Source organism: Trachemys scripta, chromosome 10 (genome assembly GCF_013100865.1).
Source record: "Trachemys scripta elegans isolate TJP31775 chromosome 10, CAS_Tse_1.0, whole genome shotgun sequence".
In the NCBI taxonomy this organism is placed as follows: domain Eukaryota; kingdom Metazoa; phylum Chordata; order Testudines; family Emydidae; genus Trachemys; species Trachemys scripta.
Genome location: NC_048307.1, coordinates 82,754,642 through 82,826,730, shown reverse-complemented (window position 1 = coordinate 82,826,730; position 72,089 = coordinate 82,754,642).

The window sequence follows — 72,089 nt, the reverse complement described above, 5'->3', positions numbered from 1 at the left end:
CCAGGTAAATATGTCAGTGTGCAATAGTTTCTAAGCAAGAGAGTCAGCACAAGGCCTCACTTAAGCCTTCAAAGTAGGGCATAAATTGTGCAAGCCGGTTGCATGGGGGAGAATTTAATCCCTAAAGAGTCTTTCTTTCCCCCAACAAGTCACTGCAGTGCTAGTTTGTATTCTTTAAAGCAGAATATGGTTTGCCCAGTTTCAAATAAAAAAAAGCTGTGAATAGTTAAGTAAAAAAAAAAAACTTGGATTCTGGTCTGAGGTGTGTCTTGTGCTTCTCCTCTGGAATTAATATAAACATCCCTTGGAAATTTTCATTAATATCCAATTTAATATGGTGTGATTGGACGTTCACCCAGGATGCCACCAGAATGTGTTGTAGTGCATGTGGCTGGAGTATTCTAGGCAGAGACCATGACCTTTTAATGTGGTATTGAGGTATGCACATTCTAATCTTATTAGGCTTAGGGGTTTGAAGTTTAGGAGTTTAATTCAAACCCACATTATTATGACTGACCCTTTATGTTCCCCTTACGAATGATGACTAATCCCTCAAAATAAAAACAACCTCAAATTTGCAATGTACAGAAGAGGTAATAATCCACCCCCTGAAATAATTTAAAGTCGGGGTTGAGAGCTGCTCCTTCCTGCTGGACCAGATCCTAAAATGCACGGAGGAATTATGTGCCTGTAACCTTTGAACTCAGGAGTTATATTTCAAGCCTACAGTTGAATAATGTGACCAAAAGGTCTTTGCTGTTAAAAAACCCCAACACAAACCAAAATTAATTAGGTGGGATGGCCAAAAATGTCTCAGTGTTTAACGGGGACTCCTTCACAGAAGGAAACAAAATGTAGTTCTAACTTTGCAATGTGAAGCTCCAATCCTGCCCCGATTTATGCACATGCTCAACTTAATGACCTGTGCATAATGCCATTGGTGTGACTGTGTGCAAAGGTAAGCACGTGTGTAACGCTGTGTGGGATTTGGTTGTAAAGGTCTGAGTCAAAGTCCATTGAAGTCAGTGGAAAGACTTCATTAGGTTTGGATCAGAGCCTACGTGAGGAACAACGAAGGGCTTGGTGGTACCAATGAGCACCGGAGGGTTTTTTTTTAAAAATTAGTGCTAGAAAATCATATTCTCTCTTAGCAGATTGAACAAGGCCTGCAAAGATAAAGAGGTTCACGCCATTGTGATTCACATGGAATAAATGTAAAATAAATACGGCTTCACAAGCACTGCTGTCAATATACACTGGCATTTACATGAAGAACAGTGGTTCCCATACCCTGGAACTCCTTGACTGGCATGCAGATCGAAGACAGAAGCTTTGAACCACTGACTGCAAGTACTGAGTATGTCTGGCCATTTTTATGTAAATATGGGTTTAGGAGTATAACTTGAGTTACCAACTATTACGATAATTACTGTAATCTAATCTCATGCTTCAAGGCTTCAGCCAGTTGCCGGAAGGGGTCAGAAAGGATTTTTTTTCCGGATGCAAAATTGTATTTTTGTTGGTTTGTTTTTGCTGTCCTTTGAAGCAGGAGAGATCTGCCATGTCTACAGGCAGGATACTGGTTGGGGTGGAAAAGTGCTTTGGTACTGAACTTTTGGTACTGTTTTAGATACCTGACTGGTTCTTGCTCAGAATCAAACTGATCACCATATTCAGGGCAGGGGTCTTGGGCACCAGTGCCCCCCAGTCTCTTCTGTTTGCTGAATTTAGTTTCCTGAGAGCTGTAACTCTTCTAGTAGTTGGGCTTGGTGGTGGTGCGGGGTGGTGTTTAATGGCCTGTGTTATACAGGAGGTCAGACTAGATGATCTAATGATCCATTCTGGCCTTAAATGCTATGAAACTATGAACATTTTGGCCTAATCCTGGACTTCAATGGAGCTCTGTCAATTTATACCAGCTGAAGATCTGACACAGTATGTGCAAAGTACAAAATGTTTTCATGGGGACAGATCCAAAGCGGAGGAGGAATGAGGGAAAAAATATGTCTCTACATTGAAAGATTTATTTCTGAGCATGTCGGTAATGGGAAGCATTTTCAAAATAAATAGTTCACACTCTGCCCTGGAGATTTTTCCTGGGAGGGTGGAGAGCAAATTAGTCTTCGGGCGAACATTTCTCCAGGTGAATGCTGATATCACTGTGGTTGTGTGAAATTTGTACGTTTTAATTGTGCTTGACAAGCTCTGAATAACCATATTGGCTCTTTCCAAATTAACTTTGAATCCCCAGACAGAATATACTGTAAACTATTTACCATACAGCTGTCTGCAGACCGTTGGGGCTTCTTAGGGTTGATTACATTTTTTTTTATGATGGAAAAAAGGGAGAGTTCAAAAACCTGTAGAGTTTCACAAGGCATAATCTCTATTGTACAATCAGCCATCAGCTCTGCAGCCCCTGCTCACTGCAAAAAATCAACAATATCCCTGGCTCTTTGGCTCTCATTCTAGCCAGACTGGATCCAGCTTTCTGAAAAGAATTGACACAATTCAGAGCTCTCAGGAAGCATCTTACCAAATGGGTGAGCTACTTTGTCCCTCTCACAGGGACAAATGCAGTTCAGAGGTGTCATTTTCATGGGCATTATTTGACACTAAAGTAATTCTCCTTTGCAGCTGCCACTTCCCATGGCTTCTGCTGAAACAAATCAGATTATGCTAGAGTTGTGTGCATTGGATCGGAGGGCTTTTGGACAGGGTCAGCTTGGGAGCACCATTCCTCTTGCTTACAAAGTTCTCAAGTAACATTATTTCTTGTCCTGCAGCAGCTACACCTTGGCTACAGACTCGGTAAATCCTATTATTGGTATTTTAATTACAGTGCAGAGCCAGCAACAGTGTACAAAACACTTCACTCTGGAGGACTGGATACAATGAGTGGAAAAGCCACATGCTCTGTAATGAGGGCACAGGTAGTAGAATGGTGCGAATATTATATCAACAGCCAGGCACTCTGTGTTTGCTTAGACAATGACATTTTGTCATTCTCTTCTCACCCGTCAAGTTTCAGTTCTATGCTGGTGAGAGCTAGAGAAAAACCTGAGCAAGGTCAGCATGTTGCCCCCAACCGTGGGAACATATTTTTTGCTAAAAGGTTCCCTTCTTCCTTGGTTAACTTCCTGTGGCTTGTCTGCTAATGAAGCACAACCTGGAATGTTAGCTCGGAGCCATAGTGCAAACGTGAGGGGAAGTGCAATGCAAATGCTGAACACCACAGCACCGTACCTGACAACAGCCCTTCTGTAGCATCTGAATCCAGTACAATACTTATTCAGTGTCAGCTTCTCGAAGCCGCTCTGGAGGCTGTTGAAGGTGTACCATTTACAGGTTTGTTCTTTCTGACAACAGCATCAAACAGGAGTCCTGCCTAAGTCACCCTAACTGGAATAGACACTGTGAATAAATGAATCTCAGTGCTTCAGCTCCAGTTTGTACAGCTAAGGTCACCACAGAGATGTGATGTGTTTTTTCAAGGTAGGTAGCAAATCAGCCTAGGAAGCTTGTCAGGAAAGGTTTCCTTCTCAGTGTGCACAGCGAATGCTGACTGGGGAGACAACACAATGATCTGGAAACTAAAGGCGCATGAGGGTCATTAAGGCCCATTGAAAAGAGTGGCTGTCTATCAGCCAGAAATAGGACAGTTCCAGGCTGGTCCGCAGAGCTAGCTTTGGCTGTCTGGGGTCTGCCTTCAAAACCATTGTTCAAAGCTCTCTCAGACTGCAGAGACTGCATCCCACCGGGATCTGACCCGTATGTCCAGGGCCGAGCTCTGGGTTTTAGGGTGAGTCACTGAAATCATTCTTGGACCTCCCTACCCCAGATGTAGGTGTCTCATTTTATACAAAAAAAGCTTCCTCTATTGCAAGAGGAGTGGAACTTATTAGCTTGTGCTGGGCTCTGGGAATAGTTACCAGCATTTTATTCATTTAGCCTGGAACAATTCTCTGAACAAGCCGGGGTCTGGAAGAGGCGATGCCCCTGTCCACCAGAGGGCTTGGGGTACAGTCAGCTGAGTACGAGGCCATTATCTCCAGTCCTTGGACCGCAGACTCTCTCCAGTGCACTCTCCATACTAGGGGGGAGGGATAGCTCAGTGGTTTGAGCACTGGCCTGCTAAACCCAGGGTTGTAAGTTCAATCCTTGAGGAAGCCACTTGGGGATCAGTACTTGGTCCTGCTAGTGAAGGCAGGGGGCTGGACTCAATGACCTTTCAAGGTCCCTTCCAGTTCTAGGAGATAGGATATCTCCATTAATTTAAAGCTTGCAAACATGGAGGACATCTGCCCATGAGGGACAACAAAGAACACACACTAGTGCTGAGATAAATAAGTGGCATTTGCTCTGAAAGATTGTGTCACTCTTTTATCCAGTGTCTGACCCATTTCCTCTCCCTATTCCTTTATCATCTCATTTGTCTCTCCTCAGCAGTCTCTTTTCCCTCCCATGCTCTCTCCACACCCTTCTAGCTATCTTGCAGTGACTCTTCTCCTTTGTTCCCCTTCTATCCTTTGTCCTCCTTTTGTTCACTGTAGCCTTCTCTCTGTCCGCCTCCACCCCACGTAGTCCTGTCTCTCTCTGCCCTTCTCCCCCAACTCTCTAGAGTAGTGATCCACACGGAAGCACCTACCTCCTAGCACAGCACTTGATCATTCTCACCACACCCCTAGGAGAGGTGTTCACGTGACCGGAGACAGAAGGAGTTGATGTTGGAGGAGACAAGAGAATTCAGGCCCGTGCTGAGGACTTTAGGTCGTGCTAGCTCTCATGCTATTGAACTGCCCCCTCCGGTTCCTGGAGGCTGCCCTGGCTGCCCACAGATAAGCAGCCATAGCACCGCCAGTAGTACCCTAGGAGGCACTGCCCCACAGCCAGAAACTGGTATGGGCCCCATTACTTTACCCTGGCTTTCAGAGTCACCCTGGCTTGGACTCTGAGGAACTTCCCCATCCCAGAGATCAGTTCACATTTCCAAGTTTATCTTGCAATGAAAAGGCTAAAGATGTCCTTCCTTCCAATGAAAGATGTCCCAGAAGCTGCCCAGCCCTGTCGACACTGGCATCTGGAGACCATTTGCATTACCACCCTAGCTGCTCAGAAGGGGGCTTGCTGTTTGCCTTGGGTGGCGGGATGCTGGCGACAGCAGGAGAGCAATGCGCCCGCTGCAGAGAAGGGATTTGGAGAGGTCCAGCTGGGTCAGAGTTTCAGTGTGCTCCCCCCTCTCCCCCGCAACCATTTCATTACCTCTCTCTGCACTTCCCCCTCCCTGAAGCACTGCATGCCAGATTCAGCAGCTCTGCGGGTGCAGCTCCCATTGAAGTTGGAGCCAATGGGACTGGTGCCCGTGTATCTGGAGGAAGAATTTGGCCCCATATGTTTTTCCTCGCTCTGAATTTACATTCCAGGAATGGATCAAAACCAAATAAAAACGGTGACACGATGCCAGCTCATACATCTGCCTTTGGAAACGCTCAGCTGTGGCCACTAACGTTGCGTAATCCCAGCCAGCCAGCGCGGCCGATAAACAAGAGAAGAGCCGAGCGGTGGGTCTATGCAATGCTAATTCACTGCTCATGTCTGCTCCCATCAGTCTGTTTGCTGCAGGAAGAGATGTCTTCCCACCTCCACCAAACTACCTCTTCAAGTTCCTTGGGGCTGGGGTTCAAGACTTGAGAAAAATCTCCTTTCCTCGTTAATTCTTCAATGAAAAGAATTACACATGGGTCCAGGGAGAAACTAAACTATGCATCAAAAATGTTGAGGAAAAACCTAGAGCAAACATGAGCTTTCCAGCTGATTTTAATAGTTGAGGATGAAATGATGGAAGTGGGTCTCGCAGAGGGCTAGTGTCTTCAGAAAACATTAACAGCCAGTCAACCTCGAGCTGTGTCATTTTCTAGGGAGTTCATTGGGAGGTCACCCCTTTATTTGAATCACCACACTGGCAGCCAACATGTTCTGCTTTGATCAACAAGTTGCAGAATCACAGCAGCCTACGGTAATAGAAAACAAATTGAACTCAACTGGAAATGTTTAAGAAGAAACACACGGCGCAGGAGCCAAAAAATGGCCCTTAGCATCACACGAACCATTAAGTGGCATTTAATTCTCGATCTCAGCACATAAAAAGACAGATGAAAGCATCTCCTATTCCCCTGCACTCTGCATCTAGCACCCTCTCTGATTCTCTTCAGTTCAACTCCTTCCCTGCACTAATCCACTCTCTAGCTCCACTTCAATTAGTGCACTGACAACTGCGGGGGCTGTCTATGGGTGCCATGCATAGCGTGCCTTTGGCACACCAGCCTACGAAATCAATCCAAGAGTGTAATAGCTGCTTCTGCCTAGAACTGTGCAAAAGGCCTCGGTTTTTCACTGGGAGAACTTTGCTACAAACGTCAATGAAAGTGAAAACGGTGGAGTTTGTGGCTGACACACCAACCTGGCCATCTCCCCTGTAAACAAACGGTGCAAGACCCAAGCCAGAACAAAAATAACCACTCTGGGGCTCTATTTTGAGAACTCCCGGAGTTGCCCTCATGGGGAGTGGCCTGAGATAACTCTCCAACTGGTGTCAGGACAAGAACAGGGTGAAATTTTTTCATCAAATAATAGTTTGGGCCAAAAAAATGTCCTTTTTTTTTTAAGTCAAAATGTTTCACTTTGACATATTTATTTTGAAATGGTGTTTCGAATTCAGATGTGGCCAATTTACAACCCTGCCTCTCCCTCCCCCCCGCCCCCCGAAAAGAACACTGAAAAAAGGGTGAAAACACACCCCAAAATGGCCAAATTGAAACAAACAAGAATGTTTTGCATCAACTGAAATATTTCCATTGACTTGAAAAAAATTTTATATAAAACTGCTCAAGATAGTTAAGACCCAGGCAGACAGCGAAGAGCGACAAAAGGATCTCTCAAAACTGAGTGACTGGGCAAGAAAAATGGCAGATGAAATTCAATGTTGATAAATGTTGGAAAACATAATCCCAACTATAGATATACAATGATGGGGTCTAAATTAGATGTTACCACTCACGAGAGAGATCTTGGAGCCATTGGGGATAGTTCTCTGAAAACATCCACTCAATGTGCAGTGGCAGTCAAAAAAGCTAACAGGATGTTGGGAATCATTAAGAAAGGGATAGATAATAAGACAGAAAATATCATATTGCCTCTACATAAATCCATGGCACGCCCACATCTTGAATACTGTGTGTAGATGTGGTCGCCCCATCTCAAAAAAGATATATTGGAAGTGGAAAAGCTTCAGAAAAGGGCAACAAAAATTATTAGGGTTGTGGAACAGCTGCTGTATGAGGAGAGATTAAGAAGACTGGGACTTTTCAGCTTGGAAAAGAGATGACTAAGGGGGGATATGATAGAGCCCTATAAAATCATGACTGGTGTGGAGAAAGTAAATAAGGAAGTGTTATTTATTCCTTCTCATAACACAAGCATTAGAGGTCACCAAATGAAATTAATAGGCAGCAGGTTTCAAACAAATAAAGGAAGTATTTTTTCACACACCGCACAGTCGACCAGTGGAACTCCTTGCCAAAGGATGTTGTGAAGGCCAAGATTATAACAAGGTTCAAAAAAGAACTAGATAAATTCATGGAGGATAGATCCATCAATGGCTGTTAGCCAGGATGGGCAGGGATGGTGTCCCTAGCCTCTGTTTGCCAGAAGCTGGGAATGGGTGACAGGGGATGGATCACTTGGTGATTCCCTGTTCTGTTCATTCCCTCTGGGGCACCTGGCATTGGCCACTGTCGGAAGACATAATACTGGGCTAGATGGACCTTTTGTCTCACCCAGTATGGCCGTTCTTATGTTCTTATATGTTCTTTGTTGTTGTTGCTTTGTTTTTGAATCAATGAATTAAAAAAAAAATAATTAAAAAATGGTTTTGGTTCAAATTGAACCAGATTATTATTATTATTTTTTTGGATTCATCCCCAAAACTAAAAATCCACTATTCACTCAGCTCTACTTCTGACCAACTGGGAGCTGTGCGGCTACGCAGTTGTATGTACTCAAGACACCATGTAAATAAGGTAAAGTGAAGTTACCCCAACTAGGCCTCTATGGAATCAGGAGCTCACAGAATGAGTGGAGGTGGGCCTGGGGCCAGGGAGCAAGACTGCTAGAGGCTCAGAGACAGGTTAAACTATTTCCTTCAGGCCCTCAACTATGAACCATTCGATGGTGTCTTAGCCCCAGGCTGGTTTTTCACTCCATGGACAGGCTGGATTTACATCTTGGGAAAATGACCTCTTGCTGTTTTCTGTTTTTCCACAAATCCAGGGAGAATGTGAATTGGCACCGACTGACCAATGGGGAAAATGTTTATTGCAACCCAGCACATTTCTCTGGCCAGTATCTTTCTGCTCTTCTGCTCACAGGTGCTGTAAATACTCAGTCCACACCTCCAAGCAGAAGCCAATGGGGACCACCCTGCCCCCTCCCAAAGTGCAGAGGGCCATCTGGCAGCAAGCTAGAGCTGTCCCATTGTGCGAAGGTTTGCAGGGGAGCAAGATTTGTGACGAGAAGCCCTGCAACATGGGATCTTTTGAGAGTGGCAGCACATGAGGCCAGTGCCAGAGGATCTCCCTCCTGTCCAGGGAGCAAGTGTGCGAATGCCCCCGATGTTGAGTTGCTTTGCTGCACTCGCCAGCCAGGGTAGGGGAGAGGGGGAAGGATTGAGTGAGACACTTGAGGTGGGCACTGGATTTTCCCGAGTAGCAAATGGCCTGGCACACAGTACCATGTACTGGAGGTAAAGTCTTGGTCATAGACACAGTAATTTATCGCAGCTAGAGGACTTGTCTGCAACTGCAGGTTTCTATACATAGAGTGGTGAGCGCGTGCACACACACACTCCCCTCCACCCTCACAGGAGGTGTGCGGGTTACAGGAGGCCAAATTCGAACAAAAGCACCTAAAATTAAGGGCAATAAAATGTCTGGCTGTGTTGCAAAGTCGCTGGCCTGGGTAGTTGTTCTAAATGGACTTGGATCCACACACAATTTCACCGAGTCGTTTGGAGCTTTTATGGGAATGGCCCTGATTTACAGCAGAAAAGGCTGCCCCGAAAGTGCAATCGTTCTCCAAATGGCAGGAAGCCAATGGAACATGCAGTTCATGAGCAACAATCCTGGGTTTTAAAAAGAAAACAAAAAATAATGAAGCCTAATGAACATAAGAACGCCTGAAGGGGTTAATGATCAGTTAGCGCCTTGAGTTCTTCCCAGACTGCTGAAATGAAAGGCTAAATCTCAGGCTGAATAGAAGAGTACACAAAGGATGATCGCTGCAGCAACAGGCGTTTGGGAAAATCATTGGCCTCCAGTGAAAGTATGCACAGTTCCGATTCCCCCACTGCCCCCACTCCCAAAATACATGAGCGACAGTGGAACTGAAAAGCAAGGTCTCATTTTATTTCCCCTTCTGCTTTTTGTCCTCTCCTCCAGCCAGCCACACAGGCTTATAGGCACATTTAAATGGAAGTCTATAAAGTAGCTGGTTTTCTCTGGAGAATGTACACGGAAGAACCCGTCTGCTGGTGTGCGCTCAGTCGAAGAGGAGGTGAACGTGTGCTGGAATACCTTGCTGCTTCAGTCCCCTGCGGTTTGTGATGCCTGGACAATGCCTTGCGCCCACTCACAACAGCCATACCCGACGTGTCATGAGCATCGGTTTTATTGCATGGTTGCAACAATTGGGTTCAGGCTCTCAGCTCAGATCTGGCTTTTACCAGAGAGGTCCCTGATGGTCCCTCCCCAGTGTAAAAAAGAAATCACAAGTAGTGACGTTCTCCAGACGCCGTCCCATAATGCATTGCCTCATATTTGGAAATTGGCCAAGAGCCCCTTCTCCCAGTATTGTGCTGTATGGGATAAGTGCTTCAGGAGTGCAGGAGAAGTGCATCAGACTCAGAATGCAATGACACAACCAGGGCGGTAAGACACACCCTGTGGGGGATACACAGGGTTGCTCTATAGTGCAGATGCCCCAAAATAGTTGCCTGGACCCGGGAGAGGACTCACATTTCATGCACCCCATGTCCCCGCAACGGTGTCTTCAGCTACTGCGGGATCTTCCCGAGGAGCACAGTGGGCAGGCGTCGCTGTACGCCAGCGGGGACGGATTCCCCAACTCCCAGCTCAGGAGGAGGCGTGGCAATTTGGTAACATCAACAGCCATTGCTTTGCGGCCCGAACTCCACGGCCAAATCTGCACGAGACACTTTGCTAAGACGATTACGGGTGTGACTGTTTTTACTGGGACAGAAATGCTTCAAAAACCCTAGTGTAGCTGCAGGGATAGTGACATCAAAATGCTTTTGGCTGCATAGTTGATTTCAATCTGGGACCCAGTAGAAGCTATACCGACAAAGCACTGAGAAGCGCCCCAGCGCGGAGGTGTCAGCTATCGTTTTCCTCCAGGAGTGTAACCAGGAGCTCCTGTTTGTGGAGTGCTCTGCTCAGCCGCTGTTTTGTTCCTCTGCTCCTCCTGACTCCCCTAGAGACTGACTATGGTGGGAAGAGGTGGCGGATGTGTCATGAGAGCGGGCATTCTCGCAATATTTTGAGGCAAAAATCCTGGGAAATTTAGTGAGTGAGCGTATTCTCATGAGATTTCTGAAGCAATTTGATGGCTTTAGAGGGTCTAATAAAACCCAGACCACTAAATGCTTATCTGACCTGAAGCGCCAGTTGTTCCAGGGTTCCCCCACTTCTTGCCAGAATCAGAATCACTCGGTCAGTACAGAATTACTGCTCACCTCAGCTTGTGGAAAGTGACACTCCAGAACGGGCTGAAGGAGACTTACATGGGGTTTAAAGTTCTCTGCCAGCGTTGGGCTGCATGCCAAGAAGTCCCTGTGCTCGTTCCTCGGGGATGTCCCCCTCGCTGCTCAGCTTGGACAAGATCATCACACCATGTCATTTACTGGTTGCTTTGAATCTGAGATCAGAGGTTATAAGCAGCGATAGGGCGAGAACCTGGGTCTGCAGATTTTCCTGGTGGTGACCACCTCCACTTAGCAAGGCTGGTAATGGTACCCCATGGTAGGTAGGCCATGAGTCACAGAGGCCCCCACACCCACAGAGAGCCCGACTGGCAGGACGCTCCCCACTCCTGATTGGCCCAGGCATACTCTTTACGCCTGGGGAAGCCATAGGAAATTTGTCTGTGCAGTTAGGTGGAACGCCATCTAGCTGCTGCTACAGTCTCTCCTTCCTCATGCTGTTCCTGACCTCTAGCTCCTGACCCTGGCTTTCCCTCCTGGCACGGACGCATGGCTTCTGACTCAGCTTGTCTCCTGCTTCTGGTTCCTGACCCCGGATCGATCGACAACTCCAATTCCGGCTGTCTGATTCTGGCGCTAGCGGCAGTGACCTAACCTACCCCTGACGGGGGTTAAGTAAAACATCACCACTCTCATTCTGACAATTCACCAATCAAATGAGAAGCTTGTTTCTGCACCAGAGAGTCCCCAGCCAGACGAGGGAACATTCAAGTGTGATCCAGCACCCTCGCCCCCATACACAGACTGTCAGAATGTTTCCCAGAGAGAATCAAGAATAAATTAAGGGGGAGGAGGGAAAGCAGGGGGGGTCCTGAAGTACCTCCCTTATAGTGCCCAGCACTGTTAGTGGAGCAGGGACTTCTAGGTAGCTTCCAAATCGGAAGCACTACAATTGTGGGATGTTGTCTGGAGGATTGATTGGGCTCTGGCAGCTGTCCTGGTTGACACTTCCTGTCCACCCAGAGACTGCCAGAGCTTAAATAGAAAGAGAGGGAGGGAGTGCTGCAGTGCTTCAGGGGAGGAGCAACAGAGAAGGATGGAGGACACGAGAAACAGCGATGGTGGAATGCCCTCCCGCTTTGACAAAAGGGCTTTTGTTCTCCATGAAGTGATGGACCTGAGCCACAGCGAGGAGGGTAATAGCAGCACGAGTGGCTCTCAACAACTCTGTAGCCTCAGAAGAACGTTCCTCTGCTCTTCTGACTAGTGGGTGTGGTCCACCTGGAATTCAAGTGGAAGCCAGGGAGTCTCAGGAGGTGGGGGGGAACGTATCACCCCGGTTGGTTTGACCTCAGGCTGGGGCTTGCTGCTTTGCAGGAGAACCTGTGTCCAGAGAAGAAGTTAGGGGCAATGTGGAACCTTTGCTGCTTGTCAGAAAACTTCCAGGTGTTTCGCAGAGTTACTTAGAATGCCACAAAAACATTTTTGTAAACACGGTGAATTGGATTCTCCTTTCATCGACACCACTATAAGCCTGTGGATTTCAACAAAGCTATTCAGTGTAAGCGAGAGGAGAATCGCCGCTGGTCCAGAAATGTCAGTATTCCAAATTAGGGTGAAAATGTTCATAGAAATTTCAAATTTTAATGGCAAAAAAATAGATGATTTTTTTTTAAACAAAAAAGTCTTTTATTACAGCTCTAGAAATTAAATAGCGTTGTGTTTTCTCTGCAGAAGGTGGGGAGCCCAGAGGCTCAACTGGATTCCGTATTTATGCTAACTCTCAATATGTTACAGTCTTTACCATCACCTCACTTCTCCCTCTGGTGAGACTCTCTCTAAGCTACCTCAGGTGTTCTGGAGTAGGTGTTGTACTTCCCCATTGCTGCTCTGCTCAACGAACCGAGACCCACAAGGAACAGTCTAGTAGGCAGTTCTTTAGTGATTTGACAAAGATGCGTCTGGTCAGAAGATGCATGAAAAGAGAGCTTTGGAGAGTGCACACCACTCCAGTTGGATGGTGCTTCCTTGTGGAAGCCGTACAGAACTGTGCAATAGTCTGTCTTCTTAGCAAAATCTAGATGCTTCTCATACTGGAAGACTGGATTTATTGGCTGTTGCTATACATTTTATACAGTAGGATTAAATAAACAGTTAATGGTTTGTTGGGATAGATGGATGGGTGGATTTACGGTCCCTAAGCAGCCACATTGCCTGTGATAACTTATGCTGTTCTGTTCTGTAAGAGGATTGAGCAGATTAAATGAAATCATGAGACATGCTATGCAAATTACATCCCAAATCAGATTTTCTGAGAGAGATTAGTGGGGGGAAATTGTAAACAGTAAACTTTTTTTTCTTGTCTTGACTATAGGGTACCCTTTCCAAATGAATTAGCAAAAGGTCAGCCCTACAGCTAGCACTAATGCCTTAATATTCTCAGGAACAGTTTTAATAAAAAAAAAACCCATCCCCCTTGCACCTCGGGATTACGTAGAGCATTCCAATATTCCTGTTCCCTGCTGATTGGCTAATATTCGTGACATTTACTGGGAGAAAATCTAAAACAGCAGTGAGAAGTCTTTGCATGCCCATTTCCACTCAGCCTTAATGCACGCATCAGCTCAAAACTTTCATTATATCTGGCCTCTAGATCAACAGGACATTTGTGCTTTTAACAGATTAGTGCCTTTGGCCTTGGCTACACTTACCCGCTAGTTCGACAGCTGGAAATCGAACTTCTGGGTTCGACTTATCGCGTCTAGTCTGGACGCGATAAGTCGAACCCGGAAGTGCTCGCCGTCGACTGCGGTACTCCAGCTCGCCGAGAGGAGTACCGCGGAGTCGACGGGGGAGCCTGCCTGCCGCGTGTGGACCAAGGTAAGTTCGAACTAATTCGAACTAAGGTACTTCGAACTTCAGCTACGTTATTCACGTAGCTGAAGTTGCGTACCTTAGTTCGAATTAGGGGGGTAGTGTAGACCTGGCCTTAGACAACTGTCTGCTTACACACATTTTGCTGAAGTGCATGGACAGAGATGTAAATCTGTCAGATTTCATGAGCACTGTGTCCAAGGACCTGTAGGAGTTTTGCATTTGCTTACTTTGTCTTTTTAATCTCTTTTGTTCCATGGTTGGGCAATGACATATTGAGTGATGGATTTGAGAACTGAAGGCCTTAACAATCATTGCAGCTCCAAGTTTTATAATCCACCACAAACTGATCTCATTTTCAGGTGCTCTGTATTTTTATGTGCCAATTAACTAGGGATCAGTTGCTGTGACATAATGTACTTGTTCCGAAGTTTGAATAATACGGTTACCGTCCAAGAAACAGTTACTCTTATTGGATTTGCTCAGATCTGAGAAATTTATCTGCGCCGTGTACCAAAAATTGTGTGCAACAAAGTAAATAAAAATGAAAGTGGGTTTGTTATTAGCTGCAACTTTCCAGACAGCCTGTACATTTTTAAAGGGACTCTGTGAGGTCAGACACTATGCTGAGAGGTGTGGTCTAACTATGGAGACCGAATAGAACAGAAATATGGCACTAAATCTAAGTCTTTGCTGTTTGTCTCGGGGGCGGGGGGGTTGTTCCTTTGATTATTTGCTTTTTGTTTTTAAGGGACAATAAATAGAAATCAGTCCATTATTTTTTTTTAAATTGCAGTATAAAATTTATATGAACAAATAAAGATTCTCCTGCAGTGCTTTTCTCTAGCGCAGAGAACCAGACAATGAAACTGACTATAAACTAAAGGGAAACTGACTGGTTTGTTTTCATTGTCCAAGCTGAGAGAAATGGCAAAGGTAAACAAATGCTGAAAAGTCCATTCCATTTCTGAAGCGTTGGGTTTTAATAATCAAACGTGATTTGTTTGTAACATAGTGAAGGGAATTAATTTGTAATGAGTTCAGTTTTTAGCATGCTGGTGTCCCCGTGGCGTTAAATTGGGTGAGAGAGCAAGAAATACAGCGAGACAGGCCCAGCCGGGTGTTCCATCTATTTCAATAGCATGTCGCTAGAAGGTGGCAGCACCCCGGGAGATAGAGGACCGCCATGAAACAGTTCAACAAAGCTTGTTAAGGTGGCTGGTGAATTGTAGAGTATCAGGCTAAGCTCCATGGGGAGCAAGCCACCAGCTGGAAGGACAGCCTGGGACAGCCTCGTAAGCCACCCGCTAGGCAGCCTCCAATCAGCCAGAGCACAATTGCCCTCTCTTCTTTCTCAGCCTTTCTCCCCCTTATTTCTGTCTTTTCAGCACACTTCCCCCTCCTCGTTCTCTCCCTTTTGGCCTACCTGTGTCTTGCGCTCCTTGTCCCTTCCTCCTCCCCCCTTGTGCCGCGCACAGCACCCAGCCGCTCCCTCCCCTGAGCGTGGGGCATGGCTTCCTCGCGCTGAGGCACAGTGCTGCTCAAAGGGGAGGAAAGCCAGGCTGCGCCCAGTCAGGTGGGCATGTTCCATCGTGCAGGAGCAGAGCAAGCCCAGGTGCCGCGCAGATAGCATTGCGGCAGGGCCTGCAGTCCCCACACATCCAGCGTGATGCAGAATGAGGAGCCCAAGCCCACGTACCGTAGCCCATTGGTGGCTGTGTGTCACAGGCAGGAGCTGTTCGTGCTGCACACCGCAGCCACACAGTACTTGGAGGACGTAGGAGCTACAGAACTCAGATTCTTCTGGTTCAGAAGCACAGGGCCCTAAGGCTGGAGCTAAAGTAGAATCCCTATGGCCTGGTGCGGTGTCGGTTTTCAGATACGTAGTGGAGGTGTTCCAATGCCAGTAGAGCAGTGGTTCTTGACCAGGGGTACACATACCCCTGGGGGTACACCGAGGCCTTCCAGGGGGTACCTCAACTCATCTAGAGATTTGCCTAGATTTATAACAGGCTACACAAAGCACTAGCAAAGTCAGTACAAACTAAAATTTCATAGAGACAGACACTTATATACTCATAGACCAATGTTCTATATACTATACCCTGACATGTAAGTATACTATTTATAAATAGAAATGGATTAATTGTATAATTAGATGGTAAAAATGAGAAAGTCAGCAATTTTTCAGTCATAGTGTGCTATGTCACTTTTGTATTTTTATGTCTGATTTTGTAAGCAAGTAGTTTTTCAGTGAGGCGAAACTTGGGGGTACGCAAGACAAATCAGACTCCTGAAAGGGGTACAGTGGTCTGGAAAGGTTGAGAGCCACTGCAGTAGACCACAGGGATAGACTTACCCAATAGACCCTCACTGCAGTATCCCTAGATGGACTTAGTATGATGTTCTAGGACAGGAGTTCTCAAACTGGGGGTCGTGAGATTATTACGCGGGGGGTTCTGAGCTGTCAGCCTCCACCCCCAAACCACGCTTTGCTTCCGGCATTTATAATAGTGTTAAATATAAAAAAAGCGGTTTTAATTTATAAGGGGTGTCCCATTCAGAGGCTTGCTATGTGAAAGGGGTCACCAATACAAAAGTTTGAGAACCACTCTTCTAGGATGAACTTGAGTTCAAATTCCAGCTTAGCTGCAGACTTCCAGTGTGACCTTGGGCAAGTCCCTTCCTTCCCTCTGCCTCGGTTCCCCAGCTGTAAAATGGGGATGAATGCACAATCTCACCTTCTGGCTGGAGGAGGGGTGGGGAGGAGACAAGCCATTCATGGTTGTGAGGTGCTTGGATACTACGTTTGACACGTTCTGTCCCCTGCTCTGTTCTTCAGTCAGTCCAAACTTCTGAACGTCAGGGCTAGTTCCTGAGTCATTGTCCTCCGAGGTGCTGAGCTGGCGGAGACAGGAGCAAGCAACGGAGAATCAATAACTGAGCAAGGAAAGAGGCTGCTGTCTCAGGGTCTGAGACTCTGCCAATAACACATAAACTGGGACGAAATGAATCTCGCTGTCTGAGGCAGCATTGCTGACAGGGTGGGAACAGTTAATTTTCCCAAACCTCAAAAAAGTTTGATTGAATTCTAGGGGACAGTTTGAGTTTTTTCCTTTGAGCCAGTTTGCCTACCCCTAGATCAGTAGTAGGAACATAGATACCAATGTAACCAGCCTGCTAAAAATACACATTCAGACAGATCTTATTGCAAAATTAACTTAACCCAAAATATCCTTGCACCATAAAACCCAGGCACGATTCTACCCGAACAGCAAAATAATCAGAATCTCGCTTTTCATTTCATACAGTGTCTAATAAACACCATAATGCCTCATATCTGATTTCAACATGGGATTATAGGGGAAACCTTATCCTTTTTAACAATCAGATACCTAACCGATGAAACAATCAGTGTCTCAGCCAATTTCTCTATTAACTCTTAATAGTTTCCCTTTTATTTTATTTTTTTTAAAGAAAATACTTTTAAATGATTTGTTGTGATCAAAATACCACAAAGTATTAAAATCCTACTTCAATATCCTTTATCCTTTAAGGTTCTTTATAATTCAATAAACAGGATTTCAAATCCTCCCCAAACAGGAGTGGACTCGTTCTGCTTTGCTGTTCCAGAACACTCTTCTAATGCATACTCTTATTAAGCTGTGCGAGCTTACAGCTCTTTAATCTTTTGGAACACATGTTGAGAAGAATAAAAGCAATTTTGTTTAGGAAACGGAAGGCCATGTTCAGCTGGAAATAAGCTTTTTCTATAATCTCACCTCTTGCTTTGCGAAGCCGACTACATGGCCGTTACACAGCAAACCATGAAAGGCACCGCATCAGTCCATTCATTTTCCTTTTTTTCCTGGGGGAGTGCAGGGGCGGGGGGAAGAATTAAGAGAGAATCCTAATTTTGACTTTTCTGCTCTGAATCCGTACGATTCTATAATTTCTGCCCTCAAAATAATCTCAGATCTGGGCTTCTTTTGGATCAGAGCTAAACTGGATGTAATTCCCCTATCTCGCTCAGTGCCCTTGGCAACACATAAATACAGATTAGAGGGTTACATAAATGTAATTTTCTAATTAATCATTTTAGATCCAGCTACCGCATTTTTGTATGGCAACAAACATAGGGAAAGATAAAGTTTAACTATTGGCGGGGAAGGTTTTCCGGAGTTGCAGGAGTTTTGTTTTGTTTTTGTTTTTAAATCGCCTACCGTCCGTTCAGCCTGACCTTAGCTAAACTCCCCGAAAACTCTGAGATAACAATAACAAATCCACCTCCTTGCAGCTGGCCTGTTGTCTCCATATGTTCTCAGCCATGGTCTTCGTTTAAGGACACTTTACCCAATAGGTAAGGAGGCTAAGCGGAAGTTCCAATTTTGCAGTGACCCAACCTTTTGAACTTAGTCTGTTTCAGAGAGCCTAAAATCTCAGCCTATCACTAACCTAACTGTAACATGTTACTGCCTGGAATTTTCCACTTAAATCAAGAGGCCTGAGAGAACCCTACAGTTATCCAAGCCTCATGAAGACTTTGAATCTTTTTGCTCCCAAAAGGCAAACTCCAGGCTGTATGGCTTCCTTTCTTCTCCCCTCAATACAAACATCCTGGGAATTAACTTTCAATGCTGCTGGCCAATTGTCCCCTTTTTTTCTAAGATGCACGTTTCCACATTTAAGAGAGTCCTTGTAGAACCCAGGCATGTTTCTAGGTATTCCCAAATTCCAAGGAGTTTGGTTCAGGATGGAATCCCTTGATCCAACTTGGTAGCCAGGATCAATCTCTGAGCCTGGGGTGGAAACTGGGAGAGGACTGGGTCACTGGATCCACCATGTGAGAAATGAAATAATCTAGTCATTCAAGCTTTCCATGTACGAACGCACTGGCAACAGCAATGGCTGCTTTGCCTAGTTTGTGTGTGTGTGTGTGTGTGTGTGTGTGTCATTGGAGGGACAGTTCTTGGCTGCTGGATGAATATGAGATAGGGTCCTAAAGCTGGCTGTTTCTGTTAACATAAGAATGGCCATAATGGGCCAGACTAATGGTCCATCTGGCTCAGTTTCCTGTCTTCTGACAGTGGACAGTGCCAGGTGCTTCAGAGGGAATGAACAGAACAGGGCAAATTATTGGGCAATACATCCCCTCCAGTCAGAGGTTTAGGGACCCCCAGAGCACGGGATTGCATCCCTCACCATCTTGGCTAATCGCCGTTGATGAACCTAATCTCCATGAATTTATCTAATTCTTTTATGAACCCGGTTATACTTTTGGCCTTCACAACATCCCCTGGCAACGAGTTCCACAGATTGACTGCGTGTTGTGTGAAGAAGTACTTCCTTTTGTTTGTTTTAAACCTACCACCTATTAATTTCATTGGGTGACTCCTGGTTCTTGTCTTACACGAAGGAGTAAATAGCACTTCCTTATTCACTTTCTCTACATCATTCATGAGTTTATGCAGCCAGGTAGTTGCTCGTTGGGTACTGGAGGCTATCCTTGCTGCTCCTCCTGCAGTCTCTGTTCGCTATGCTCCTTGGTTTAGAAACCTGTTCCCAGCCCCTCTCCTCTCCTGGAGAGGAGAACTCTCCACTTAGCCCTGTTCCTAAGTTTTCACTCCTGGCTTTCAGCCTAACCAGGCACAGATGCTCTCTGCTCTGCCTTCACCTCCTATCAGATCAACTTCTCTTCTTCCTACAATAGTTACAGCTAAATAACAGACACAGAGGCTCTTTGCACAAAATCAGCCTTGGCAGGCACCAATGGACATTTCTTTCATTCCCTTTCCCTTCCCCAACCTCCCCTCCTGGCTTTCCTTTGTAAGCTGATTTCTTTTGTAGATGGCCACAGTTAATGTGGTATTTCATGTAGCGTTTGAAGCTGTGAGTCCAAAGGATGTTTCTTCTGTTCTCTTAGGTGGCTGCTGAGCCTTTTGAAGATAATTTGCAGACATCTTTGATTCCGTGATGTGCAGGAGGTTCCCCTTGAAGGAGATGATTTCCTTACCTCTATACTGCAGGGGCAGGGCTTTCCCCCCGTCGGCAAATCAACTTTGGGGGAACTGGGAACATCAACATGCTCAGAAACTGGTCTGGAAGATTTTTCCCCCACCTCCTTTAAGTAAAAGAATCTTGTTTTCTCTAAGCATCACAAGGAAAATACCTGCACTGTCACTTTAAAAATAAAATGAAGTGTTCATTAGCTGGCCTATTTTTTCAGGTGTGTTCTAATTGTGCTAATTAACTCGAAGGTAGATTTTAGCACTTCAGCCTCCCTTTCTGCCTTCAAATGCCAAAACAAATCTTGCCATAATTACCAGCAATCCTTTTCATTACCGGCTGCCTAATTATCCTATTAATAGCACATCCTAAGAGACTATATTTGCTTGGCAGGCAAATATTTGTTTTTAAATTAGCAAACACAAAGACAAACTGCTCTGTTTGCTAAAGGATTTTGAAATGCAAAATGGTTTATATTCGTGGAAAAAAATATAATCCAAGTAAAACCAAATGCTTAATCCATTTGAAGCATTTGAATCTTTTTAGTGTGATCATCTAGGGGGAAGATAACTAAGCCACAAGAGGTAACCTTAACTACTTGTCTAATAATGTGTCTGTATCTATACAGGGGTTTGTGTTAGTTTTATCACTGGGGAAAGATGATGCTTGGCAAACAACTGGAAAAATGGAACCTCACAGTAAATTATAAGTCTCAAAACCATCTCACTTTGGGAAATAATGAAAAGAAAGATTTTGAAGTATCTCCCTAGCTGGTTAAATTTAAAGCTGAAACTGTGAATCCACTTTTAAATATCACCCACAGCATATTGACAGCAAAATGATTTGGGGTCTCATAAATACATTTGATGCAGATATTTTTCTTCTTCTTTTGTCACTTATTTAGCAATTTATTTGTTTTCTACAGAGCAGTCCATATCATTGAAGCTTTTTCCCCACAGTAATAAACTGAAACACATCTGCATGGCATTTTTATATACTTTTATAAAACCTTTCCTGGATGGAATTAATGTGTACTAAAAATGAAGCGGTTGGCAGTTTTGTACCATGGACATATCGATGTTTGCTTAATGCAGACAATGAAAAGTTTGCCAGCTGGTGCTGTGGGATGGTTCATTTGCCTGCGGGCCCTGGAAACCTGGGTTCAAAATCCAGCTTAAGTCACAAATAAAAATGTGATAAATAATTTCATCCGTGTCCTCATTTGCACCCAGAAGGGGCCAAAGAGATGCTCAGGCCAGGCGGGGACGTCAGGACTGGACCACATTGGCATTGAGAGAGCTGCGTCAGGAAGTTTGCATAGCATTGACCTGCACCGTGGGCCTTATCCAAACCCCACTGAAATCAATTGGCATACTTATGGGAGATTTGTGGGAAGGTAATGCTGCTCAAAAGAAGAAATTGTAGATTTTGAAATGTGGTGCTGGTGAAGACTCTTGTGTGTCTCCTGGATGGAAAAATAGTTGAATACCTATGTTAAAGATATTATTGGAGAGAAGCAGATCCTGATGTTGGAAATCGACAGACACAAACATATGTACTTTGGTCACATTAGGTGTCGAGATGGAAAGAACCTTGAGAAAATTATTCTGGAAGGACTGGTGGAGGGTCATCGTGGTAGGAGATGCCCAGGGAAGAGGTGGACGGATGGTGTGTGGCAGGTCACTGGAAGGCCAGCTGCTCAGTGCTCGTAGTTAGTGATGAATCGTGAAGGCTTCGCAAAATTCTGCTATTATGTCATTGATATTCAGACATGAATAAATGGATTTACTTCTTCACGTGTATTCCCACTGACTTCACGGGGCATTGGTCAAGCTCTGTGCCTTGCTCCAGCCAGGTCTATGATTTGCTTGCTTTCACCAGCATTGAATTCACTCATGCCAATTTTTTAAAAATCCAGACATCTAGGCTCTGTCTGCCATACAGTTCTGTTTAGATTTTATAAACGAGATAAGTGACCTCCTGTGGATCTTGCCTTGACACTGGCGCTGAGAGAACGCTGTTGGCCAATGACTCCTACTTTTTCTCTAGCTGGGAGAAAAATAGCTCAAAGCAGCTAGATCCAACTTGTGCCCCTTGCCCTGGATCACAGCTATCCTGTTCATAGCGGGCACCACCCAGGGACCTAGAAAAACTGCCTCTGGTTCTGTCTCCAATATATAGCCCTGTTACAGCAAAAATGCTGCACACACAAACTTCTATAAAGATGCACTTGATAGATGAAAAGAACGAGAAGTACCTGTGGCATCTTAGGGTAGGTCTACACTGACATCCGGGTCTGGCGGTAAGCAATCGATCGATCGTCTGGGATCGATCCCGGAAGTGCTCGCCGTCGACACCGGTACTCCATTCGGCGAGAGGAGTACGCGGCATCGACGGGGGAGCCTGCCTGCCGCGTCTGGACCCACGGTAAGTTCGAACTAAGGTACTTCGAATTCAGCTACGCTATTAACGTAGCTGAATTTGCGTACCTTAGTTCGAAGTGGGGGGTTAGTGTGGACCAGGCCTTAGAGACTAACAAATTTATTTGGGCATAAGCTTTTGTGGGCTAAAACCCACTTCATCGGATGCATGCAGTGAAAAATACAGTAGGAAGATATATATACACAGAGAACATGAAAAAATGGGTGTTGCCATACCAACTCTAATGAGACTAGTCAATTAAGGTGGGCAATTATCAGCAGGAGAAAAAAAAGTTTGTAGTGATAATCAGGATGGCCCATTTCCAACCATTGATAAGAAGGTGTGAGTAACAGTAGGGGAAAAAATTAGCATGGGGAAATAGTTTTACTTTGTGTAATGAGCCATCCACTCCCAGTCTTTATTCAAGCCTAATTAAATGGTGTCCCGTTTGCAAATTAATTCCAATTCAGCAGTTTCTCATTGGAGTCTGTTTTTGAAGTTTTTTTGTTGGAGTATTGTGACTTTTAGGTCTGTAATTGAGTGACCTGTAGCCCATTAAAGCTTATGCCCAAATAAATTTGTTAGTCTCTAAGGTGCCACAAGTACTTTTCGTTCTTTTTGCTGATATAGACTAACACAGCTACCCCTCTGAAACCTTGACAGACGAAAGTGCTTTTCCCCATAAAGAAAACACCTTAAGGCCATGTTCTAGAGGTTCTGTCAGAATAGACCACAGGGACAGTTGATTTATTCTCTGCTTGTAAAGTGTCTAGCACAGTGGGGAACTGGCCCGCGACCAGAGCAACTGGGCTCTGTGGAAATACAATAACTAATAAAGTCCCATAAGTTTGCAGGATCACCATTTCAGTATACAGATAATATCTGAGCACTGTAGCCCCTGCAAGGAATGCCACTCAAACAGGGAAGGTCAGAAAGCCCTTTATATATTCAGAGTGGTTGTTTGAACCCCTGAGACTGTCTATAGTAGGAATTTTCCCATCATTGCTACTTTTTGGTTGAGCTACATTGATGGTAGCAGTAATGGGGGTGCCAAAATAGACAGGTCCTTCAGATGTCTGCTAGGTAAGCGCCACACAGCCCAGTCATGGAATGTCAACACCTGGCAGCGCTATCTCTAGACGAGGGCTCTCACCTAGAGCTGGTACATAATTGATTATGGCAATTATGAAAATTCAGGGGAAAAAAATTGTTTTGAGCTGCACCAAAAATGAAATTTAAAATATTTGTGGTGAATTGACAAGTTAAAAAAATTGCTTTGGGTTGAACTAAACATTGTCTTTTGATTTTGACCATTTTTAATTTAAAAATAAATAAATGTAAAGGATCTTTGAAATGAAAAGTCATTTAAAACCCAAACCCTAAAACGTTTCATTTTGAAAAGGTCAAAACCAAATGTGATGTTGGGGTTTTTTTCTCCAGAAATGAACAGTTTAGCAAAATCGATATGAATTTGTGAAACATTTTGACGTTGCAAATTTGGCATTTTCCCCCGTTTTTTCCCCTGAGCTCTACTCACAGCATTGCTATTGGCTCTGATTGACATTTTTTGAAAGCAAAGGCTTTTTCCTGGAAAAATGGCTTTTTTTTTAAAAAAAAGGCAACATTTTTTACTTTTTCAAGATCATTTTTTAAATCAAAAATTAAAATTGAAATTTTTATCAAAATGATTTATGGCAAACAAAAATACCCATAACTACTTTTGTTAAAATAGTAACAAAAATATTGTGAAAAATTTGTGAAAAACACTTCCACTTTTAACCAAAACAACTTTGAAATTTCATTAAAAAAAAATGTTTTTTTGGCAAAAGCTTCCCCGTGACACACACTCTTTGATCAGCTCTAATTACTGCCATTGGCGGAGCTTCACATTGCATGAACAGTGGGAAAATTTTGGGGGAAAATCCTAGTTTAGCCAAGGTCTCGCTGACTATGCTTGGGGGCCCACGTTTATCACACAGTTGGAATAGTGAGCAATTTCTGACTTTAGGATTATAATCACGTCTAGGGTGACCAGTCAGAAAGTATGAAAAATTGGGACAGGGTGGGCGGTAATAGGTGCCTATATAAGACAAAGCCCCAAATATCAGGACTGTCCCTATAAGATCGGGACATCTGGTCACCCTAATCACATCTCCCAGCATTGCTCTTCACAATGTACTTCTAGCTTTGTACTTTCAATGCAAATATGATGCGAATAGGAACTTCCTTTTTAGGGTCAAGATAAGAGATTGAGGCCCCACCTACTGGCATGCTTCATTTGTTTAGCTACTGGGCTGCTGTTTGTCATTGTTGAGAGATGACTGAATTGTGTGGTTCAAATTATATCAGTAAAACAGGCTGTGCATTCTGACACAAGCACTTCTCACATTTCAGAGTTTTCAAACAGAGTTTCCTCCAGAACCAGAGAGCTTTGATGTTTGCTCCTATCAGAAGATATGCTGGATGTGAAACAGAATGAGGGCTACACGACTCTGATGACTCTCTAGTCTCTAGAAGCCCTACTGGACTGCAAGAGACAATGATACAATATGTTGGCACTGTTTTTAATATTTAAAGTGGGAAGCAGATGTGCTCCATTACAAGGTATGCAGTGTATAAAACCTGAGAGAGATTAGTCAGAAAAGTTAATTATTCATCATATAGTTAAGGAGAAACGTGATAAATGACTTAAACCATAAGCCGTTTAGTACAAGGCTAACACTAATAAAAGGCTATAGATGGGTTTGCCGATTCCTGCCCTCTAACACGGAGATGTGATGATGGCATATGCAGAAGCAGCAGCGATATTCATCAGACCTGCTTTTCACAGGCCGACTCAAGAACTGCCGATGCGTTGAGGTAGGCGATTTGCACAGGTCCATGGAAACCCAAGATATTTTTCTGTCTAAGAGGCCAATAATCTACTTTTTATAGGAAAAAGTAAAAGTGCACTGATGCTGTCAAACTTCATCAGTAAAAAGCAAGGCGAGGTCCTTCTAATCTGAAGCAAATCACTTGTGTTTCAATCACATGTAATTTCAATACATAATTGACAGGCTTAAAAGTGAGGATTTAAGGCTTCCAGGGTTGTCCCTGGAGCAAACTGCTACATTTATTTGCTTACGTTTTTCACCTTTAAATGCTCAAAGTACAAACCGCGGAATGGAAATCCCTACATTTCAGTTTGGGCTCAAATTCAGCCATGTGCAGCCCGCCAGAACCAGGCGTCTGCCCCCCATAACGTATTAGGGTTATGTATCATTTAAGCCCCACTTAAGCCCTATTTTCAGAATTTAAGTGGGACTTTGAGGGTGGATAGGCCTTGTACTGTCTCTTTGCATGGGGCTGAATTGGTGCCATTTTTAAAAACAACAAGAGGCCAGCTGATACATTTGTCTCAACATGAAGTAGCCCATACCTCCTCTGGACACAGTTTTCAGTTCCGTGCTGACCTTGACGGCTCAGAAGAATGGTGTTACACGTGTCGGTGCTGTCTAGAGTAACAGGTCACTTTTCAGTTGGGTCGGAGAAGGGCAGTAACCAAAACCGGCTATAAAATATTGATGAAGAAGGGAACAAATTTGGGGTAATGGAATGCTCCCAATCTCTTTTCAGGAGGGCTGTAGGTGCTCCTGGATGTAAATCATAGTGTAGGAAGCATTGTCTGAGATAGGGATTCAAAACAAACAGAGAGCAATCGATTTATCTGCAGGAGAGGAACTCCTCAGACATGTCTACAGTGTAGTTTAGAGGTGCTGAATTATTCATGGATCTAGAGGGGTATTTTCCCCCCTTGGCTTTGACTGCTTCTACCTTTACAGATACAATTACAGAATGCTGCTGCTGAAAACCAATACATTTAAAAAAAAAAATGAACTAGTTCTTTCCTTCATGATAAAAAGAGAAATACAACCTAATCTCTCCAACCACGGAGATGAGAGAAAGAAACGGGCAGCGTTTTGCAGCCGTGTGATTCTACAAGTTCAGTGGGTAAAAGTAAGTGGTGTGGATAAGAAAGCCAGCGCTCACAGGTGTATAGGAGGAGGGTCACCCTTAAAGATGCAGGCCTTTTCTCTTAAGCCATGCTCTCTGAATCTCATCATATTCCTATGTGTGCTGACCTAGATCTTTTTTAAAAAATACCCAGGTGCTGCAGAGGTTAAAACGCCACATGGCCTTCCAGCCTATTTCAAAGCAACAAGTGTATGTTAGCCTGGGAAAATTCATTACAGCAGAAGCTAGACAATACACTTCCCTGTGTATGGGGTTTGTCTGCCTCTCTCTAGGTTAGTCCCCTCTATCTAGACCAGCAGTTGAGCCCTTTGCTATAATGCTGCCAAGAAGCTTATGGGGAGTTTATTAGGGATTAGAGGGTGCAGCAATAGGGCCAATCAGCTGCTCTTGCGTTGCATAAGCTTGAGTATTAATTAATCCAGCACACAGAGAATGACTTACTCTTGCAGCAGCAAAAAATTACCGAGCGCAACGAGGAGCAAACTGTTCCACACAACCATGGCTTTGCTCCAACAGTTGAACTAGATGGGGAATGCTGTGCAAACTATCCCCTTGTATGTCTGAGAGAGGGAAAGTGCTTACATCGTTTATACAGAGCCTCAGGTACGGACGCCACACCCCATCAACATTCAACCCCACTCTGCCAGAACTGAACAAATGGAGTTACGGAAGAAAGTCTGTCAAAGGGTCGATATTCAAGTAGGGCTCAAGATGTCTTGTCACCTGCCCCGTGTGGGCTCTGCGAAAGGAGAATGTGAGTTCCATGGGTGGAAAATATGATTCTAAGTTATATGCAAAGAGCCTTACCTTGGATTATTTGAATCACTTATATCCAAAATACAGAGTCAGCCACACCAACCAGACAAGTAAAAACCCACAAATCCATCCTCCCAGAACAGAGTCCTGGATGAAACCACAGTTAAAAGCAACAACAGCAAACAACACATTTCCATTTCACCCAGCCCCTCCCTCCCCCCCGCCTTTTGTTCATTTTACTGTGTCAACTTCTTTTCAGATTCCAGTGCCAGGCCAGCAATTTGAATAATCACTGCTGGAAGATTCATACACAGCAAGGAGACACCACTGTGGCCAATGCCAAGTATTGAAAATCATGAGTCAGCCCCTCACCCCAATGAGATTGGCTTAAAAATCAGGAGATTTTAACAAATCAGTTAATATGTTGGGTTCTTTTTATTTGCCCTTTTGTTTCTGAGCCCATGTTTTTGAGCTTTTCTCCACAACCAGGAGGCCTAGAAACTGACTTGTTCTTTGAAAGGGGGGAGGGATAGCTCAGTGGTTTGAGCATTGGCCTGCTAAACCCAGAGTTGTGAATTCAATCCTTGAGGGGGGCCATGTAGGGATCTGCGGCAAAAACCAGTACTTGGTCCTGCTAGTGAAGGCAGGGGGCTGGACTCAATGACCTTTCAGGGTCCCTTCCAGCTCTATGAGATAGGGATATCTCCATATATGACAGCTGAGATTCTCATGTAATTACACAACTCTGGGAGCTTTGACTTTTTAAGAAAAACTCCAAATATTGGGAGACTCAGGATAAAATTTCCACACATAGATACTTGGGCTGATCCCTCTGCAGTGGATTTAGGCCACTTTCCATCATCACCCACTATCAAATATAGTTCGGGCAGATGCCCACGGTTGTACAGAACCCATTTGAAGTCAATACCCCTATACACATGCAGGGGTCAGCTTGCTTAGATCATCTCGCAGAATCAGGATCTTAGCTTGTGACCATGAACTTCTAAAGGTTTGTACACAGAGCTCAGAGTTGCTACTGAACACCTGGGTCCCTTGATTATTTCAGGCCATTTTATAACAGCTGAGTGATGTCAACACTATGAGCTGGGGGTGTGACATAGCCTATGAAAAAAGGGAGAGCAGATTTGGGATTCAGCACATCTCAGCTGATTTTCAGACCCAATTCTGACCCCACACAGGTTTCATATCACTGTTTACTCCAGATTTACACCAGTGAAGGTTATTTTTATTTTTTATATCACCTTAGTGCCTAGGAGTCTCAACCAAGACCATGGTCCCACTGTGCTAGGTGCTGTACAAAGACATTCCCTACTCTGAAAATGTTTCAGTTTAAGAGGTAGAGAAATAGGGACTTGCTCCAACTCACACGAAAGATCAGAGGCAGGAACAGAACCCTGGTCTCACGAGTCTTGTTGCAGAGTCCGAGCCACTGGGCCACTGTCTCTCTAAATACAATTAGAAATGGGCCTTGCAATTTTATGCATCCTTCTGTTACGTCAAGTGGCGCCATACACTGTGGCCGTGACGCGGTCACAACATTGTGAGATGTGGTAAAGCTGCCACATGCAACATTCAGATCAAGCAGCCGTTCTCCTCTAGCACCTTGTCTACTATGAGACGGGGTTTGGAGTGATCTCCTGTCAGCTCAGCCCCTTGGATTGCTCCCTGCACACACACATCCATGTCAAGTCTGAGTGAAGCATCTTAAAATAACGGCAGAGCCTTCACAGGAACTCATTTGCATGCAAGTAATTTGAATAAATAATCGACATCAGGCAGCAATGCACATGCACTCTTGACAATGGTAGTGACTGCCTATAAAGGAAAGTGGGGGTCACTGACACGCTATTTTGGGGGGCTCTTTACTTCCCCATTTTAAAATGCAGCCAAATATGACATGCTATTGTTAGGAAAAACAAGTAATAACTTGATGTCTACACCCGAGCCGTGACAAATTGTACAACAGTATGTCATGTTGACACTGACTGACAAATGCCTTTGGGAGATTGACAAAAATCACAGCTGTGCGTGTATCCTCCGATTAGTAGCAGTAAGCGGTGAGCCACTGGTGAAGTTGGTTAAGGCTGCTGTGGTCTTAGGATTAGATCATGAACTAGCAGGACGTTCTGAAAGCGAGAGAGTCTCCAAAAGAAATTCAGAGTCTGCAAAGCAAAGGAAAATCACCAATTTCTCAGCAAAAGAATGGCATAACTTAAGAGCCTTCCTCAACCTTATGCTTTGGGCCCGAACAAGGCTGTGGCATCATTTAAGTCCCAGTCGAGCCTAGATTGGTAGGTTTTATGGCAAGAAGGGACCATTATGATCCTCTAACCTGACCTTCTGCGTGGACCCCAGAACTGTACACAATATCACAATAATGATCTCACTATTGCCATGTAAGGAGGTAACACCATCTCCTACTTCTATTTCATATTCCTGTTTATACATCCAAAAATCACATTCATCCTCTTCGCTACAGCATCACACGGGGAGTTTGTGTTCAGTTGGCTATCTGCCATGACCCGTCAGTCCTTTACATAACACTACCTTCCAGGATACTGTCTCTCATCTTGTCAAATGTGACCTACATTCTTTGTTACTAGACGTGTGACTTCAATTTGACTGTATTCAAACACATCTTGGTTCAGATGAGCCCACCTTACCAAGAGATCCAGGTTGGCTTGTATAACTGGCCTGGTCCTCATTGTTATTTATCACTCCACCAATGTGTCTCATCTGCAAATTTTACCAGTAATGATATTATACTTCCAGATTGTTGGTCACATCTTAAACAGCACTGGGCTGAGAACACAGCCTTGTAGGACCCCCCTCTAGAAATATCCCCATTGACGATGCACCATTTACAATTACTTTTTGTAATCTATCAGTTAACCAGTTTTTAATCCATTTAATATGAGCTATTTTGACAGTGCTAATGTTTTGATCCGATGCTAAAAGGTGGCTTAGCACAGAAGGAACTATATGTAGTGTTCTGATGACCAGTCATCAGGTTCGCTAACATTTCTCTGTGTCGGAACTCGGGGTAATAGGCCTTTTGGAAGAGGAATGTGAAAAAAGACATGGTGGAAAGTGGAAGACTCCTCCCTTTATTATTCTCTACATCCTATTCTCAATGCATCACATTTTGGCCACTAGCTCATTTGGCCAAATAGAACCAGACAGACTTCTACCCGGCACTTGTCACTATGGGACACATTTGCAGCACGGAAGCTGAACGGAGCGTCAGACTGGCTCACCTGTGTGTCATAAACCCGAATGCTGCTACAGCTGAAGGAATTTTCCCTTAGCTCAGCTAGCAGGAGCCTTTGTTTGCAGACGAGAAGGATCTGAATTCTCACCCCTATGATGACCATGAAGTCCTGCCGTGTCTGTTTAAGAAAAAGTACCGTGGCGAGTGAGATACCGCATTGGTGAGGATGCCCTAAGTCTAGGAGCCAGCCAAGCTACTGAAATATACACAGTAACACGGAGTGAGAGCAAAGTTCGCAGCATAATTCGACATCAGCCATTTCTGCAGGGGGGTGGGGAGGGTTAGTGAGGGGGGGCCTGTGGCTACTACTTGCTTGGTGTCCTCCTCAGAGAAACAGCAGCCCATGAGGACACAATAGAAACAATCTCACTCGCGGCAGGGAACCTAACAGAAACGTTTCAACACAGCAATAGGAAGGTCCCTAGTGACTTGTGGGCTCTCCCAAAGAGGGTTTAAGTAGTAACAAGCACAGACAGGTGGTAACATGCGGACTGGCCACCCTGTGGTTAACACTCAACCTGCAGGGAGTCCTTCAATGCCCAGCCCTTCCCCGCTCACTGGCGGGGAGGGAGGTGCAGGACTGCATTGTGCTCCTGAAGGGCTTTATGTTCACGGTGAATGCTTCAAGGATGCAAGATAGGAATTAGGAGGGAGGGTGGGATGAGTCCATAGAACTTCAAAGGTTTTTTCCTCTTCCAAATGTGTTCAGTTTTATATTGCGTGTCTGGCACCAGCAGGCGGGCCAGGAAGGACAGGTTTTCAGCAACTGAAAAAGGATGGCGAGGATTATTTTTCTGCACTACAGTTGCGAGGTGGGGCCTCAGTCAGGGACTGGGTGTGCTGGGGGCTGCACGAACACGAAATAAAAAGACAGTTCCTCTCCCAAAAAGGGTTTTGTGAGAAGACACAACAGGTGGGTGTCACAGACCAGAGACTGGGGTGGGCGAGGGAGCAGTGAAATGAGCAAGCGTTGCACAGCAAACCAGCATTTTAAAGGAGATTTCTGCGTTGACTTCGAATTAAGCTCACCCTAAGCTATTGAGCTGGGCCATTTTAAACGCCATTAGAAAGAGAAAAAGAGAGAGCCGGGTTTGCCTGCCGGCTTTTTTCAAAGCTCACTCATCTTTGATTATGATTGAAAATCGAGTCAATGTGATACAAGTCCGTGAATAAATGCGGCAGCCCCAACAAGTATGCATACATCCACACACACACACACATGCACACATCCGCGCACGCAGACAAACGCACACACGCACATCCGCACACACACACACCAGGCTAATGAAAAACTCCTTCATACAGCAATAGTTTTCTTTGAGTTCCTTTATAGCCCCCTCCTAATGTTATTCATTACTCAGACTAGCATTATAAGCTTTTATCAGGCTTCCAAAATGTATACTGATTCTAGAAGAAATCAAACCCCTTTGAAGTAGAGATTTGCTCTATCTACTGAACGGTGTCTAATTTTCCCAGTGGAACCAAGTGGATTAATAGCACTCAAGTGTATACAGTTTAATCAAGTCTTGCGTTGCCTAGGAGTCCATGTGGAGGCCACTGGGTCACCGACGAAGGAATAATCTCCTAAGGAAAGAGAAGTGCCTACCTACAGCCGCTGTCTGTTTTATCAAGCCCTTTCCTGAGGCAGCCGGGCTTTTGTAGTGAAACACTGGCAGCCTTTGCAGCCTCAGCTCCGTTTAATGACACAGAGAAAGAGATCACTTCTCTGGGAATTCTGCTCAATAAACCTTATTCTGCCCATCAGCAGCCTCCAGTCAGGTGTGTACTGACAGCAGCAAGTGTGAAGGGAGTGCAGTGGGCACCGGGAATGGAAGCAGAGAGATCATTACCATATTTGACAGGCTACATGAAGCAATTCACGAGCTTCCCAGAGTTCTCATTGCTAAGGACGTTTTGATCGTTCAATTATGATTTTCTTTCCTCCTCTCCACCTCCCCCTCACCCCACCGTGTCCCTACCTTATTTTAGGCTAAAATCACAACTATTTCACATTTAATTGTTTGAGCGATTAGGAAAGGCAATTCTTATACCTCCTCCAGCATATCAATTAACGTGTACTACATTTCCTGCACATCATCTCCTGCAAGTGCTGTGCTTAGACTGTCTCTACTCAAGGGGGAAAAAACAATTAGAAATGACATTTTTTTAAATGCTAGTTCCATTTTTTTTGACCTAATTTTTCAGGGGAGATGTGTCAGGGACATATCTGGATTGCTTGGCAGCCAACACGAACATGAATCAGCTGGCTCAGAGGGTAGAGGCAGGTGTGGAGAATATCTGTCACTGGAACCAAGCATATTTCCAAATATGACTAATCATGTCAACACAGACACTAAGGCCCCGATCTTGCAAATGAAAGCATGTGGATGGGGGAATTGCTGCGCCCCCATTGCCAGTCACACTGAAATCAATGGGGCCACATGCAGGCCAAGGGGTTCACCGGCACATTGTAAGTGGCAGGATCAGGGCCATAACTATGCTCATAATAATCACCTAAAAGAACCAGGCTAGTAAGTAACTGACAGAGACACTTAAAGCACCACAGAGATACTTGTCTACAAGGAACACCAGGCCAGATTCTCAGCTGGTTGCAAAGCAGCATGACTCCATGGACTTCGATAGAGATATTCTCATATACACCAGCTGAGCATCCAGGAACGTATCTAGTCTTCTGGAGCCCATGAAATCTAAATCGCATGTAAATACAAAAGTGGGGCAAGATCTTAATTTAAAGTATGTCCCACACTAACAATGTGTGCATGTGGCATGCATGTTTCATGAACACAACTAGACTAGACGTGTACCCCACAATTCGCTGAGGTTTGTTTTCACCTACTACTCTGCGGTAAGCCAGATGGCCTGTCTAGGGATGGCCCATGCCCATGGGTACCAGTCGTTTTTGTTTTCGATGAGCTATGCACATGTGAAACCCGAACATCTGGACCACCATGTGGTGCTTACAGTAGGCCAGCCCGTGTAACCAATCACAAGGCCCCTTGCATCCAAAGCCTCTAAACAGCAATGAGCTAAACAAGATAAATTATTCATGACTGAGTTATTTGTGGTGCAAAGGGTCCGTCAGTGACTTTGATTAAAAATCCAATGAGTAATGAATATGCAAAAGCAAGTGACTGCTTGGAGGAACAGAATTGTCAAATTGTCCATACTTCATCCAGATAAAGAAAAATCTCAAGAGGTCCTGAAATTGAAAAACTTACCATCAAATCACAGCATTATCTTAATTATTAAATCCCTCTGCCAGGCAGCTACCTCACATGCATCTGAATAGGAAAATATCGGTACCCAAATTTGAAGTAGGGACAGCGAGGAGAGAGGAACACGCACAAGAGGAAATGTGATTTTAATTCACATTGTGACTCCACAGCCATTTAATTATTTTAATTAGGCTTAATTAGTGGTAAATTTACAATGAGATGCTTGATACCTGGCATTAAATCTTTCATGCATAAATGTTTTGTTAAAATGAGAAAAAAAGGCAAGTGGCATGTTGCCAGCAATTAGTGCTGAATGTTCTAATGAAAGATTACTGTTCTGCCATGATTCATTGTGACAGGCATTGCAGGAAAGTTGTTTGTGTTATACTGGGTAGCCAATAACTCAGTCACTGTTACCTGCATCCTTGTCATTCTGATACACGTCCATTTTTAACAAGGGGCAGGTAACTGTCGTGCTGGATTCAGTGGTAAGTTTGCTCTGGGGTTCATTAGTGTGGGACGTCACAGCATTGATGCCTGGTAGAGAGATTTCTCCTGATGTGTTGATGCTTTTCCCTACCGCCTATTTCACAGACCAAGGTTGTGTGAGAATCACAAGGGCAGGGATTTTTAATATTTATAATTTATATCATGGTAGCACCTAGACATACAAACCGAGATCAGGGCCTCCCCATGCTAGGCACTGCACAAACACCGAATAAGAGACAGTCTGGGCGCAAGTAGGGTGACCAGATGTCCCGATTTTATAGGGACAGTCCCGATTTTGGGGTCTTTTTCTTATATAGGCTCCTATTACCCCCCACCCCCTGTCCCAATTTTTCACACTTACTGTCTGGTCACCCTAGGCGCAAGACAAAGCAGACAAGGGGTGGGAGGAAGGAAGTGCTATCAACGTCTTAAGTCTAGATAACGAATGAAGTTCTTTCTACCTGATTCAGCAGGAGGTTATCAGCCGCTGTAGGTATGCAGCGAATGTTCTGAACTAACCAGCACATGGTTAAGTCTCTCCAGTATAGGGTCATGGGGAGATAAATGAGGAAGTTAGTCAGGGTCTAATCTATGCACAGATGTAAAAAAGAAACGTGGATACCTGACCTGCTGGGACAAGCTTCCTACCAATGGGTAGGAAAGCTGAGGGGCAGTGGGGTCGAGGGACCAGGGCCCTGCTTTGGTTCTATTCCCAGCTGTGTGACCTGGGACGTCATTTCTTCTTCCACCCATTGTCTTTCTGCTCTGTTTAGCTGTACGCTCTCTGGGGCACACTCCACCAGCCTCGCTATCTGTTTGTGCCTTGTCTGCTTGTCTAACACATCGGGACTTACATCTGCAACTGTAACAGCAGCACTAGACCCTTTGTTTTGGCCAGCCTCCTGCCCTCCGATGGTCTTTGAACGTCTTTGTGCTGCCTTTCCATTTCAAAGATCATTCCTCTGGTTGCCTACTGTAATGCTGCCCTCCTCCCCCACCGAGATTACCCCCCTAGCATGCTCATCATTGCTGAGTTCCCCACTGTCCTGGGAGGCACGTGGGGGGGGAGAGGTTCTGTGACTCTGGAACAAAAGAGACCGAACAGCTAACAGCCACCTAACGGTTACATCTCCCTGCATCTTCATGATACTAATTAAACCAGCCACTGTGTTTACAAGACAAGTTATAAATCAATCATTTCATAACTAGCACTGCCTCTTATTTGGTCTCTGAAGTGGCCAGCATACTGCCCGCGCTGTATAAATCATAAATAACAGCTAAGGAAATACCCGGACAGCTTAATCACTGGATGTGCTATAAACCGAACTGTTGCCTTCTTTCCCAAGGCCGTTACTGCCTTTGTCAAGAAGCTATCAAGTCTGTGCTCACAAACATTCCATGGGATCTGATCCTGCTATTTTTAATCTGCCACCCTCCTACCCCCCACAATGGGAGAATTCTCTGTACTGAAGTTTCAATTAATTTCTCTCTTTCTGTCACATCACAGATTTTTCTGACAACTCATTTCAAAGCTGCCGTCTTCTCACACCTTCTGCTCTCTTAGACACAATGTCTGCTCTATAAACTAAGCCTGCATACCACACTCCCTAGCTACTTATGCAGCCTTCTTCATAATCAGCACTTGACCTTCCATCAACTTGCCTCTCTAGCTACTATCAACTTGTTGTAATATATCCATCAGAACTGCCATTGCCAGATACTAAAAACCATGAACTCAGTTTAACTATTGAACTTGATTTAGCTATTTCCTAGCCAAGATTTAATTTAATGTTCTCTAATGCAGTTTAACATACGAATCACTGCTGGATGTAGACAAATACCAGACTTCGTTTCCTGCCTTATGCTTTCATCATCTCTAATTTGTCCTGCTCCCTTTTCCTTCACTCATTTGCACAGATCAGCTTCTTTATACGGTCTCATATTCAGTCCATTTGCCGTACAACAATGGCGTTAGCACTGATCCTTAAGGTAAACCAATAATGACAGCTAAACAGCATGGCAGTCTTCAACAAGCTCTCCTTTTCCTCTGTCCGTTATAGTTACCAACTGGCTCAGTTCAGTACCTGCTTACCTTCATACCATCATAGCAACAGATGAACTTTATAAATCCCCTGGACAAAGAGAGCGCACAACTTAGGGGAGTGGAATGGGCTAGAGAGTCTTTCCTCTCTGGATTGCTGGTTCAGATCTAGACCAGCTTGGAAGCTTTGGAAAGTTGTTAACATGTGATGGCTGTTTGGTGGCCTACATGAAATTGGATGGCAGCGTTCACAGTTTAGTTCAAGTGGAAACATTGCAAAAAAACAACACCACAACCAACACCCTAATCATCAGTCTCAGCAGAGACACCAAGACTCAAAGGCCAATGGAGACAACTCTGAGCTCTCAATCCAATATTGGTCCCTCTAGATCGAGGTTTGGGTAGAGAGCTGAGACAGGCTCTGCCATTGCTCAGACTTTAGCTATATCACTGATGACTCCAAGACCCTTCACTTTCCTGCAATTTCAGAGCTGTTTGCAAACAATGTAAATGTGCCGCTACAGGTGACAGTTCAGGAAGATCTCCGAGAATCAGCATCAGAAGTATGCAGGTTAAAAATTTGGAAGGTTCTGCCCGTTGAAATCAAATGATTAACAGAGTTATCCTCTCTCCTTACTCTCACACCAGCAGGTGGGATTGCATGAGTTCAGAGAAGCCATTTTGCTGCCAGACAATTTGCTGCTGACCTTTGAGAATGGGGAGATCCAGGGCTATCGCTTTTCATCCCCGTTACAATCCAGGTGATTTGGAGATACGGTAGAAGGCTGAAATACAGACAGCCCTTTGATGAATGGCTGGATGACTCAGCAGCCTGGACACGGAACACGGAGCCTTTTACCGCTAGTTGGTTGGTTTCAATCCAGCCCAGTTTGGCAGTGACCAAAAGTTATCAGCTGCTGGGTATAAATGGATGACTCCACTCTTCAAGGCTACCAACAGTGTAAATACCAGAAATACTGTGTCAGAATTGGCTTCCGGAAGCCAAATCTGACATTAGACATCATTTGATGTTCCTCCTTTTCTAAAATGTTCCCATTAGGGTCGCGGTTAAATCTATACTGGGTGCTGGCTGTAAATATGTCTTGACCCTCGTCGGCTGCCATCCCCAACTCTTTTGTGTTTCAGCAGGGATGAGCTCTTCTTCAAAGACACATCTCCAGCCTCAAAAACTGAGAACTTCCACTGGGTGGCAAAAGTGTTTTCTGGGCATCTTTAGCCCTCTTAGTTTCCCAGTCAGCACAAGAGGGATAATACTGCTGACCTACCTCTTGAGGAGAGGGGCAATGAGCATTTAGGCTGTAATCTAGCATTGTCAAAAGTGCCCACGAATTTTGGATATCCAACCTAAGAGAGCAGCCTAGGGGTGCCGCATTCAGCAGGAGCTGGGATCCCAGATGCCTCCCGCTGGGAATCTAGAATTTGAGGGAACCAATAAAAATGGACCCCCTTGAAAATGCTGAATTTAATGCTTGTAGTATTGCACTCTGAACATACAAATACTACAGAAGTAGGGCTGTGCAGGAAATAACAAGGTATTTATTTGGGGGAGGAGGGAATTCCTTTTTTAATTTTTTTTTTTCAAAATTTCCCACAAAAATGTATTTATGCTTTTCTCAATTTAAAAAAACAAAACAAAATAATGCAAAATAAGTTTTCTGAAAATTGTTTTCAGTAAAAAAAAAATTTGGTTCCTGGTAAAAATTTTCAGCTTTTTTAAAAACCAAAACAAAAATTAACCAAAAGTTTCAGTTTTGGGTTTTTCTTCTTTTTTTCTTGTCAAAACCCAGAATATTTCAACCAAACCAATGGGAAAAAAACCATTTAGCTAAAAATATTTTGACCAGCTCTAAGAAGTGCTAAGTGTAGCGGCTCTAGCACAGAGGGAGAGAAAGAATCTAGGCCTCACATTTAAAAAAGGAGCTGAAGGTGAGTCAGTAAGAATAATGCTGCCTAGCATTTAAACAGTTCTGCGCATCACTAGAACTAAACACACGCTACAAAGGAGTTAAGTATCATTATCCCCTTTCCACAGAGGGAAACTGAGGCACAGAGCAGGGACGTGATTTGCTGAAGGTCCCCCGAGCAGGCCAATGGCAGAGCCATGAATAGAGCCCAGGTTTATTTCTTAATAGTTCCCTTCTGCATCATTATATTTTTATTTTATGAAATATGGAGGAATCCTCCTCCCCAACCTTTTGTTTCTAATAATCGGAAGAGTGTCCTCAGCTGGATTTCAATGGAACTACAGCTACATACACCGGCTGAGGATCTAGTCCATATATGCTTTAACTGGGGCAGACCAGGTTTTCTTAAGTCTGTATTCTCTTTACAGGATAACGAGAGGACTAACATAAAAACATTACTGTAATACACACAGCTCACAGATAAACTAAGTACACGCCCCTCTCAATATACAGTCATTCCAATTAGTTGTAATGGGAGTAACTACTTGCATCTATGGGCGAATAGCATCCTCAGAGACTGAGGTATGGCATCGACGAGGGTAAGACTGCTCTCCCCTGAAAGATGTTTTCATTAAGGTTTGTAAAGTCCCGTGAAGACATGGGGGAAGGAAAGTCCGCTGGCTAAGGCACTAGCCTAGGACTTGGGACCATAGGCTTATCTCCCTGCTCTGTCACAGAGCTCCTGTGTGAGCACAGGCAAGTCACTTAGTCCCTCTGTGCCTCAGTTTCCCACCTGTAAGATGGGGATACTAGCACTGCCCTGCCTCGCCGGGGTGTTGTGAGGAGAAATCCATCAGAGACGGCGAGGAGCTCAATACTATGGTAATGTGGGCATATGAACACAATAGACTGACAGGAGTGTTATTATGCTCATCAACGTGCCAGCCAGACCAAATGAGTGAAGGTCGCCTTAGAAATTTTAACAGTAGCCTCTGAAAATCAGGGCTTGTCACACTAGTGCTGCTGGACACACCCTTGACTACAACCGAACATGAGCTCCCAGTGTGACGCTGTGGCCAAAAAAGCTAACGCAATTCTGGGAGGCATAACAGGGGAATCTTGAGTAGGAGCAGAGAGGTTATTTTACTTCGGTATTTGGTGCTGGTGCAACCCCTGTTGGAATACTGTGTCCAGTTCTGGTGTCTACAATTCAAGAAAGATGTTGCTAAATTGGAGTGGGTTCAGAGAAGAGTGATGAGAATGATTAAAGGATTAGAAATCACCTCTAGTGACAGATTCAAAGAGCTCCATCTATTTAGCTTAACAAAGAGAAGGTTAGCAGGTGACTTGATTACATGAGGAACATCATTTACTAATGGGCTCTTCGATCTAGCAGGGAAAGGTATAACACAATCCAATGGCTGGAAATTGAAGCTAGACAAATTCAGACAGGAAATAAAGTGTGAATTTTTAACAGTGAGAGTAATTAATCATTGAAACAATTTGCCAAGGGTCATGGTGGATTCTCCATCACTGACGATTTATAAATCAAGACGGGATACTTCTTCTAAAAGCTCTGCCCTTGGAATTACTGTGGGGAAGTTCTCTGGCCTGTTATACAGGTCAGCCTAGATGATCACAATGGTTCCCTCTGCCCTTGGAATCTATGAATCTGTGAATCGCAAACCCCACCTCAAGGTCAGAATGTGTGCACAAATAGGAGTGTATCCCAGCTGGAAGCTGCACCTGCAAACACACACACACACACACACACACACACACACACAAAAGCTGCAGAGCAAATTCAGACTCAGTGCATGTGTGTGTGCAATTTATCTTCATGAACAACCCTTACATTTGAATTGTAAATTTGTCCTTCAGAGTGTGTAGCCACCTAGTACTAAGTGTTACCATCTAAAGCGAGGAGTTGACATCTTGACCAATGGATGCACAAAAGAAAGCCAAATAGCATTATAAAAGCTTGTAGAAATTAGTATAAAACCTGGCAAGCTCACATTGCCATAGTTACCAATGAAGTCCGTGAATGCTGACCCCTGTTCATGTGACTGGGCATTAACCATTTGAAACCCTGATCCATGATTGTGACCAGGAAATAGACGATTCTCTTGCCAGCACTGGTGAATATCAGACATTTATTGCATGCATACAGCACGATTATTAAGAAGTATAGGGAAAGCAGATTGGGGGGCAATATTTCAGAGCTGTTTGCTAATTGCCTCACAGTATGTGTGTGTGCGCGTCTGTGGTTTATTAGGAAAATTTGATTGTGTCATTTTAATGGTATGACAGCAAGACCTCTGAGGGAATTAAATGTGCAGTTGATCGATACACACGCCTTTCACTCAGAATGAAGGCGACTGAAAATCATTTCACTCTTATAGCTATTAAAGGTCACAAGCTGAATGTTTCAAGAAAGTCTCTGTCTCTATCATAGGAAACCACCAGCACTTAGTACCACGTCAATCAACGCATCCGAGAAGCTGTCAAACTCACAATGTGTGGGAAAATGTATTTTTGTTGGGCTACCACAAAGGAAAGCTGAGAGGCTGCGGAGACGTTGTAATTCACTTTACCTGTATGTGGTTGCCTAGCACTACGTTTGAAATATATGATGAATGAAGTTTTTGTTTTGCAGATGATTGCACAGTATTCCCTCATTCGCCTGTAGAAATTGGATAAGTCTTGTTACTGAGCAAATGGAATGGCCAAGCTCTTTAGGAAAACAATTTGATTTGCATCTTTGCTACCAGAATAGGGTATTTTGAATTTTGAAAATGCAAATGAAACACAAAATACCGTGTACACCTGGCATGCCAATAAAGAGCCTGTGTATTGTGCATAACAACGGATCCATCAGGAAACTGTCAACTTGTTTCTGGGGGACATAAAATTAGGACTTGGTGGGAAACTATTTTTCCATCCTGCAAGAATTTTCAAGGTATCAATTTTTCCCCCCATCCTGAATTGGGATAGAAAAGCAAAATCTTGAAAATTTACACAAACCAACAAACAGAAAAAAAATTTGGTGCAGGTCAGTTGAAATGTTTTGTTCTGATAATTTCATTTTGCTTCAGAATTTGACTGCCTCCCTTTTTAACCTTTTTGTATAAATTAAATTTTGAAACAAAATTTGTTTCAAACTGAAAAACCCACATTTCATTTAGAAAGTGACAAGCTGGTCATTTACCATTTGAAACTTTTTTCCAACATTTTTCGAGTTGAAAAATTCATCAAAATCTATCCTTTCGCATGAACAGTTTGAGTTTTGACACTTTGACATTTTTTGTTGGAAAAACATTTTGTCGAACAAATCCCTCCCAGTGCTACATAAAATGTGAGTGACTGTCTCCTGGAAAAGAAATGGTTATATTATTGTTGCCTTTGTTAGGTCATCTTGGAAAAAGATGACTTAAAAATGAACTTTAAAAAGGGATGTTTGTGAACTAATTGGGAGAGGTCAGCAATACCATTAGGGTTGCGTGGTAACAAAAAGTACGTGTGTTCCAGGATTAAAAGCCAGCAAGCGTCAGGAAAGTCTGACAGAAGTTCACCTTTGCATGGATGTGTCCACCCTGTGATCTGGTCTGTTGTAGAGGAGGAAAGGCCAAGGAACACGAGTGTGAACGGTGCAGAGTATGTTCTGTGTGGTGCCAGCTTAACATATGTCTACGCTGCAGTCAGAGGTGTGACTGCAGTGCAGGTAGAGATACCCGAGCTAGCTGTAACAACGAAGAGGTAGAGGTGGCAGCATGGGCTAATTGCATGAATCCCTGGGTACCAGGCAGGCTGGTACAGTCCATGCTGCTGTTGTTTCACTGCTGTTGTTATCTGAGTTAGCCAGATCAAAGCTAGCCCAGGTATGTCTACACAGCCACACCTCTGATTGCAGTACAGTCCTACCCACTAGCTTACCCACTGGCTATGTGTGTAATGAGTATATGATGTTCCGGGGCTCCAGGGCCGGTTCCAGGGTTTTTGCCGCCACAAGCAGCCCTCCCCCCCGAAAAAAGCTGCGATCGCGATCTGCGGCACTTTGGCGGGAGACCCTCCGCCGAATTGCCGCCAAATAGCTGGACGTGCCGCCCCCCTCCAGAGTGGCCGCCCCAGGCACCTGCTTGCTAAGCCAGTGCCTGGAGCCGGCCCTGCTCTGCTCTGTAGATAAAGCTCAGTTTGGGAACAGGTGGTGCCAGGAGGACAATTTGCATCATCCAGTTGACCCAAAGGAATGACAGTGCAAAGGGAATCCAGGGAGGGGGCTTGTAATACCTTCTTGTTTAGCAAGCCCGTGGAGCCTGGGGAAACTCCCTTCCTATTGACTCGAGCAGTGATCCATGGCTGGGCTTGAGAAACACGCACAAGGGGAGATACATAACAAGGCACAAATGACAGTGGCCGAGCCATGTGTGCTGAGTGTCTCCTTATCACCACAAAGTCTGCGAGAGCTGAGACCTGTTCATATCTGGAGGGTTGGTTTGAGGGCAGGGCAGAGGCTTGAGCTGTTCTTGATTTGCTTGAAGCAGTTTTCTGCCCTTATTAGTCATTAGCACATACACATTGTCTGAAGTAGGTTGTAACTAGGTTAGATAAATGTCTATCAGGGATGGTCTAGACAGTATTTGGTCCTGCCATGAGGGCAGAGGACTGGACTCGATGACCTCTCGAGGTCCCTTCCAGTCCTAGCATCTATGAATCTATGAACTAGGTTGGGAATACAGAGCCAGATTCTGAGATGCGCTACAAATGGCCTGCAGGGAATTCCCTGCTGGAGTCGATGTCGTGGAGCTTGGCCCTGCCTTAGCCACAACCACCCCTTTGTTGCAGGGAGTATGTTGGGGGCCAAAGGGACTCCCCAATGCCCACCCCACCTGCATCACGCAAGAACTAGTTCTCTCAGGAGATTTCTGGCAATTCCAGCTTCCAAAGAGGCTGGAACTACTAGAGAGTGGTAGTTCAGCACCTCTGCTTCAAGGGGAAGCAGGAGCTGTCACAGTGTGTGAAAATAAGGAAAAATGGTGGTGGTGAGGAGGGAATTTTAGCAGAAATTTTCTGGGCCTCAAGAAAAAAAGGTTCAAATTTTGAGTGAAAATTTAGATCTGTTCTTATTTTTAACCACACTGAATTGTCCATCCCTGTTTGTCTCTCCTAATTTTCATGTGGATCAATATTTAGGCAAGAACCTAATCTCTTATTGTGTTGGTAAAATATTTATAATAAAAATTAATTCCTTAAAAAGAAATCCTGTAATGACAAAGCCCATGATACAGGAGCCTAATGTTTCAATTACAAACCTGCTAAAAATCACAGGAAGATGAATTTTATTATTTTCTAACTGCAGTCAAGTGCACCATGAGGATATTAACTATCTATATGGTCTATTGATCTTTGCGTCTCCTGCTACCACTGGAAACAATTAGAGGTCAATAAGCAACATGAGATGAAATTTACAGCTGTGATAAAACCATTTAGAAATCTCTCCTTGCCCTTTTACATCAGCAGTTCTGTCAATACTGTAATCAAATATTTTTTATGGAAAAGAAAGTATCTTTTTTTAAAAAAAATCTGCTATATTAGATGGTTTGGGAGTACAGCATGTGAATACAGAGCTCAGATTTGGCTGATATAAAATATTAAAACAAAATCTACCTTACAAATAAGAAGACTTTGTGTTTCAGTAGCACCATCAATCTAAGGATCTCATTAATGTATTTATCTCCCCAATGAGCCCGTGAAGTAGAAATAATTCTTCTTCTTCCCATTTTACAGATGTGGAAACTGAGGCACAGTTTCTTGGCCTGATTTTCTAAATGACACCTGCACAATAAACTCAATTGTGTATGCAGTTGGAAAACTGCATTTATAAGTGGACATCTAGCTGCATACTTGTCATTTGCATTCACAAATACGATAATTGATTACATACACAAATTTATGCATGGAGTTGCATATTCATTTGCATATGTGCTGTGTAGCAAGTCAGTGAAATGACCAAGGTCATACAATATAGCATGGATTTCTTTCCTCATTGGGATAGCATGGATTCCTGCACTATCTGCTATCAGTGGACTGATCTTCAGGTGCACTATGACCTTTAGTTTGCCACTCTGCAGGTGCAAGGGCCGTACAGCTGACACACCTGCATAACTGTGGATTCCCCCTGCATAACGATGGGTTTATGGCTTGTAAGCGTACCCAGAGCAGTGCAAAGCAAAGGAGCATACCTGTGAATCTGGCTCTTAATTTTGAAATGGACCTGTGGTTTAGTGCTGGACAGATACATGGATAGCCTTTCTCCCCTCCAGCCCTGCACTTCCTTTCCACATGCAGACACCCAGCCCTACAGAGAAATCACTGCAGGGTCTGAAGCATGTACAGAAATATTCCAGCAGTGGCACCACCCCCTGGCTGCACCCGCACGTGGGATGCCCTGAGTTAGAGCTAAGAAATGGAATCTCATTTTGCTTACTGCGAGAGATGCTCAACTTGGGGAAAGCTACAGTTCTTAAGTAAGAAAGCTCATAAAGCCTATACACACATGACAGATTTACTAAAGAAGCAATTCACCACAGTGCCATCAAGCAACGGTACATACAGCTCAATTTTGCTGGGAATCATTCATGGTACATTTAGTAAGGCTCCAGGATGAATGGTTTCTAGCATTCTTTTGCTATTTATCTCCTGTTTTCCTCGCTTTTTAACTCCTCCTCTTCTTGCTCAGCTGTCATTTCGCTCCCGTCCCCTGACCCACTGAACAGTCGTTGCTAAACAGTAAACGGATCACTCTGACGAGGCAACGGATGCCCTAAGCTTCTTTGGGGTCACCAAGGTCAGAATGAGGGCATTCCGGCCCAGCCAGCAAAGAGGGGGACGGAGGAGTGGAATGATCAGCGTTATTTTTAGTACTGATGCTGATCTACTTGACCCTTTTTAGAAGGCAACTATGGGAAGGCCTGCCTCACTCCCAAAAGGAAAAGCTATTTGCAAAGGCTGAGATTCTGGAGGGTGGGCTCAGAGGAGGACTCTTCCTTAGTTCTCAGAAGACGAGATGGAGCCCAACATCTGAAAAAGGCAAATGTTTGCTTTGTTTGGGGCACCCACTCTTGTAGATCCTTCCATGAAGAGCCACAAAATGAACTAGCTTGCTGCAGCAGGCAGCCTGGGATTCCCAAGGTAACCGGTTTCCAGGAAAAAATATTCCAGCAACTCTGGCCATCTCCTTCCCCCTCTCTGCAGTCACAGCCACATCTTCCGAGACCATCCACCCCCACCCTGAAACTGCACCCCCTGTATTTGCATTTTCTGGAAACTTTGCTATTCAACTCCACTAGATGCTACACGTCTGTTAGGAAAAACACCAGTGTCACCCGGCCGGTTTCTGTGCCTGGCACTGGCATCTCTTTGTAAAGGGCTGAACCAAAACGCCTTCAGACTTTGGAACCTGGGACTGAATGTTACCGCTTGAGCTCACCTCACCTGGAACAGCTTCTCACTTCTTGTCTGCTCAATCAATCCCCCCTCGGCATCTATCCCTTCCAACACCTACCGTCTTCACTATCTTCTTCTCGCTGTGCTGTTTCCCATCTACCGTACCTGCTAGTTCCTCAGTCCCTGTCAGCAATGGACTTTTTGATCCTAATGATCAATTCTGGCCTTAACATCAGGGAATCTAGGCATTGGTGATGAGCCCTGGACATTGACAACGATCCATAGTAATAAATACCAACAAACCCTCTTTCTAAATTCGTCTGCTCCTTCACCTGCAATCACTTTTTTGTGTGTGTGGCATCAGTGTTATTTGCTGGGGAAATGGTGTCATCATACGAAGAGAGTTATAGGACTAAGTTTAAGGTTTCATTTCTCAGAAGTAGGATCCATTTTTCATGCAAAAGCTCTGATTGATACATGAAGGGAAGAGAACTATAGGGAATTATATTTTATATATAAATAGAACTGCATCTGAACAGAATATATGCCAAAATTTGAAAGACATCAGCTGGTTGTTGACTAATTAAATGATCTAGCTCATTTCCCACATCCGATATTTGACAACTGGACTTTAGTATTTAGTTCACGGCTACAATTTAAACAATGTCAGAAGAATAGACACATACATCTTATTTCTGGAGGCCAAAACGCTCAGAAGCACATTTCTGGAAGAACAGTTTCTGTGTCACGTGACACCCCTGCCTAGGGATACTGACTGCTGGCTCGCTCTCTCTCTCTCCACATGGCTATCTTGACACATGCTGATGGAACAAGCTAGGTGGCCCAGCATGGGAATAAAAAGGATTGAAAGGTACCTGAATTGTATATAAAACTTCATGTGTTTCAGTCTGAAAGGTTCAGTACCATCCTCGGCCTCAAAATATTGGATTTTGAAATATTTCTTAAGATTAACAGAACACATGAAGTTATTGTTCAAAAGAGTAACATCTCCATCTCCCGACCCCTCACCCTCTTCAGGGGAAATACACATCCCACTTTATTCAAGTCTGCTTTAATGTTTAAAAAGTGAATTTAGTGTGTATGAAAGGTGCTGGATTGATAGCTCCGGAGACTCAAATCCTTGATATCCTAGGGCCAGATTTAGCAATGCCAGCTCCCCACCCAACCAGATCCTCCCCATGTCTAAGCTCTAGGGATGGGAAAGGAGTTTAATCTATTTCTATTCCATCCATGGCTTCTCTGCTGAACCAACCAACAAGATGGTGCTAATGGTGGTAGTTTTTGCAGTTTGGATGCCTTTCCAGCAGGAACACATCTGAGGCGCTCGCGCATTAAAGGTATTCTGTTTCTAAATGAATTCTGGGCATGAATCCTGGCTAAATGATATTTGTGCCTTCTGATTTCACCCTTGTAATACCCTGAATTTTGACAGGGAGGGAGAAATGCATCTGTGCATATTTAAGTTCCAGTGGGAACAATTTTGTCAATAGCACTTTAACATCCAAGTGATTCTCATCACAGCTGGTACTAGGTGCTCTGGGAACTGCAATAAAAATAGGTTTATTAAATAAATTATCTAGTATTTGCATATACTGTGCATACAAACATACACTCAGATACTGAAATCAAACACTCTGAAGGTCCAGCGCTAGACAGATAGTAACACTGAGAATAATAAATAGTGAAAGGACCCACTATCTTTCACTTACAACAGATGGCAAAGACGAGATGGAGTGAAAATGTAGCATTTCTTAATTAGATATGAGCTAACTTTGGAATCCAATCTGATATTAGTTTTGTGAACAAAATACTGTGTTTGCTTGGAACATGTGGGTAAACCAGATTTCCCCAAGGAGACTAAACTCCTCTATCTTGGTGGCATATGATAAGAAAAGACTGCTCCGTTCAATCCTTAATGCATAATCTCTGAGGACCATCATCTGTATACAAACCTGGGCATGGATGTGTGGCTAATGGAGGAGGGAGATGCAGGTGAAATGCTTCTATCATCTACTGACTGACCCAGAGAGAGTAGGGTATAAATATTATTGGCTGCTGCAGGTACGGCAGTGACTATGAAAAGGTCAGCATTTGATATTCAGGATGGCCCAGTTATTTCCCTGTGCTGAGAATATTCCGTACATAGTTACTGTGGGGTGAGCATTGAGAAAGTTAGCTTGTTAATGACGACCATTGTATTAGAGGCCAAATGGTTCTGAAGCATGCCGATGCGTGTTGTGCCGATGCGGGTAAACGTACTGAAGCGTTGCGGATGTCAGCATTGCTAATAGAGCTGAAAGGTGGGCTCGGGATTTCAACAGCACACCACACATACACACGAGAGCACAGAAAATCTTTTGCTAAAACTCTGATAAAACTCCCAGTTTATTATATCCTGGGAGAGACAACCCCAAAACTGCAAAATAACCAAGATCTTTATTCTGAATACCAGTAGCAGGAGTAAGGAGCCGTACCAGCCCGCTATGGCTCATGAGAGAAAACCCTACACTTATAACAGGAATAAACAAAATAGGAGAATTATGAGAAATGGAACAGATCATAACTCAGTGGTTCTCAAACTTTGGCATTGGTGCCCCCTTTCACACAGCAACCCCCTCCTTATAAATTTAAAACACTTTTTTTTATGTTCAACACTAGCCACTGAAGTCAACAAGCCAAATCCTGAAGTCCTTTGTTACTTCTCCCTGTTTCTCCTGGCCACAACTCCTACACTGGGGGCCAGCCTAGATGCCCGTGTGGTAGCCCTCATAGGTGCCAACTCCATGGGTGCCCTGTGGCTCAAGGACCCCCCGCGTCCCAGAAAAAAATAAGGGTCATTCAGCACCCAGGGCTGGATTAATCTTTTGTGGGCCCCAGCACCCGGATCATGGCATCACCCCCGGCTCCATCTGCGTTCACCCCGAGGCCCCGCCCCCATTCAGCATCTTCCCCCTGGCCCCACCCACCTGTCTGTCCAGAGGCCCCGCCCCCACCCAGCCTCTTCCCCCGGAGACCCCCGCCCATGTTCTGCCCCAAAGCCCTGCCCCCACATGGTCTCTTTCTCCTGAGGCCCTGCCTGCCCCTCGCATGGGGGGAGGGGGTGGAGAGGAGCGAGCACCCACTGGCGAAAACAAAAGTCAGTTCCTGTGGTAGCGCTGCACCAAATGGAGATTCCTGTATGCTGAGGATATCCTCCACTGGCCTGTTCATTATACAGGCTGGGCAGTGCCCAGGGTCTGTCTCTTCTCCTCCGTACTTTGCATTACATCTCTCTTCAAAACATAGAAGGCTATAGACATTTCAGGTGTGCATAAACATCTCTCATACAGGCAGAACGTGCAGCCTTGGCCCAGATAAGCTGTTACCAGGTACTGAGCCAATACTCAGGGACACAAGTTTACTGGGCAGGCATCTTTGGTATAACGCTGCACCAGGGCTGCTCCAGGCAGAGCTAGGAGAGAGCTTTTATACAAGCAGAACAAAGAAGAAAAGATTAAAACAAATCTGCTAACTCTGATGAATAAACCTTAAGAAAAAAACATCAGTCTGGGTTTCAAATCTATGCAGCACAATTCAGAAAACTCTCAATTTAGCCTCTAAGTGGTTAGATCCTGAAGGCAAATTCTACCCTGAGTTACCCCTCTCCAACCCTATTGAAGTCAGTGGGATTTCATGATTTAACCGAGAGTAAAATTTCTTTCCCTCTGTTTAAAAGTGCCCACATTTCCAGTGTCCGACTTGGTACATCGCTACACAAGAGTGTTATGGAAAACAGAAAACAGAGACAATCTTTCACTGATATTGGAAACAAACTTTCCCAGCAATATAATTTACAAGGGGCGGGAGGCTTGCTGTATGGCGGAGTGCTGAGGTCAGGTAGCACCAGTTTAACTATGCTACATTACAGTCAGACAGCTGCAGCCAGAGTTAGACCAACTGGCAAGGAGACGGCTACCCTCCAGATGGAATATAGGGGTCCAAGAACATGTAAGGCAGTGTTTCTCAAACTTGGGATGCCGCTTTTGTAGGGAAAGCCCCTAGCGGGCCGGGCCGGTTTGTTTACCTGCCCCACCTGCAGGTCCGGCTGATCGCGGCTCCCACTGGCCGCGGTTCGCCGCTCCAGGCCAATGGGAGCTGCGGGAAGCGGCGCGGGCCGAGGAACGTACGCAGCGAACTGCGGCCAGTGGGAGCCGCGATTGGCCGGACCTGCGGATGCGGCAAGTAAACAAACCGGCCTGGCCCGCCAGGGGCCTTCCCTGAATAAGTGGCGGCCCCAGTTTGAGAAACACTGATGTAAGGCATGCCACAAACACCTAGGGATCCTCAGAGCCAAGCCACACTTGGGTGTGGGGCAGGTCTTCATAGTCAGAGGAAAGAAACTGGCCTCCGGCCGCGAGTGAAGAGAAGCCACTAAGGGAGAGAACTTGCAGCTTTGGTCCAGAAGGATGAATTATCTAGCAGAGGAAATGCTCTAAAAAGGACAGAGCATTTACTATTTCAGCTACAAAACACAGCCACTGCCAAGGGGGTGTTGGCCTCTGCAAGCAAGATGCAATGCATTATGGGTTGTCATCTGCACACAAATAATGTGGATAGATAACATCGGGGTTAAACCAATAACATCCAAATATTCAGAGTCAAGGCTGAAATGCCGCTGTTATCACAGCTGACCATCCCTGCTCACCTCACCAGGAAGGTGGTTTATCAAAGGGCTACTGGTATGTATCAAAACACTGGGAGACTTCCAGCCTCTCCGCGCAGGCTGCTCACTAATCCTCAATAGAGCACGTCCACTTCTAATCGTGAACGATCCGCACGGGCTGCCCAGACCAAGGCCAGCTTTGACTCTGCTCTCTGATAGGAGTAGGCTGAGCCTCATTGACGTCAGCAGAACTGTAATTTAGGTGTATTCAGTTATTCATTTAATTTACAATTTATTTAAACTGCAAGGGACGAGACTGTCTCTGACGCTGCGTTTTCCCAGTGCTGAGTAGGGGCTTTCCCGGGTGCTACCGGAAAACGAACAAACAATACCTAACAATAACAAGACTTCTGTGCATAGCAGCTTGCAGGATCGGGGCCAAACTGGTCTGCATTCAATGCCTGCCCCTCAACGGCTCCGTGCACACTAACAAAGCCAGGCAAAGCGATGCAATAGTTTGGCAAGGCCTGGAACATATTCCACCCTTTCTAGCACACACAGCCTGGCACCCAGGGGTACGTCTACACAGCCCACAGCAGCAAGACGCAGGGTCCAGGTCGACAGACTCAAGCTGGTGCTAAAAATAGCCGTGTAGACGTGCAGCTCCCGCTGTGGCCCGGGCTTTGAAGCCTAGGGAGGGGGCGGGTTTCAGCTCCCGAGTTCCTGCCGGAGCTGCCATGTCTACACAGCTAGCGCCGCAACGCAAGCCCCCAGTCTGTTGAGCCAGGCTCCGAGGTTCGCTGCCACTTGCTGGGTAGACATCCGCCTAGGAAGGCCTCCCAGACAAGACAGCGCAGGCTGGTGTGAACGGTACATCTAGCTAGCAGGGGCTGAAGGCCCTGAGCCAGCCTGGAGCCCTGCATCCTGGAGGGAATTCACCCGGTGGAGAACATCCCCTGCTGCCACTACCTGCCTCTCACAGGCTCTCCAGTTCAGCTGGAGAACTGAGCTTGTGTATCCCTAGCTGCTCCGGCCACGCCCCTCCATGGCCAGCACTGCTCACTTTCTGGGATGAACGGACCCCGGCCGCTCCCCAGGAGAGGGGCTGCTGTGCTCAATGCTGCACCTCACTTCTGGGGGACGTTGTGCCACTGAGGGGTCACTCACCAGAAACTAATACAGGGCCCAATCCGATGCCCAGCAAAGTTAATGGGAGTCTCTCCATTAGCATCTGTGGCGTTGGCTCAGACCAAAGACCAGGCTGGGAGCGATGCTGGGTTAAAGAGCAGAGAGATCGAGGGAGTGCTTTGACAGCATTTGGAAAGCCATTTACTGGACTCTCTCTTTGCATGCCTCTGCGTGACCCCCTAAAAAAGACCATTGACGTCAGTCAGAGGAAACAGTAAGGTTTGAAGTATAATACACACTGGGAATTGGGCTGTGGCTACAAAAACAGAGCATCTAGAATGAGGTTTACTTGCCCTGGACAGAACAGACCCTGATTTATACCACTTCTTCCTTTCTTGTTTAATCCAAACCATAGAATGCCGAGTGAAAATTGTCCTCATTTTAGGTCAGTAATACAATTTCTTTACAAAAATCTGTACCGGTGATCCATCGAAGTGCTAACAGCCTGTGAGTGTCTCATAGATCATCTGCTTTTCTCATTATTAAAGGACTGTGTGTGTAGTTTGGAAAGCTGGATGAGAGAAAGCCATAACACATCTGCTTTTAACTTAAGGCTCCGGGGTGTTTAGAGTTTCTGTACCAGACAAGATGAAAGTTAACACAAAAACTATTCTCATCTGGGTGTTCTGGACTGTCTATGGCATTATTTATTTCAGATTGTCCCATTTCTCTTTCTATTCTATTCTGTTTCAGCAAAAAAGAGAGAACTGGTTAGATATTTCGGAATGCTGTCATACAACAAAATATGTAGGCTAAGCGATAATTTAATAATCATTAATAATAATTAAATTATTATTTAAATTACCTTAGTGCCTATGACCTCCCATCAGGAGCCACTGTGCTAGGTGTTGTAACGAACAGAAGAAAACAGATGGTCCCACCCTGACCCAAAGAGTTGACAATTTAAGTTTTGTACTGCAGTAATGAGCTATTATCCCAAAGAAGAGAACATCATTTGAATGGGAAAATAGCAGCATCAGCGTCTTGCACCTGTGGAGATTCAAGTTCCAAGCCTGCTCAGCCACCAGTGAAAACAGTCTGTTGGTATCAATCCAGACGTTCATAGAAGTTCATCGACTTAACCAAAATCTGAGTCTTTGTCCAGGAAAAGGTTCAATAATTGACCTACGGGGATGACTTGGAGATACTTTTATGGCATGTGTCATATGCATTCACAAAGCTACATGGATATACATCTTGAGAGAGCACAAGAGTTGCGGAGAAACATTTTAAAAATATGTTCCATTATAACTATTGTACACGAACGTCATCCCAGAAATTCTGTGTAGCTGTTAAGCCCCTTCAGTTGGTTTTACCCAAATGTCACCATTTCAGTGGGGAAACCCTTATTTGAGCAATAACTTCTTGCTAAATCTTTTTAATTTTGAAAACCAACTTACTGCCAGATTTCAATATGAGACTAACAATCTCCCCCAGATATCATGGATGCTAGTTTCAGATACAGAGAAATTTTTTCCAGCTTTGCAGGCTAAATATTTTATCTGTATGGGACAACCTGGTGAAGGCTACATGTGTTTATAAGAATTGGAAAAGGAGAACTAAATGCAGAACGTGCATTCTCAGGAACCCAGCGAACGCAGGACCTGGGTGCAATAGAATTTATATGCCAAAAGTTCTAAATTTGGACATCACAAGGAGCAGAATCAAACCTGACTCCCCTCTCCCCCCACCACACCTCACACAGACCCAGTCTAGTTATTATCAAGCCACATAGTTGAGGACAAAGCTGAAACACCAGGAATTGCCCATCTTTCAGAACTTCTAGGTAGACAGGATGTTATTTAAAGAAAAAGAGAAATTTTCTATCAAGAGGGAACATCAACCTGGAGGGCCAGGCACATGAAAGACACTGATTTGTTCCCATTTCTGAACAGAACTAGAGAGTTTAAAGGCTATTTAAGATGCACTATCTAGTTATTTATATTGGGAAGTATCTGGCTTCTGATTTGACTCTTCATATTGGCCATCGCCCTTCGGTATCAGTTCTTGGCCCTACACTATTTAACATTTTTATCAATGATCAGGAAGAAACATTAAATTATCGCTGATAAAATTTGCAGATGACCCACAAATTGGGGGAGTGGTAAATAACGAGGAGGACAGGTCACTGATTCAGAGTGATCTGGATCACTTGGCAATCTGGGTGCAAACAAACAATATGTGTTTTAAGATGGCTAAATGTCAATGTGTGCATCTAGGAACAAAGAACACAGGCCATCCTTACAGGATGGGGGACACTATCCTGGGAAGCAGGGACTCTGAAAAAGATGTTGGGGTCATGGTGGACAATCAGCTGAACATGAGCTCCTAGTCTGATGCTGTGGCCAAAAGAGCTAATGTGATCCTGGGATGCATAAACAGGGGAATCTCGAGTAGGAGTAGAGAGGTTCTCTCACTTCTGTTTTTGGCACCGGTGTAACTGCTGCTGGAATCCTGTGTCCAGTAGTGATGCCCACAGTTCAAGAAGGATGTTGCTAAATTGGAGAGAAGAAGAGCCCAGAGAATGATTAAAGGATTAGAAAACCTGCTTTGTAGTGATGGACTCGAGGAGCAAAATCTATTCAGCTTAACAAAGCGATGGTTAAGCGGTGACTTGATTATAGTCTATAAGTATCTACATGGTGAACAAATATTTATTAATGGGCTCTTCAATCTAGGAGAGAAAAATATAACATGATATAATGGCTGGAAGTTGAAGTTAGACAAATTCAGGCTGGAAATAAGGCACACATTTTTAACACTGAGAGTAATTAACCATTGGAGCAATTTACCAAGGGTCGTGGTGGATTCTCCATCACTGACAATTTTTAAATCAAGATTGGCTCTGTTTCTAAAAGCTCTGCTCTAGGAATTAGTGTGGGGCCTGTGTTACACAGGAGGTCAGACTAGATGATCACAATGGTCCCTTCTGGCCTTGGGATCTATAGATCTATAAATAAAGTCTTTTCAGCTGATGGCCTTCTTAGCACAGAGCTGTGGTATATCCAGTTACAAGTCCCAGCAGGAGTGGACTGACACTCTCCAGGGCCCATATCCACCCTATCTCTGCACCCATTACACACACAACAGTGCACATTAATTTTCCATCCTGCTAGAAGAGTCAGGGTCACATGACTGCCCCTCCTTCCCGTGGGTCACATGAAGTTGTCATCCTTGTATGCGAATGGATGGCATCTCTTCTCTACCTCAGTTTCTGCACCTGCAGCCATCAGTTATATACTGCACCACCTGCTCGTGGCCCACTCCTGTTGCCCTGGATCCTAAGACCCTGCCATAATCCAACCCTGCTGCCCTGTCTCCATCATTTCTATGCACTTGATTTAAAGAAAGGGGATGCAGTTCTGAAGCAGAAGTGTCCAGTGGAAGGACACTGCAGGGCTTCTACTCACCCACCAAGGAGCTGGGGCCTCCTAGCACCCAAGGGAGAATGGAGGGAAACCAGGACCGTACAGACCTTGCTATTATTGGTATGGGATTTTAGCTCTAGGTAAGTTTGCTCCTGGTCCTACAGACCCTGCAAGACCTGGTGTATTTCCATCGACGGGCAAGAGGGGGTGTGGGAGAATGGCTCCAGCTTACATGCAGCAAAAATCCTGCGAAACACTGAGTGACGTTCTCCCCCTACCCCCACAACTCACCAGGAGCTGCTCACGGGGAGAAGCCAAAACTCCAGCAGCTTTGCCGGGGCTGCTAAACTCTCATCCCAGCTCCGCCTACATGCCCCTACAAGGGCCGAGTCCCCTGCCACCTTACCGACTGCAACAAGAGCAGAGGGCTCACAGCACCAGGCAGGACTGGACCCTCTGGCAGGCTCAGGGTTAACAATGTCCCATTCAAAGGCTTTTAAAAACATTATTTACAGCTCCTTCCTCCTCAAGGGTAAATTTGCTGTCACCTCATTAAGCACAGACACAAGCCTTTAAACAGGCTCAGGCAGGGATATTTACAGCCCTGTGTTGCTGAATTTGGGCTGGAGATCTAAATTCACAACATGAAAGCAAACCTCCAAGTGCAGTTGCGAGCCGTCCTGCTGGAGTTCTGGTGAACAGCTGTGTCCCCCAGAAGAGATTTGCCCTCCGCAGACACGCGAGGCGGAGCTGCCCTCGGCCACCACTGCGGGTTTGCAACGACACCGAGACCTATTAGCAGCCTTGCTGGGAGAAGCCCATTAGTTGAAAGGGAGGCAGGGCCATAAATACGAACATGAATCCTTCCTCTGTGCCAACGCTGCTATGCTATTTCCCCTCTCCGCCCACTCGGCATAGCTCTATTCCTCGCACTCTTTCCATGATTGATCCTTTAATTAGCCTTTCTGGCTGTATAAATCATTGGTAATATTTAAAGGGTTGCATAAGCCCTGTGGAGCAGCCTGCTGATTTTAATGGGGGCCCAAAGAAATTAAGGATTAAAGGTGGAAGGGGGCTAGGTAGCTCCTGATTAACGTGATCTTGTGGGGGATAATTCCTAACAGTAACTCATGCCCACTTACCAGATGGAATAAACTGGCACTTTCTTTAATGGGGGACGAAAATGAATATCCTTCCAACAGGATTTTATCCCAGGCACATGTTTCCCATTATGCCGGGCAAACGTGCCAGCCTGACGTTTACATAAAACCTTTTATGGGCTTCATTTGGGGCCCCAACTGGGACTGATACTGAACGGCTCTAAGCAAAACGAGTCCTCATTTCTCCGGGTGGAGTCTCATTCCACCACGCAAAATACCACTTGCTTGCCAAATGTGCTCTACCGTGGAATGGTTACACCCTTGCTTGAGGGGCCGAGCCAAGAAGAATCCCAGTGCCCCGCTCTCGCCGCCGATGGAGCTTGGCTCTTTTAGCCTCGGTTTTATAGCATAGGAAAGGCCGGTTGTGCGTCGCTACATTTGCCAGCTATGAAAAGCTAAATGATGTGGGAAGAGCGATCAAGTATCAATATGCAGCATTCTCTATCATTGCTGATAAGACCCTCCCATCCTGAGTCTTCCCCTGGGGGAAAGCAAGGGTTTCCATTCCACAGCTGCCCACAGCGTGGGGAGAAGTTTGATTTAATTTGGACAGACCAGGGAAATAGCCAATAACGACAAAATCAGGGCCTAGGTCTCTGTTTGCCCATTAAGTCCTTGTCAGGAATACCAAAGCCTTACCTTGATATGGATCCCGCAGAGTAGAATCAGTGAGTCACTGAAAAAGAGGGAGTCCCGGGGGGCTCATGGGACTACTGGAGAGCAGGAGAGTTACTAAGAGTCTGATTCTTCTCCCACGTCCAGTGATGGGAATGGAGCCATATCGGTGTTAAGGGCAGGAGCACCAGGCCTGACCGGGGTGAGTGAGGGGTGAGGTCGGGAAAGCAGGTCTCACTGGCGGAAGTACAGAGAGTGGGGGTGAGGGTTAGAAGAGGAGCTCTTTCTGGCATGCTAGTCAAGACTCAGGCAGAAGACTTAGCCACAATGGCAGGGCCCGGGACTGCACCTGAATGCCATCGCAGATTGTTGTCTGAGAAAGCTCTGTAGGTGCCATTCACGGCAACAATGTTCTGGGACTGCCCCCTCCAAAGCCCAGCTACTTTCACATGTCATGGGGCAGTCACAGGCAAAGGCAAGTGTGCAGGAGGTGGTATATGTGCCTTGGCTTCTAGAGACCAAATGAGGCCAATGCTATTATTAGTCTAACCCAGAATGATCTGGGCATAAAGTGAAAGTTTGTAAGGCTGTAAGAACATAAGAATGGCCACACTGGGTAAGACCAGTATCTTATCTTCTGACAGTAGGTGGTGCCCGATACTTCAGAGGGAATGAACAGAACCGGGCAATTTATTGGGTGATCCATCCCCTGTCGTCCAGTCCCAGCTTCTGTCCGTCAGATGTTTAGGGACACCAGGAACATGGGATTGTGTCTCTGACCATCTTGGCTAATCGCCATTGATGGACCCATCCTCCATGAACTTATCTAGCTCTTTTTTGAGACCAGTTATACTTTTGGCCTTCACAACATCGCCTGGCAATGAATTCTCCAAGTTGACTGTGCGTTGTGTGGAGAAGGACTTCCTTATGTTTGTTTTAAAGCTGCTGCCTATTAATTTCATTGGGTGACCCCTGGTTCTTGTGTTATGCAAAGGGGTAAATAACATTTCCGGATTCACTTTATTCACACCAGTCATGATTTTATAGACCCCTACCCAGGGCCGGCTTTAAGCCGATTCGGCCGATTCCCCGGAATGGGGCCCCGCGCCTAAGAGGGCCCCGCAATGTCCGGGGCTGCCGGTGGAGCGGAAAAAAAAAAAAAGCTGTGTCCTGCTTCTCCCCCCTCCCTCCAGCTCTTGCACCGCCATACAGCTGATCAGAGCAAGCCTGGGAGGGAGGGGTGAGGAGGAGCGGCGTGCTTGGGGAAGATGCGGGGCCAGGGCAGGGATTTGGGGAGGGATCCAATGGGGCAGTGAGGGGGTGGGGCTGGGGGTGGGGCCAGGGCGGGGATTTGGAGAGGGATCCAATGGGGCAGGGAGGGGCGGGGCTGGGGGAGGGGTCAGGGCGGGGATTTGGGGATGGATCCAATGGGGCAGGGCCGGGGCGGAGTTGGGACGGGGGGGCACGAGACAATTCACGTCCCGGTGTGGGGCCCCGCACCTGCTAAAGCCGGCCCTGCCCCTACCACATCCTCCCTCAGTCATCTCTTTCCCAAGATTAAAGGTCCCACTCTTATTAATCTCTGCCCATATGGAAGCTGTCCCATACTGCTAATAATTTTTGTTACCCTTCTCTGTACTTTTTCCAATGCTAATATATCTTTTTTGAGATGTGGCGACCAGAACTGCATGCAGTATTCAAGGCATGGATGTACCATGGATTTATTTAGTGGCATTATGATATTCTCTTTCTTATTATCTGTCCCTTTCTTAACGGTTCCTAACATTCTGTTCGCTTTTTTGACTCCTGCTGCACATTGAGCGGACATTTTCAGGGACTCTCCACACTGACTCCAAAATCTCTTTCTTGAGTAGTAACAGCTAATTTAGACCCAGTCATTTTGTAAGTGTAGTTGGGACTATGTTTTCCAATGTGCATTAGTTTGAATTTATCAACGTTGAATTTCATCTGCCATTTTGTTGCCAAGTTACCCCATTTTGTGAGATGCCTCTGTAACTCTTCACAGTCTGCTTTGGACTTAACTATCTTGAGTAATTTTGTATCATATGCACATGTTTCCTCCTTTTTCCAGATCATTTATGAATATGTTGAACAGCACTGGTCCCAATACACATCTTTGGGGGAGGACCTGCTATTTACCTCTCTCCACTGTGAAAACTGATCATTTATTCCTACCCTTTGTTTCCTATCTGTTAACAAGTCACTGATGGATGAGAGGACCTTCCCTCTTGTCCCATGACTGTTTAGTTTGCTTAAGGGCCTTTGGTGAGGGTTCTTGTCAAAGGATTTCTCGAAGTCCAAGTACATTATATCCACTGGATCACCCTTGTCCATGTTTGCTGTCCCCTCAAAGAATTCTAGTAGATTGGTGAGGCATGATTTCTCTTTACAAAAGCTGTGTTGACTTTTCCTCAACATATCGTGTTCATCTGTCTGATAGTTCTGTTCTTTACTATAGTTTCAACCAATTTGGCAGGTACTGAAGTTAGGCTTACAGGCCTGTAATTGCCAGGATTGCCTCCGGAGCCTTTTAAAAAAAATTGGCGTCACCTTAGCTATCCTCCAGTCACCTGGCACAGAGGCTGTAACTGGTGGTGCAGGGAATGTTGTACTCTGTGAAGGGCTGTGCTGACATCATCATGCCTGGGTGCACTCTCCATTTCCCAGCATCCCTAGGATGCTGGTGTGTAAATAAAAACAGTCAATGCCTTACTCATCCATCAGGAGCACCGTGAATATTCAGCTCTAGGGATGGGGCTGGTCATCGTCCCATCTTGGCATGATCAAAATAACTATGCTTTATCATTTGACTTTGGGTCTCTGGGCCAGATCCCAGCCAGTTCTGTGCCATCAGCCACTCACAGAGGGGTGTGCTGTTTGTATGCCATGGACAGGAGGCAATATACCCACCACATGCTGTGCTCTGGCAATCCTTTGCCAAGGCAACAGTCCATTGCCATGTGATGCAAGTAAGAATAGCCCTCAGGTTGCTCTGAATTGTGCCAGGGTCCGAACCGGCCTCCAGTTAGCTTCAGAACCTGGGAGAAAAGGGGTGGAAAGGTGGCACAAAACCCAGCATAACTCCACCAATGGACCTGAAAATCAAGCCCTACTCATTGCTTTTAGATGGGCTCTCTCCTTCCTCCTTTCTTTTCCCTAAGGTACTTGGAATGCTAATTGTTAGTTCATTATATAAGCAGGCAAATGTGCATCTCCATGTAAAATGATGCGCTTCTCCTGTTCCTCTTAATTCTTGTGTTCAACCTTCATAGTCTAATCAAGTTAGTGTGGTTCTGAGCCTGAGCAAGCCCAGCGCCCTGCACATACGGTAACTGAATAACAGCCTGAGAAGCAAGATCCTCAGATGCTTACGTTGTCATGGAATCCATGAAACAAGATTAATCAGGGCAGAAGAAAAGAAAGTGAGAAATCGGAGACTATATAGGGATGATCAGAGAAGGTGAGAAGAGGTTTTTTTCATGGAACGCCAATAATATGCTTATTTGGGGATCCCCAAGCATTTTAAAACACTCATGGATAGATTTTGCTTCCCTTACTTAGGCCGAGTAAAACATTAGTCCATGAGTAGCTTCATCAGGCTACGCAGAGAATAAGGGGCTACTCATGGTGTGTATGGGATCAGAAAATGACCCAAATTGATTAACCTTCATATTGCCCTTGTTAGATCCTATAGGTCAGAATCATTACCTTCACTGGACAGGTGGTGGGCTGAGGCTCAGAAATTACTTGCAACTTGTCCAAACTCCCACAGCTAGTCAGTGGCAAAAATGGGAATAAAAAAAAATAAAATGTGACTCTCAGTGCCCTGTTCAAATCATCAGGACACACCACCTCAATTAACTGCATTCCCAGAGCGGACTGGGGCGGGGCAGAGAATGGGGTGGTGGGAAGGGTCTGGGTATCCAGGAGTCCATCAATCTCGTTGCCTTTGAAAGACTGAGGCATGCTGCATGCACCCAGAAAGCTCTCTTCCTTTTTAGTTAATGAAACAGCCTTGATTTGTCTATGGTCACCTCATCTACTGCAAAGACTCTCTGCTCCCCAAATCCAATGATCATGTTCAGTAGCGAGGTGCCCGACACAGGCACACACAGCAGATCCACTATCTAGAGCCCTGTATTTCCTCAGGAGAATATTCTACTCCAAGTAAGGGCTCAATTACTCAGAAAAAAATTACTTTAGTGCCCAGGGAACATACCTCCTCAGGACACACTGTGGGTTCCGGGCACTCTGTCTATCCTCTCCGCTGTGCAAATGGCTTGACAAAGAACACTACCCAGCAGCTTCCCAAAGCTGGAATTCCGGTCCTGACCCCAGCTCTGAGCCAACACCCGCAGGAATCCAGGGAAAAGCTCCCACTGACCTAAAAGGACATTGAATCAGGTCCAGGATGCTTTTCCACCCTCAAAAGGACATGCTGATCTATTACCCTGAGGTCACGCACACATTATTTTTCATATTCATTATTGGAAAACAATGATTCCCTGTTAAAAAGATTCTGCTCTGAAAGACATGCGAAACCTTGGTAAACAACAAAAGGGACTTTTTAAAAATAAACCCAAATTGTGACAATTCCATTTAAACGTGGTCTTTGTGCTGTAACGAAAAGCTGTGATCCAGCCAGTTCTTTTCCTCTAACTGAGTGTGACAAGGGCATTCTGTCTTAAATCAAGCAGCGTAGACTTTGCTTGGCTACACAGCTGACAGCTAGATGGGGGCTAGACTTTATCTTTTACTCACCTAGAAAATGAACTCAATGGGCTGGATTCATTAGAGAGCAGGACAGGTGGATCATTTTCATTCTTTGCAGTTTGCTGACTGAATTTGCCATTCCCTAGCCATTCTTCATCTGCTTTCCCACGTTTTGAACGAATAGTTGTAGATGTCAGTTTTCGCTGCTGATATTTTAGACAGCTGGCTCCTTTGGGAGAAGGAACCATCACCCTGTAGCCTTTAGAAAGGACCATTTCCCAAGCGTGAAGCAGAGAATGGGACTTAACACAAGAACTGGTTAATAAATTTAAGCTGATAGGTGAAGGTGGCTGGACTAAAGAGCAATGCCTGTATTCCAGAATATGGAAAAAACAGATATCACTTATCCTATTTCTGGGGTCTATGTCAGCCTGGCACACGTAGGAGAAGACCCAGGACTGTTCTAACTTATGCTGGCTGGAACAGACCCAGTTTGCCAGAGCGTGGCATGCTGGGGGCCATGTCCCCAGCATGCATGATGCTGAATGAGGGGCAGGAGCAGAAGGCACAGAGCTGGCTGTGCTGGCTTTACACCAGCCGGGGATTCCCCTATACAAAGGGAACCGCTGCTTGCGGAGCTCTCACTGCCCTTGGCACATCAGAGCCTAGCTTCCAGCCCCACGTTTTCTTTTATTTAATAAGAGCATAACAGCCACACTGGGTCAGACCAAAGGTCCATCTAGCCCAGTATCCTGTCTTCAGACAGTGGCCAATGCCAGATGCCCCAGAGGGAATGAACAGAACAGGGAATCAAGTGATCCGTCCCTGTCGCCCATTCCTAGCTTCTGGCAAATAGAGGCTAGGGACACCATCCCAGTCCATCCTGGCTAATAGTCATTGATGGACCTATCCTCCATGAATTTATCTAGTTCTTTTTTTGAACCCTGTTATAGTCTTGGCCTTCACAACATCCCCTGGCAATGAGTTCCACAGGTTAACTGTGCGTTGTGTGAAGAAATACTTCCTTTTATTTGTTTTAAACCTGCTGCCTATTAAGTTCATTTGGTGACCCCTAGTTCTTCTGTTATGAGAAGGAGTAAATAACACGTCCTTGTTTACTTTCTCCACACCACTCATGATTTTATAGACCTCTATCATATCCCCCCTTAGTCATCTCTTTTCCAAGCTGAAAAGTCCCAGTCTTATTACTCTCTCCTCATATGGAAGCCAATTCATACCCCTAATCATTTTTGTTGCCCTTTTCTGAACCTTTTCCAATTCCAATATATCTTTTTTGAGATGCAGCGGCCCCATCTGCACGCAGTATTCAAGATGTGGGCAAACCATGGATTTATATAGAGGCAATATGATATTTTCTGTCTTGTTATCTATCTCTTTCTTAATGATTTTCAATATTCTGTTTGCTTTTTTGACTGCCGCGGCACATTGAGTGGATGTTTCAGAGAACTATCCATAATGACTCCAATATCTCTTTCTTGAGTGGTAACAGCTAATTTAGACACCATCATTGTATATGTATAGTTGGGATTATGTTTTCCAATGTGCATTACTTTGCATTTATCAACACTGAATTTCATCTGCCATTTTGTTGTCCAGTCACCCCGTTTTGTGAGATCCCTTTGTAACACTTTGCAGTCTGGTTTAGACTTAACTATCTTGAGTAGTTTTGTATCATCTGCAAATTTTGCCACCTGACTGTTCACCCCTTTTTCTAGATCATTTATGAATATGTTGAATAGGACTGGGCACAGTACAGACCCCTGGGGGACACCACTATTTATCTCTCCATTCTGAAAACTGACCATTTATTCCTACCCTTTGTTTCCTATCTTTTAACCAGTTACCAATCTATGAGAGAAGCTTCCCTCTTATCACGTGGCAGCTTACTTTGCCTAAGAGCCTTTGGTGAGGGACCTTGTCAAAGGCTTTCTGAAAATCTAAGTACATTATACTCACAGGATCCCCCTTGTCCACATAGAATCATAGAATCATACAACTAGAAGGGACCTTGAGAGGTCATCTAGTCCAGTCCCCTGCACTCGTGGCAGGACTAATTATCTGACCATTCCTGACAGGTGTTTGTCCAACCTGCTCTTAAAAATTTCCAGTGATGGAGATTCCACAACCTCCCTAGGCAAGTTATTCCAGTGCTTAACCACCCTGACAGTTAGGAAGTTTTTCCTAACGTCCAACCTAAACTCCCTTGCTGCAATTTAAGCCCATTGCTTCTTGTCCTATTCTCAGAGGTTAAGGAGAACATTTTTTCTTCCTCCTTCTTGTAACAACCTTTTACATACTTGAAAACTGTTATCATGTCCCCTCTCAGTCTTCTCTTTTCCAGACTAAACAAACCCAATTTTTTCAATCTTCCATCATAGGTCATGTTTTCTAGACTTTTTTTTTGTTGCTCTTCTCTGGACTCTCTCCAATTTGTCCACATCCTTCCTGAAATGTGATGCCCAGAACTGGACACAATACTCCAGTTGAGGCCTAATCAGCGGAATAAAGCAATAGAATTACTTCTCGTGTCTTTTTTACAATACTCCTGCTAATACATCCCAGGATCATATTCTCTTTTTTTGCAACAACGTTACACTGTTGACTCATATTTAGCTTGTGGTCCACCATGACCCCCAGACCCCTTTCCGCAGTACTCCTTCCTAGGCAGTCATTTCCCATTCTGTATGTGTGCAACTGATTGTTCTTTCCTAAGTGGAGTACTTTGCATTTGTTCTTATTGAATTTCATCCTATTTACTTCAGACCATTTCTCCAGTTTGTCCAGCATACTTGTTGACCCCCTCAAAGAATTCTAATAGATTGGTGAGGCATGATTTCCCTTTACAAAAACCATGTTGACTCTTCCCCAACAGATTATGTTTATCTAGGTGTCTGACAATTTTGTTCTTTACTATAGTTTCAACCAGTTTGCCCAGCACTGAAGTCAGGCTTACTGACCTGTAATTGCTGGGATCACCTCTGGGGTCCTTTTTAAAAATTGACATCACATTAGCTATCCTCCAGTCATTTGGTACAGGAGCTGCTTTAAATGATAGGTTACTATCATTTAACCACAGTTATTAGTTCTGCAATTTCACATTTGAGTTCCTCCAGAACTCTTGGGTGAATACCATCTAGTCCTAGTGATTTATTACTGTTTAATTTATCAATTTGTTCCAAAACCTCCTCTAATGACAACTCAGTCTGGGACAGTTCCTCAGATTTGTCACCTAAGAAGGATGGCTCAGGTTTGGGAATCTCCCTCACCTCCTCAGCCATGAAGACCGATGCAAAGAATTCATTTAATTTCTCTGCAATGGCCTTATTGTCCTTGAGTGCTCCTTTAGCATCTCGATCGTCCAGTGGCCCCACTGATTGTTTAGCAGGCTTCCTGCTTCTGGTATACTTAAAAATTTTTTTTGCTATTACTTTTTGAGTCTTTAGCTAGCTGTTCTTTAAATTCCTTTTTGGCTTTTGTGATGGGATGCCTGCCCCACACTGGGCTCTTGGCAGTTAATAGAGCCCTAGGGAGGCTGCACAGGAGGCAGCCAATCACAGAAGGGCTTATAGGAGCAGCCAATCAGGGCCGGGCAGGCCCATATAAGAAGACCTGCAATAAAGAGCAGCTTCAGTCACACCCTGCAGCTTGAGGAGGGATGTGGACAGGCTGCCTTGCAGGCGGAGGGCAGCACGCTCCCTGGGCAGGGCAGCGCTGCAGACAGAGTGCCAGGGAGCTAAAGGCAGCTCCTGGGGGGCTGCAGGGATCTGCAGGCTGAGGCCCTGAGGCAAGGGAAAGAGGGTGCTGGGGGCCACGGGGAAGTGACCCCAGGAGATCTACAGAGGAGCCGGAGGGGGCTCAGCAAGTGGTGGCCATCGACAGGCTCACTGGGACGGGACCCAGAGTAGGGGCAGACCCTGGTCCTCCCCCGCCCCCACTTGCCACTGAGGAAATGGCTGGACACAGTGATACTGTGTCCCGGAAGGGGGGAGCACAGCGTGCGGCAGAGCCAGAGGGCTGTGTCATGAAGAGGACGCCTCGGTCCTGGGAGTGATGTGGGTCCCTGGAGCGTAAGTGACGGTGGTGAGACATCACCAGAAGAGGGCGCACTGGCGTACAGAGCTAATCCCCAGGACAGCCAGCAGGAGGTAATGCAGGGGTGAGTCAAACCCCGTCACAGCCTTCTTCATTATGTTTTTACACTTCATTTGCCAGTGTCTATCCTCCTTTCTATTTTCCTCACTAGGATTTAACTTCCACTTTTTAAAGGAGGCCTTTTGCCGCTCACTGCTTCTTTTACTTTGCAGTTTAGCCACGGTGGCTCTTTTTTGGTTCTCTTACTGTGTTTTTTAATTTGGGGGATACATTTAAGTTGAGCCTCTATTACGGTGTCTTTAAAAAGTTTCCGTGCAGCTTGCAGGGATTTCACGTTTGTCCTGACCCAAAACGCAAGACAAATCTGCAGTAGTGTGAATCCACATGAATAAGTAACAACAGCTGCTTAAGATTCATTCCAAACCCACCTTGTTAACTGGAACATCTCTACAGACCCCACAAATCCGGAATGACCTGGGCACACTGCTGGCACAGGGACTCATTAGCTGAAGAAGGCTGCAGAGCTCCTGCTCTTCTGCCATATTTCTCACACAGAGGTTTCCTTCCAGGCTCTTCTCTACCGGTCTTGTATTGCTTCATGTATCCATTCCTGGGGATACGGGTACTGCTGGCAGATGGGCAGAGAAGTGACTCATACGGTTTAATTCAGTGCAGTAAGGTAATAGTGTAAACTAAAACATATGAGATGAAGAGAGGCAGATCATTTGGAACATTGTGGGCAGTTCTGGGGAGGAGATTATACTGTAGAAAGGACAGTGAAAAGGTGCATTTAAGGGGAAACTAAATAATTCAGATCTTGAAGGGCAAATGGGGAGGAAAGCCCAGACACACTAGCCTCTGTCATTTACATTCAAATTAGTTTTCTTAATTCTTTTCTAGCTAAGATAGATCGTGTTGTGAAGTGAAAGGACCGGACTCCATACAGCTGCCAATCAGAAACCATAGAGGTTCAGAGAATGAAAACAAGGAGACTGTTTAGAATGTAAACTCCTTGGGGCAGGGGCTGCATTTTAATACTGGTTTGTACAGCACCCTGCATAATGGAGCCTGATCCGGATTGTAGCCTCTGGGAGCTACTTTAATGTACATAATAAATGGCCACCTTAAAAATGCTTTATTCAGCGTGAACCAAATTTTGCTTTCACTGGAGTCAGGGAGGTTGCAACAGTGAATAAAGCGGAGAAATGGCCCTTTTTTCTTTACACAAGAGGTAACTAAGAAATTAAACTGATTGCCAAAGACATACAGAAAAATAATTGTAGTGCCGTTTAATGCCAGAGATATTCAAGAAAGGATGAAATGCAAGCTCAGAAGAAAAAACCCTCGAGATTTCCCCAGTGAGGATGGGAAAAATCTGTAAAAACCTTACTTAAGGTAACACGAGGAAAAAAATCTGGTCATCCTGTATAGTTATACTCTGGTGCTACGGATGTCAGATACACCCTGTATTGGGTCAGAAGGTCAGAGGTGCATGCACAACCTGCTACACAGATTGTGTATGCAGCTGTCACACCTGTGGAAGCAAATTACCAGTGCAAAATTGTGCACAATTTTGTGCAGGCGCAGTTCTGAGAATCCCTTCAGAAGGATGTGTATTATTATTCTTTAAACACCTTATAGGGCACCAACCGAACAGCTGCTAGGACTTACAAACTGTATCATTGCAAATTATGGAATGCGAGCGAATCACAGGGGGGAAGTATTAAAACAAAACCACTACCGTTCCCAGATATTAGAGTTGGGGCTGGCCTACAAAATCAGATACAGATTTGCACTTTCCTCAATTTAGGGGTAGCCTAGGGTGTTGGTCTGGCCCCATCTCATTCATATGCTATCACACGCACCTCTCTAAATTGAGTGTTTTGTTTTCCAGGGCAGAAAATGAAAAAGAAGGAAGTATTCAGAAAACATTTTTTTTCTTAAAACTCCTTAATGTTGCTCTGAATATCTTAAAATAGGAATCACCCAGAGATCATTTAGACACGATTAGCTGATGATAATTTAAGCTTATAATTAAAAAATAATTTATTGACAGAAGCTTTAGTGGAAAGAGATGTTTGATGAACAATCTACAAAAGTCCTCATTTGATCCCTTAGACTTGAGTATTATTTATAACAAGCCTTAATACCTGCAGGGGCGGGGTAAGAATAAAATCTTTGTAGCAACTAGCATTTCCCCATGGGGATAAATGCCTTCTCAATTAGTACTGAGACAGGATGGTAGCTCAGAAATCACTTCAAGCCTAGCACTTCATCAGCTGCGCTCTTAATCGTATCTTGTCAGGATCTCCCAGTCTCACCAAAGGAGGAAAAAAACAGCACACAAATCTAAGCATCTCAGTTATCTCTGTAGACTGTATTTTGTATTTACCATATCATTCAATAAAACAAGAGTTACATATTAAAAATTCCTTGTTGGCTGTAAGCAGAACAAAGACTCTTGGGAAAGCCACTGGAATTTCACATGTAACGCTGTACCTCATTTAAATATATATTCCAAATAATATCAGTAGGGAAAATGGAGATGCCATAGCAGTTCCCCTTTGAAATTCCCAAAGAGAACCTACCATCTGCCATCCGAGAGAATCAGGCCCTCATTCTCCTGTGGGGCCTCAGGGTCTCTGGCTATCCAGAGATGCATCCAAAACCTTCTGGGGAATTCCAGCATCTTGGACTCCTTTACTGGAACAACTTTAGCAACAGCCTCCTGAGATTTTCATGTACAAGCTACAGTGTCAACAGGATGTCTAGATTGATTCCTGGAGACACCCCCAGCCATGTCCTGACAGCTTCCCAACATGTGCATTTAGGGCTGGTTACCCCCAACTTGAAATCATGGAAACCTTACCTGATTTGCCACCACAAAGCTTTATTTGTAAACAATGCCATATGTGCAGCATAACAGGACCTAGCAGCTCCGACTGCCTCATCTCAGAACTTGGACTTCCCTCTCTTGGAAACATGCACAACTGCGTGAACCCGATGCAACCCATACACCTGTGTCATGAAGGTGAAGTTGGGAGCTGTGAACCACAGCAATCTAGCCCCTGTAGTCAATCCTCAATACCACCTAAATCTCACTGATCCAGGAGTTTATGAAAAAAGAGCCTTGGAAACAACCTCAATCCATTTTACCTAAACCTTCCTGACCACCAAGCTGATCAATGGCCTAACTCTCACCCCACTTCTACTGAATCCTGTATGCATCTTTCTGCAGCAGTCGGTGCCTGCCTCTGGCCTGGTGATGAGGGTTGTGTCCTCTGCCTGCACTTCTACCCAGCTCAAAGGCAGTTTACTCAAATTTTCCTCAATGGCTCAGTTACTCCAAATTCACTCATTTTGCACCAATTCATAAACCGATCGTAATTTTGTAGCTACAAATTTACCAAAGAAAAAAGAAATCTCCAAACACTGGGCCAGATCCTTAATTGACGTAAATCAGTATGGCTCCATTGACTTCTAGAGCTCCATGTACACCAGCTATGGACCTAGCCCCCTGTATGAAACTGAAGCAATCATCGTTAAGCATGAGATTCAACACCCAGGGTTACAGACCAAATAAGCCATGCAAATTCCAAGCGGCACATTATTTTTTATTTTATTTTTAGTTCTTTTCTGAATAACTCGTGTGTCTGGTCCCTGTTACACTGGACACTAGTCATAAATCCTGTTTGCTGGCTGCCTACAATCCAGAATGTGATCTTTGTCTTGTCAATACTGAGACCTTTAGCCTCTGAGGCTATTGTTCTGATTAAAATTCCAGAGGTCTCCAGATCTCTGTTGATTTTACATCCTCTTAGAATGACTGGAGTGGAATAAACTATTAAGGGCAGAGATAAGATCAGCGAGTGCAAACAGTTACAAAAGGAGTTAGGTAAGTATATGAAGGAAAATAGCTTTGCGTCGCCCAGCTACTAAGTCATTGCCTAGAAGGGCATCTTGGCCATCTTCCATCTTCAAATCTCTTATACGGTGCAATGTTCATACCCATGTAGTGTAATTTATTAAGAGTTATGAGGTGCTCCGTGTTCAGTAGGTGGATCCTCTGACCAATATGCAAAAAAGCACGTGCAATTCCACATTGATTTTTATCACACTTATCACAGTTGCTCATGGATAGGTAAATACCCACGGCACCTGTAATGAGATAACCGCGTGTGCAAATACACTCCCATTTTTGCTTATGCATCAGGGCCAGTGTAATTGTATTTTAGTGTCTCAACTGTTATTAGCACATTGTAATAATGATAAGACCCCCAACCCCGCCAAACACACACAGTTGGGCAAGGTTTGAACCTGGGCTTTTCAGCATCATAGCACAGAAGGCAATCAGTTGAGCTAAAGAGATAGCTCCATTATCCACTACAAGGATTAAGCTGTGATTCTCTGGTACACCAGCCACTAGAAGGTGAAACAACTTCTATAGGCTGAGTTCCCCAGCCAGACTACATTTCCCATGATGCACTGTAGTCACAGGACTCCCATGATGCACCAAAGTGATTCAACCAGAGGGGAGACTGCTGTGCACCATAGGAGATGTAGTCCATCTGGGGCACTCATTCCACAGTAGAAAATGGTGGCATGAGGCACTTGAACTACAGGTATCATAAGGCATCGTGGCTGCTCAGACTGCTCCTTAGTATTGAACTGAATCAAAGTGAAATGATTTTCAGTTGACAAAATATTTTGAAAGAAAATTCCTGGTGAGCTCTAGACACTGTAGAGATTACAGAGACCCAGGACACCATGGTTGTGGTGAATGCAAGATTGTCTAGTTCCTGTTTACACAGACCCTTAACTCCTTGATACATGACCCCCTAATGGCCATCTGAATAGTGTCTCTAACTGTTCACAACACACACTTTGGCCAAGGTTGTGTTGCAAACACTCCATCAATAGTGATGATCATAATTCTTTCTAGACATGGTCTTTGCCCTCTCTTCAGTGGTATTGCATTGGTGGTCCAGTAAGGCCAATGACCCAGGTAAAAGTAAACAAGAGGGAACATCCAATATTCAAGAAAGAACACAATGTTTAATAGCATTTTCCCGCTTTTGCAAACTGTAACCACAAGCAGGGAAGATGAGCCTCAGCTGGAGTGAAAAATCACCCCTGAAAATCAGGGTAAAGACTAGAATATCTTTATGCTTACAATCCAAATGGTTACAAGAATGCTCTATGTCTGTATAGATGTAAATAGTTAATAGATAAAGTGCCAGTAGAGGGCGCTCAAGAATACATAGCATAGTTCCTTAGGTTGTAGGACCAATACAACTTGCTGCCCAATGAAATGGCTTCCTCTGTGCAGCCCTTTGCATACAGTACTCGGCCTTTACTGCTGGAGGTGGGAGTTGTTGAAATGGTGGTTGAGTTAGACAAAAAGAGTTACAAGAGATTTATATGAGATTAAAACGGCCCTGGAGGCAAATGTATTTGAAAAGATGGTATTCCTTGTTCCAGAAGAAATCTTGTTTCCCCAAGAACTTAGAGCCAGATTCTACTCTCAATTATCAGAGGGGTAGCCATGTTAGTCTGGATCTGTAAAAAGCAACAGAGGGTCCCGTGGCACCTTTAAGACTAACAGAAATATTGGAGCATAAGCTTTCGTGGGTGAATGCCCACTTCATCAGACGCATGTAAACATGCATCCGATGAAGTGGGCATTCACCCACGAAAGCTTATGCTCCAATACATCTGTTAGTCTTAAAAGTGCCACAGGACCCTCTGTTGCTTTATTCTACTCTCGGTTACCACAGTGTAAACCCAGGAGAAATCCACTGACTGCAGTTGAGGTCCCCTGCATTTACACAAGTGTTACTGGCTAAAATCTGACTTTTAATAGTTTAAATATTCTGTCTCCCAATAATGGTGAGCTACTCCTGGAAGAAGGCATTCACTGTCCTGTTCCTATGCAGCCACCCAATACTTTGACTGACCTTTCCTCTGTACAATGCCCACAAGTTCCCCAGACGGGCAATGGCATGAGGATAAAGGTAAGCCGGTTCCAATGACATTTTCCCAACGCATGCTCCCATGCTGCTCAGTTCTGCTAAAAATGAATTAGCTTTAAAATATTTACTTTATTTTACCTTCTCTTATAACTATTATCCACACTCAAACTAGTCCAGTAAAAATGGGGCAAATACCTTTGTTTAATTGCCCTCCCCCAGGAAGACTGCAAAGTTTGAGAATGATTAACGACCCAAACCATATTGAAAAGCTGCCATTTATAAAGAATAAGGATGGCATTTATTTTCCCTTGCTCTTTTAAAATCTGATACCCATCCATTAGAGATACACAAAACCTCTCCCTCTGCCTGGAGGAAGACTAAATGCTTTGTATATGTGTCTATCATTGGAAAACAGGTAAGCCCTCACCAATCATGTGATTATTAGAGCTGACAGATTACTCCGAACAGCATTAGTCACCCAGAGGTGTTATAATACTGATACACTGACAGGCAATTATCTTTGCAGATAGTGTTAAAACAAGATAATTAATTGAAAGAGCAGGGGAAAGAACAATGGACCTTACAGCAGGAGAAGCTATTTTCAAAAGTATTCTGTGAATGCAACAATGCCCCCTCCATGGAGTTATTTTATCAGCTTTTTTCCTCCTAAACGCAGCGTTGACACTGAACGTGTTTAGTACATTACTAAAGTGCAGCCACTTGCCAGAGCATCCTTAGGGACAGGAAAACCTCTTTCCTTTAACAATGACGTGTCTATGGAGAGAAGGCCCTGTTCTGAATCCACTTAGGCTAGTGTAAATCCACTCATTTACACCACTGAGAAATCAGAATCAGGCCCAGTGGATGGAGCAGTTGGAAGGACATTTTAGAGGTTGTGTGTGTGTGTGTGTGTGTGGTATATATGTTGTATGTGCTAATGATGTAGGTTGGGTAAATGAAAAACAAAATCTTCAACATACAACTCCTATCGTTTTGTCTTTACAG